Here is a 57,369-nt window from a genome sequence, read left to right as displayed (position 1 = left end):
CAGGTATGATTCCACAAATTATATAACAATGTAAGCAGATTACAAATAATAACTAGCCGATAATGCCTATAACTATTGAAAGCACTAAAAGTAACATAGGTCTTTGGTTGTCCAGTATCAATATCCTGTAAAACAAATATATGCATATCAAAACAATGATGGTTAGAAAGAAGGGACAATCCACCTGGTATTGATACGGTATTCTTTGAGAAGCAATTACCACCATCTTGTTAGTTCTGTCCTTCCCTTTGTCTGAAAGGTCTGCTCGGAGGGGGGGTGGGGGGTGTGTGTGGTGGGGCAGCTTCCTTCTGCCTTTCCAGGCTCGAATGAGCTTTTCTAAAACTGCAGTAGTCAGACCATCCATTAACTCTCAGGGGAATCCCCTGTTTCATTCCCTCAATACACAAGAGGTTTCTCTTTGCTCTTAAAACTTGCAGAGGGGAAGGAAACAGATTTTCCTGCTTTTCCATTCTGTGTAAGGAGGGCATAGGTTTACCTGTTCCCCTGGTAAGGCCCATTCTCCGGCCATAATTTATTAAAGTCCTGAGCTATCTCTCCCCAAGTCATGGGCTCTCCCGCTCCCCGTCTCCCCCTCTGTGGGATTAATGCAATCCGCAAACGATTTTGTAATTGTACTGCATATGATTTCAGAGTCCGGCAAGCCCCGAATCAGGGGAGTCATTTGATCAGGGTTAGCAATTAATAGCATCGGGGAAGGCTGCTGCGGAACCAAACGCCTGTCATGCATTAATTGGAGACAAGCAGCCTTCTGCAGAATTTCAGTCAAACAATTTATGGTTGGGGTCTCAATACATACCGGATCCCCCCTTTCCAAGGGGTCCAGACTCCCAGCCCAATAAGCAGCTCGTTGAGTTAATGACCACAGCTCTCTCTGGTCGTCAGTAACTAAGAAAAACCCTGGCCCCCAGTACCCCTGGGCCTCATCTTCTGATAACAAAATTCGGTTGCCATCAGTCAAAGATATCCTCTGCACATATTCAGTTTCAGTTTCCTGAGCTCGTCTGGTGTATTTCTCCTGAATTTTTGTAAGCTCAGTTGCTGGGTACGGTGTAATTCGAGTGGTGACCTGCAGAACTCTTCCACCCTGACCCTCGGTGGTCTCCGTTTTAATTAATGGTATTAAATTTGCCCCCTCGTTTTCGGGGTAAAAAATCTCTCGGCTTATCTCTAAATCCTTTGTTGGATGCAAGAGTCTGGCTGCTGATTTTGCCAGACTTATAACTCCCTGTTCACTATCCGGAACACAGCCAAGATCTGCCTGGTTGCAGCTTTCTTGTTCATTCCCCTCCTTTTCAGACTGTGAGATTTTTTTCTCAGTCCAAGGCATCTAGCAGAGCTGTGCAAAGTCACTGAGTGGTGTTACGCTCATCAGCTAATTGGCTTTTTAAACTTCAATTTGCTCTTGTCAGAGTTTAGCTTTTTGTTCAGTAACTTTACGTTCCTCAACCAATTGTTCCTGGAGAGCTTTTACCAGATCTTGTAGGGATTCAATCATTTCTCTTTCCAATTGTTTCTTAACATGTTTATCTTTCTGGGTTGCAGTCAGTGCTGCCCCTAATACAGCACACACTACAGCTTTTCCTTTGCCTGGTCGCGACCTTTTCACCCCTGCAAGCACACTGATATAACTCACCACTGCTTCTGGATTTTGCCAATTATCATGGGCCCAAACCTCTACTAAAGGAGGAGGACAAGCCTTATACTCCTTCAACTTCTCAAAAATAGGGGAGCAGTCAAGCACCGACATTTCCTGGCCAGTCATGGCTTGCTACTGCTCCAACCTCTCCCGGCTTAGAGCTGAGAGGTCACTTCCCAATTCTCCCTGTCCTTATGGGATGGAGAATCAGTATCCCTCCAACCCTCTCTCAGCTTAGAGCTGAGGGGCCAATTCCCAGTTCTCCCTTTCCGAGTCTGTCGGACAGAGAACCACTATTTCACCAGACTTTTCGACACCAAAGGAGATCCCTCAAATCCCCAATTGAAGCAGATAACAAGTCTCGAAGTTCAAGCATCCGACTCTCTCCCAGCTTAGAGCTGAGGGGCCAATTCACCAGACTTTCTTACACCAAAGGGGATCCTGCTGACTACGCCAATTTAATGTCACGTCCCGCTCCGACGAGGGGGACAAGTGACTCAGATTCGCAAATCCCCAATTGGTGCAGACAACAAGTCTCCAAGTTCAAGCATTTATTAACTACCTACAATGCACTAATTGAACACATGATAATTGGCTAAGTACAGAGCAAGCTGTGGTGAGCAATACAATATGGTTTGCATTTCTTAATAGAAAAAGGAAAAGAGGGAGATAGAGGGAATGGAGGAATACAGATCACCGGTCTGGGTTCCTGCACTGATCCTGCCAGCGAGGATTCCAGGAGGCAGCCATCTTCTTCGCTGGCATCCGTCGTCTTTGCTTCACAGCTCTCTCCAGACGGCTGGGGGCAGAGAGAGGGGCAGAGAGAGAGAGAGAGCCCTTTCTTCTCCCCTTTGATTTATACCCACTTTCCTTGGGTCCGTCCCCTAGGTCAACCCACAGACCTACGTATCCCATGTACGGGGAGAGGTCAGGTGTTCCATGGGATGATGTCACTAGCATGATCATGACAGCCCTCGTTAGCATATTGAGGGGTGTCAACTTTAATATGCATTTTGTGGATAATGAAGCAAAGTTCATTCACCGGACACATGGCCCTTGAAATTTGCCCAGGTGTCCCAGAGCAGAGCCTTCCTGTCTCCACAGGGCTCTCTCCCCCAGATACATCGGGAGCCTAATCAGTTTTGGCCTCCACAGAAAGCACCCTGTGACTCATGGTTTTGTCTTGGGAGTGTTTGAGGCATTTCTTCAATCAGCCTCAACTTTTGCTTTCCCAGGCTGTTTGTCTTAGTTTTTCACAGGCCTGGTTTCTCGGCTCTCACAGCATCTCACTACAAAAATGACATCGAATTACTCAAGTATGTCCAGAGAAAGGCAACGAACCTGATGAAGGGTCTGGAGCACAGGACTTATGAGGAGCAGCTAAGGGAAGTTGGGGGGTTTAGTCTGGAGAAGAGGAGGCTGAGGGGAGACCTCCTCGCCCTCTAGAACTCTCTGAAAGGAGGGTGCAGAGAGAATGGGATGAGTCTCTTCAACCAAATAACAAGCAACGGAACAAGAGGGAATGGCCTCAGGCTGCACCACAGCAGGGTCAGACTGGCTCTTAGGAAGAATTTCTTTGCAGAAGGTGTTGTTGGACATTGGAATGGGCTGCCCAGGGCAGTGGTGGACTCCCCATCCCTGGAGGGGTTGAATAGTCGAGTTGACCCAGCGCTGAGGGATCTGGTGGAGTTGAGAACAGTCAGTTTGAGGTTAACATACTAGATTATCTTCAAGGTTTTTTCCAACCCAGATGATTCTGTAATTCTGTGATTCTATGATGAAACAGTGTTTAAGGTTTACTTTTCCCTCTTCTTCATTTGGAACAGCAATGCACTGGAATTTTCTTATTCTCTTTGCTGACATACTCTTCAAGCAAGATTTCTGTAGCGTCTTTGAAATAGGATCTAGCTACCATCTGTGAATTTCCTCATGTATCAAGGACTCAGAAAAGTTGAGGTAGAAATAAGCTGCAGGCCAAGCCTTCTGTTTTCCTTAATTTTCAGAACACAACCTGAAATCTTCATTCTTTTGGTGGTAAAACATACAGCACATCTACATTTTGATCCTACTGTTTTGCAAAATCATAAGGAAAGCTAGAAAGAAGGTGGGTTGAAGATACAGGGAGATGGGTATTTCATAAGGATAAAACGCAACAGAAGATGAAGAAATAGGAAATTTAAAAGGTTGAAATAAATGAAAACATCTTCTGAGACTAAAATATTTAATTTACTCAAGAAAACATAATCTAATGCTAAAAAAATAACGTAAAAATTATTTTATTTATATCTTTTCTCTTGAAAACTTTTTTTTTTGAGGTTTTCTCTTGAAGATTTCCCAAATACCTATAAATTTCTTCCAATATTGCTCTGATATCACTATTCACTCTCTTCTATCTCACGGGGATGCTTGGTTCTGTGTAAAGCTTTTCTAATCTAGTTAATTAAATCTTACAACAACAAAACATTTACATCAATTATAAGAGTCTCTTTAGAGCATTCACATCAATAAGATGATAAGAAACCTCAGACATATTGGAAATTACATCACTGACTTACTTGTTTTTAAACCCCAGAACACTGTATTACTTTCTTGGTTTTTAATGATCACACTTGTAGTTTTTATATTATCTATGCTCAGGAAAGCGTTGCTGTAATTTGATCTCTGGAAATAGAAAAACAATCCTTGGATAACAAGTGAAAAATACAGTTAGAATGGCAAGAATAGCTAAAAAAGGAAACTTGAGCAAACCAGAAAATATTATGACCCTATAAGTTCACGTGTTTACCAAGAACTCTGGGATTTTCAACACCAGAAATGCAACTCAGCTTTCCAACATATAAAGGATATTCACAAATTAATTGGGAAGATGATCAAAACTGCTTGAGCAACTTTCATGCAAGGATAGAATAAACTGTCAAAAATACTTTATTCTAGAATAAATATGAGGAGACTGTTCAGTGAATGAGTTACAGTTAGTGGTGTACAGAAAAGAAAGAGAAAAGAGCAATTCATTTCTTGTACAGAACAAGTGGGCAACCAAAGAAATTGCTGTGTAACAGCAGTAGAACAATTTTTGACACAATACAAACTCAATTCCCTCTCATGGAGTGTTACTGTCATCAAAATTGTAAATAGATTAGATAAAATATAAATGGATTACAAAATAAATTGGTAATGTCCACTAGTAGATCGCCCAGATGCCAGTGTTGAGCTGGACAATTTTAATCTGCTAACTTCTGGAAACTGTATGAGGGAATTTAAAAGGTTAGGAGTCATACAGCCATCAGGGAGTTAAGCATTTGCTATTAGCTACTGTTGTAAAAAAAAGAATCTTTACATGCATCATTGGTGTGATTCAGTGTGGATGTTTTTATACTCACTCGAACATAGATTCATCAATAGGTCAGTGTATGTCGAGTTTGGCATCAAGTGATGCATTATAACTGAAAATCTCTCTTAATGACTTAAGGGAGATCTTGTCTCCCACAAAAGCTAGAGTATTTGTCAGAATAATAATGGATTTAATGTCCACAGAACTAATTAGAATAAAATAGAATAGCTTTTATAGGCTTTCCTAGTCAGAGCATCTAATTCTCCAAAGTGCATCACAGAGTAATTGGACAGATATCAGCAGTGTAATAACTGTGTCAGCATATGGTACTTCCACTGTGCTCTCAGCGATGCTTACATAAAGCCCTCTGTGCCACAGGTACTTGCACTGTGACTGGGAAGGCTGGACAAGATGCCCAAATGGACTCTTTTCTCTCTAATGGGGAAACAAAGACTATTTAGCTTCCCCTTGTCCTTTAGCTATTAAGTTTACCTTGATATACTTTCAGTGGTGAGCTCCTGAAGTTATGTTCCAGTTCAGCCCTGTCTCTTGAGATCAGCCATTTTTTTAAATGTGTACTACACATGAAAAGTACTATGCTGAAGCTGTACACTGTATAGAAAGTAGGCAATGACTCATTTTTGTCAAAATATGTGACTACCTCAAGTGTGATGTGGCAGATACCAGAAAGAAGATTATATGAGTGAGTCCTGATGATACTTGCAGCCACTGCTTGGAAAAACAGGTTTTATACCCATGACAGAAATGATTTCAAGGAGTTTGGACAGGTAATGCCCAAAACAATGCTACAAGCACAGAAGAATCTCACCCAGTTTATTCTGAATTCAGAATGATTCTTCTGGCACAAAAGATATACTTTTGCAAGTCATTTTTTTCTTTTATGTAAATATATTAGCACTATATTTAACATGTTGGTTGCATTAATGCCATTTATGAAACCAGAAATGTAGCTTCTCCTGAAGAATGAACACTGTTAAAGCTGAGAGCTTCACTTGTCAGTGTCTGAAATAGGTCAGTTATCTTTATGATTAGTACTGGAGAAATTTATTTATTAACATTGAAAAATAAAATATAGGCATTAATATTCATATATTTTAAAAACATGACTGGAATACATCATTGGACATACAAAAGAAGTAGGGATGCTTTTCATTACAAAACATACATTATGAAATAAATCGTGGAGTTGTACAACAGACTAGTAAAATAGCAACTTATAGGAGTAACTATTAAAATAATAAAATGCAGAAGTGTTTTGTACAGGCAATGATTATGACATCAAAGGAAAGAAGCATAAATATACTTGTGCTTTATCTACTTAAAAAAAACCCAAACAAACAAACAAATACAATGGTAACTTTTCCTCCATGGAACATTTGTCATTTGTAAAAGCCGTTAAGTAAAGACAGAAAGATCTTGAGTGGGGTGAAGATGACATATTTTGTGATCTCCATACTGGAGACAGTTTGGAAATACTTGACAGGTGTGATAGTTTTAGGCCCTGCTGGAACCGGAGATCATGTTGCTGTTGTCCCTCCTCCACCCTCGGACACAAGTAGGGCACAAACCCCGGGTTAAAATAAGAAGAAATTTAATACAACAGTGTAATAAACAATCTGAACAACAACAATAGCAATGATAACAACAATAAACAGCAATAACAGTAAGCAAGACAAAAGATATACAGAGAAATACTACAATGGATAGAGACAGTCCGCTGTGTGTTCCCCACGACCAAAGCCACATAGGAAAGATTCCCGCGCTGCTGTGCTGGACCTGACGTCAGCATGGTATGAATAACCCATCTGGAGATCCCTTCCCCCTGCTTGGGAGAAACTTAAATCTATCCTAGCTGAACCAGGACAACATGAATCATAGTTGTTTATTTCAGTCTGTCAACAACAAGGAATAATTAACATGCTCAATCTGCTCATTTGAAACCAAGAACACTCAGTACAACTGAACCATTCACCTTGTCCCTTATCATTTCTCAAATGGGAAAATAATTTCCCCCTCTCAATAAAAGGAGGAGATGGGGAAAGATGTTTTCTCTTTATAGCAAGTAAAAATTAAGGTTTTATCCAGAGCATGATGTGTTTAATCCATAGCATTTCAAAACTGTAAAAACCTTACATACTTTTGTGCTGCTTCTTCAAAATTCCAAAGGAATTAAAACTCCTCGTTTTTGAAATGTGTCTGTATAAACTGAGGAATCATTGGGTTAAAGACTACTTTCCCCAAATACTGCATATACTACTCTCAAGTATAAAACATTTTAAAATGGACTAAGGAAAAAGTATAAGTAAATTATTGAATGCATAGAAATAAATTATTTTTTTATTCTTTCTGGTTAACTATATTGTCCTTGTATACTCCAGCACTTTAATTAGAAAAGACTGGGTATCCATAATTGAATTAATATATCTATTAATTGTAAATGTTATGCATTGAATTATCTGAATAATGTAAGCAGCACTAGTTAAACAACGTGTGTGTAACAGAAAATTTTGCAGAATATGACACAAAATTTACTTGATTAAAAGAAGAGACAGCACTGTACCACGGCACTGGAGTAAAGAAGCAACTCACCAATGTTTCCTTCCATGTAAAATTGTAGAGAAACTTTTTGCTGAGGGTAACTAACACCAAGCTTTCATATTTCATGGTGTTAGACCAACCATATGACTGACCTTGGAGATGTATGAATGAACAGCTTGACGAAAACCAGCAAGACTTCAGGCAGTATAAGTTTGCAAAGGGTGTCAGCAATCTAAGTCATGTGCAGTTGCAATGAGAGTTCAGATGTGACCAATTTACTGCTGAGTGATTTGCAAACAGGCAGGAATGAACAAGGACATTTTTGCTCTCTTGCAAAGTTTTTTGTTTGGTTCCTTTTCACAGAATTGTTGAAGTTGGAAGGGACGTCAACCCCCCTTCTCAAGCAAGGACACTTAGAGATAGATGGTTATGTGTGGCCATTTCCAGATGGCTTTTGAATATCTTCAAGGAGTGAGACTCCACAACCTATCTGGGAAACCTATTCCAGTCCTTGGTCATCTTAACAGTAAAAAAGTGTTTCCTGACATTCACACAGAACCTTCTATGTTTTAGTTTGTGCCCACTGCCTCTTGTCCTGTCACCGGGCAGCACTGAAAAGAGCCTGGCACATCCTCTTTGAACTTTCCTTTCAGCTATTTATATAGATTGATAAGATTCCCCTGAGCCTTCTCTTCTCCAGGCTGAACAGTCGCAGCTCTCAGCATTTCTGTACATGTGAGGTGCTCCAGTCCCTTCATCATCTTGTGGCTCTTCATTGAACTGTCTCTAGAATGCTCATGACTCTCTGGTACTGGGAAGCCCAGAACTGGACACAGTACTCCAGGTTTGGCCTCACCAGTGCTGAGAAGAGGGGAAGTATCCCTTCCTTCAACCTGCTGGCAATACTTGTATTTGAGGATACTAATACACTTTTCAAGGTCTGTTGGGGTTTTTTTTTTGTTTTTTTTTTTTTTTTCCTAATGAGTCTGTTGCAGAGCCACAAGACACCAAAGAGCATTCATGTTCCTGGATAGATTTTTAGAGCATTAGCTGCCTTAGAAAATAGCTGAGTAATCTGGTCATTTCTCAGAGAAAATATTGCAATTTATAAGTGGAGAGTTCCTTGCAGTTACACTAATTTGTTTTCCAAGAATTTAGAGGACAAAAGGTCCTCTGGTTATAAAGTAATTCTAAGTATTCCAGTGTGTGAACTGCAGGGAGTGAGCTCTCAGAACATTAATCCAAAACCCAAAAGTGGTTCTGTTTCATCTCAGATATTTGTGTTCAGCACTCAGTATCTGACTCCTGGACTCTCTATATAAGCTAAACATTGGAGGAGATATATGATGGCACTTAGTATATAAATCTGCAAATCTAACTGGTAGTTTATATGTCATAGAGTTTTAGATGTCTGAACTACAAATGTCATGTTAAAGCCGCCTTGAATAGATGGTTTAAACTGCAAATCCTCCCCTTTTTCTGATATAGAAAGGGTAATAAACTGTGTTGATAGTGTTAAAGGCAAAATTTTTTGTATTTGTTGTTTATATTATGTCACGTTTCTTCTGTTTGTTTAAAGATAATTTTTGTATGTGAAATTTTTCTCAAGAAAAATCAGTGTGCAAAATCATTTGGAGAAATAACATGTCTTACTGTAAAATAGTGAGTTTTGAACATTTATTTGACTTTCCTAGTTTAAATATTTCTGGAACAAAACCTCATTTTGTTTAGTGTATGCAAATTAGTATGAGCAGAGTCAAAAACTGCCAAAATGAGGTTAATTTCCTGGATGTTTAGATAAGTACTTAAAAAAAAAAAAAAAAAAAAAAGTGGTATTTACTTTGGAAGTATGAGTTCTGAGATATATGGGATATTCATCTCTTTAAATGATATCTCATATAAGTGACACATACGGCACAACACCTTTTTCAATAAAACATCCACAAGTTTGGACAGTTCAGAAACAGAAAAACATGACAAAATTGAAATTTGTGTTTAAACTCTTCTCTTACATGCTGTATTTCTTCATTTGCATAATGACCTAATGTGTTAACACAGCAACCTGTAAGAAACTGAAAGGAATGAAAAGCCTTCTAGAAACATTGGGCTATATATTCATAATTTTACTGGTGCATCATATTTGAAGAACAGCTGGGAGGCAGAACACTAAAAATGCAGATAATTTCTGGAAATTTGTTATGCAGCATATCATCTAACACATTGCTTTTTCCTTACTTTATCTACTCTCCTTAAATATTAGCTGAGTGAACCTATTTTCAAAATATCTCAATATAAATTTTCAATATATTGTCGTACTTAAGATATGCAGGCAGTAAATTAGAATATCTGCTGTAGATGTAATCATTCATACATAATGTAAATTATTTATTTTCTATACTATTCATTAAAATATTTAAAACCTGTCCTGGTTCAGCTAGGATAGAGTCAAGTTTTCCCCAGCAGAGAGAGAGGTGGAAGGGATCTCCAGCCGGGTTATTCATACCATGCTGACATCAGGTCCAGAGGCGGAGACTTTTTACTTCCACTTCTGGTTTGGGGGTTGCCATACAAGCGGCGGGCTTGCTCCTTGACCATTTTTCAGTATTTCTTTGTATATCTTTCGTCTTATTCTCTGTTATTGCTGTTTATTGTTGTTATCATTGCCACTACTGCTATTCAGATTGTTTTATCACACTGTTGTATTAAATTTTCTTCTTATTTTAGCCAGGGTCTGTGTTTAACTTCCAGCCCGACTGGCTGAGGGTGGGGGAAGGGCAACAGCAACGTGCTCTCTGATCCCGGCAGAGGTTAAACCTGCACATTTAAAATTGGCGCCCAACGTGGGACAGACTCTGACCAGAGTGTGATAGAGTAATCTGTTGAGTATAACCTTTCTGTTTGTATTTGTGTTTGTTTGATAAAAAAAATGTTTGCAATGCTGGCCCATTTGCTTGCGTGGTGGGGCGGGATTAATCCTTATATCCAGTTTATGATCCATGTGGTGGCATTTGTTATCGGTGGAAAATGTGTAAAGGGTCTTATGTTGTTATATGGGCTATTGAATGCTTATAATGCCTTTGTATTGCTGTGTGTGCTGGCAGGCCGGTACCTGTTTGCCGTTTGGGCTTTTGTTAAGGGTATCACCCCCTATATGGGTGAGCCAGGGGAAGAGATCCTCTCAGCTTTGGAGTGGATCAGCCCTCCCTGGAGCCTGCAGGCCAGTGTGATTGTGGCACTATGCCTTCTGAATATCTGCCTAATTTCAGTTTTGGCCATGCATCATTTCTTTAACAATAGCAGTGCCTGGAAATCTGCCCCGAGGTCAGATAATAATGAGTGGCAAGGGGTGTGGGAAAAGATGGGCAAAGGCCCAAGTCGGTGGGCACCCCCAATGCTTTGGAACTTCACTCCTGAGCAAATGCAAAGCACTGAGAAGCTGATGGAGTGCTTAGAAAGGGTATGTTAACAAGCTGGCAAAACCCAGGAGACACAAATCGCTGCAATGTGTTGGGGACTTGCCCATGCGTACTGTGTCCTCTTTAGTGCTACCCGCTGCCCTCCAGGGGAAGAAAAGGCCACACAAACAATATCTGAACAGGGGGCACAGGCAGAACCAGTCTCAGTCACCTCCACGAGCACAGACTGAGCCAGAGAGCCAGGCAGTGCCAGTGTCAGTCGCCCCGATACAGAAATTAAAATATATCAGAAAGTCAGTTCGCAGAGTGAGGGATGAGGATGAGCCAGGCCCATCAGGGGAACAGGAGGAAGGACCAGAGGTGATTGTCCGATCTCTGTCCCCAACTGAGCTGTGAGATATGCGAAGAGATTTCGGCCACCTGGGAGGCGAGCAGATTTGCACCTGGCTGATCCGATGTTGGGACAATGGAGCCAGTGCTTTTTGAGATGGAGGGGAGAGAGGCCAAGCAGCTGGGATCTTTGGCCAAGGATGCTGGCATTGATAGGGCAATAGGAAAACAGACTCAAACCCTCAGCCTTTGGAAGCGACTCCAGCTCAGTGTAAGGGAGAGGCACCCCTACAAGGATGATATCCTATGTCAGCTAGGCAAATGGACCAGCATTGGGAAAGGCATCCAGAACCTCCGGGAACTGGCTATGTTTGAGATGATCTATGGTGATCTGAATGATGAGCAGTCATCCATGGACCCAGATCAGGCCCCTTGCACACACCTGATGTGGTGAAAGTTCCAGAAGAGTGCACCAGAATCACACTCAAAACCATTGGCTATAGTGTCCTGGTGGACTGACACCCACACTCTAACAGTGGATGGAGTGGTTGGCAAGGTCCAGCAATATGTGGGAAATCTCCCTTCATCTCAACATTCCTGGGTCTCAGCTGGGGAGGAACTGTCTCAGAGGGTCCAAAAAATGGAAAGGGACATGTCCTACACTCCACCTGCATGGGCCGATGTCTCAGCCATTAGAAGTAAACGTTTCCCCACCCAAGAGAAAGGCAGCAGAAGGTACACACCACAAGGCACCCTGTGGTTTTTCTTCCGTAACCATGGAGAGAACATGTGGAGGTGGGATGGACAGCCCACTGCTGCTCTAGCTGCACGAGTAGAGCAGCCGAAAGGGAAGACCATCACAAAACGGGAGTCCTCCAAGAAGAGCGCAGCTCCAGTGTCCAGTCAGAAATCTACCAAGCAGAATAGAATGGTGAACATTATGTCTGACCCTCTTGAGGGGACCAGTAAACAATTCTTTCAAGAAGTGAGTGATGCTGAGCAGGATTAGAGGGGCCCTGCCTCCAGCCAGGTGGAGAAAAGGGACAATAGGATTTACTGGACAGTGTGGAACCAATGGCCTGGCACGTCAGACCCACAAGAGTATAAGGCTTTGGTGGACACTGGCGCACAGTGCACCCTGATGCCATCGAGCTACAGTGGGGTTGAATCCATCTGCATCTCCGGAATAACAGGGGGATCCCAAGAGCTGACCCTACTGGAAGCTGAAGTGAGCCTGACTGGGAAGGACTGGCATAAGCACACCATTGTGACTGGCCCAGATGCCCCGTGCATCCTGGGCATAGACTGTCTCAAGAGAGGGTACTTCAGAGACCCAAAAGGGTACCTGTGGGCTTTTGGTGTAGCTGCCCTGGAGGAGGTTGAACAGTTGTCCACCTTACTGGACCTCAAAGAGGATCCCTGAGTAGTGGGGCGGCTTAAGGTTGAGGAGCAGCGAGTGCCGATTGCTACCAGGACGGTGTACCGGCGGCAGTGTTGCACCAACCAAGATCCCCTGGTCCTCATCCATCAGCTGATCTGTTAAAGAAAAAGCCAGAAGGTAATCAGCAAAACTCACTCACCCTTCAACAGCCCTATATGGCCAGTGAGAAAGCGTAATGGCGAATGGAGGCTAACTGTGGACTACCATGGCCTGAATGAAGTTACTCCAGCAATGAGTGCTGCAGTGCCGGACAGGCTAGAGCACCAGTATGAACTGGAGTCGAAGGCAGCCAAGTTGCAAGCCGCGATTGACATTGCTAACGTGTTCTTCTCCATTCCGATAGCGCCAGAATGCAGGCCACTGTGTTCACTTGGAGAGCCATCCAGTACACCTGGAATCGATTGCCCCAGGGGTGGAACCACAGCTCCACCATTTGCAATGAACTGGTCCATACTGCAGTGGATAAAGGTGGGGCTCCAGAAAACCTGCAGTATATTGATGACGTCATTTTATGGTGGAACACAAGCGAGGATGTCTTTGAGAAAGGGAATAAAATCATTGAAATCCTCCTGAAGGATGGCTTTGCCATTAAGCAAAAGAAAGTTAAGGGGCCTGCAAGGGAAATTCAATTTCTACGAATAAAATGGCAAGATGGGCATCGCCACATCCCAGTGGAGGTGATAAACAAGATAACAGCCATGGCCCCACCAACCTGTAAAAAGGAGACTCGGTCTTTCCTGGGTGCTGTGGGGTTCTGAAGGATGCACATCCTGAACTACAGCCTGATTGTGAGCCCTCTCTAACATGTAACCCACAAGAAGTACGATTTTGGATAGGATTTGAGCAACAACAATCCTTTGAACAAATTAAGCGGGCAGTTGCCCAAGCAGTAGCCCTCGGGCCAGTCCAGAAAGGGCAGGAGGTTAAGAACATGCTCTACACCGCAGCCGGGAAGAATGGCCCTACCTGGAGCCTCTAGCAGAGACAACATGGCAAAACCCGAGGCCGACTGCTAGGCTTTTGGAGCCGGGGATACAAAGGTTCTGAAGCTAATTATACACAAACTGAGAAGGAGATACTGGCAGCGTACGAAGGAGTTTGGGCTGCCTCAGAAGTGGTCGGCACTGAAACACAGCTGCTCCTGGCACCCCAACTGCCGGTGCTGGGGTGGATGTTCAAAGGAAAGGCCTCCTCCATGCATCATGCAACCGATGCCACATGGAGTAAATGGGTTGCGTTGATAACACAACGGGCTCGAATAGGGAACCCCAGCCACCCAGGGATACAAGAGGTGATTATGAACTGGCCAGAGAGCAAAGATTCCGGGATGTCACCAGAACAGGAGGTGACACGTGCTAAGGAGGCCCCACCATATAACAAGCTGCCAGATGAGGAGAAGTGATATGCCCTGTTCACTGATGGGTCTTGTCTCATTGTGGGAAAACATCAATGATGGAAGGTTGCTGTATGGATTCCCACATGACGGGTCACTGAAGCTGCTGAGGGACAGGGTGAATCAAGCCAATTTGCAGAGGCGTAAGCCGTTCAGCTTGCCTTGGACATTGCTGAGCGGGAAAAGTGGCCAAGGCTCTACCGCTACACTGACTCGTGGGCAGTGGCGAATACCCTGTGGAAATTGCTGCAGAAATGGAAGCAGAACAACTGGCAATGTAAGGGTAAGACTCTCTGGGCTGCTGAAGTATGGCAGGATATTGCAGCCCGTGTGGAAAACCTCGTTGTGAAGGTGCGCCATGTGGATGCCCATGTACCAAAGGGTCGGGCCACTCATGAACATCGACACTACCTGCAGTCATACCAAGCTGCTAAGATTGGAGTAGCTCAGGTGGACTTGGAGTGGCAGCTCAAAGGTGAACTGTTCATAGCCTGGTGGGCCCACAAGACCTCATGCCACCAAGGTAGGGATGCAACATACAGGTGGGCTCGAGTTCAAGGGGTGGACCTTTCTATTGACACCATTGCAGAGATCATCCACGGATGTGAGACGTGCTGCAGTCAAATACAAGCCGGTGAAGCCCCAGCGAAATGGAGAGCGATGGCTGAAATATAGATATGGAGAGGCCTGGCAGATCAACTACATCACACTGCCACAGACCCGTCACAGAAAGCACCACGTGCTCACAATGGTGGAAGTAACCACTGGATGGCTGGAAGCTTACCCAGCACCCCACACCGTCCTGGGCCTTGAAACCCAAGTCCTGTGGCAACACGTTACCCAAGAGAGAATTGAGTCATGCAATGGGACCCACTTCTGAAACAACCTCATAAATGCCTGGGCAGAAGAACATGGCATCGAGTGGGTCTACCATATCCCCTACCACAAACCAGCCTCTGGGAAGATCAAGTGCTACAATGGACTGTTAAAAACCACATTGAAAGCATTGGGAGGTGGGACCTTCAAAGGCTGGGACACGCAAAGGCCACCTGGCTAGTCAACACAAGAGGATCTGCCAGTCGAGTTAGCCCAGCTCAGTCAAAACCTCCACGTGCTGTAGATGAGGATAAAGTCCCTGTTATACGCATGAGGAATATATTGGGAAAAATGATCTGGTTTAGTCCTGCGCCAGGCAAAGGTAAAGGCAAACCTCTGCACAGGACTGCTTTTGCTCAAGGATCTGGGTGCACCTGGTGGGTGATGCAGGACAATGGAGAGGTCCGATGCGTACCACAGGGGGACTTGATTCTGGGTGAGAACATGCCGTAAATTATGCTGTGCCTTTGTTAATTGTTGTTCTGTTATTGTTAACTGCTGAATGGCAGTTGGACTTGATGCAGATTGTATAGAAAAAAGGGGTGGATTATGTCCTGGTTCAGCTAGGATAGAGTCAATTTTTCCCCAGCAGAGAGAGAGGGGGAAGGGATCTCCAGCCCTGTTATTCATACCATGATGACGTCAGGTCCAGGGGCAGAGCCTTTTTACTTTCGCTTCTGTTTTGTGGGTTGCCATACATGTGGCGGGCTTGTTCCTTGACCCATTTTCAGTATTTCTTTGTATATCTTTTTCTTGTTCACTGTTATTGCTGTTTATTCTTGTTATCATTGCCACAGCTGCTATTCAGATTGTTTTATCACATTGTTGTATTAAATTTTCTTTTTATTTTAGCCGGAGTCTATGTTTAACTTCCAGCCCGACCGGCTGCGGGTGGGGGAAGGGCAACAGCAACGTGCTCTCCGATCCCGGCAGGGGTTAAACCTGCACACAACCCAAGAAAGGATCTTGCTCATCAAGCTTGTATATCTTTACTTTCAACTCACCATGAAGTGAAATTTCAAGTTTAGGAGCTAGGATAAGTATGATGATAGCAAAACTTCCTTATATTTAAATACAATGGTTGGAAATGTCTAATCCTTAGCTGAACTGAAAACACTTGCAGTTCAGTTGAAGAGCTTGACACATGGATTCATACACTGTGGAAACTAGGAGATCCCCAGTAAAGGTAGAAGAATCTAAAGTAGTTTTAACTCGTAGGGTTTATTTAAACTGAGTTATGTTTGGAAGCATGAAGGAATGAAAGAAGAATTTTGGGAAATTACTAATTACCTCATACAAGAAGGATACGGAATCAAAATGGCTTTGGACCCCTGGAGGTCACTTATTACAGCTTTCCCCACTCAAGCAGGGCCACCTAGAGCTGGTTGCGCAGGACCATGTCCAGATGCTTTTGAATATCTCCAGGGATAGACTCCACAAGCTCTCTGAGCAAACTGTGCAGTGTTTGCTCACCGCCACAATAAAAACATGTTTCCATGTTTCCTGATGATCAGAGGGAACATCCTGTGTTTCACTTTGTGCCCATTGACTCTTACCATTTCACTGGGCACTACTGAAAAAAGCCTGGTTCCATTTTCTTTACACCTTAACTTTAAAAGTTTATATACATTGGTGGATGATCTCCAGGCTGACTAGTTCTAGCTTGACATTGGGAAGTATTTATTTACAGAGAGAATGGTCAAAGACTGGAACAGGCTTCCTGGAGAGGTGGTCAATGCCCGAAGACTGTCAGTGTTTGAGAGGCATTTGGACAATATCCTTAATAAAACATTTTAACTTTTGATCAGCCCTGAAGTGGTCAGACAGGTGTACTAGATGATTGCTGTATGTCCCTTCCAATTGATCTATTCCATTCCATTCTGCACCTCTTCTGCAGGACAGAAAGTCATTGCTCCTGGTGTCAGAGAGAGGCCCCAGGCACTCCCTGCAGGGTGAGACTTGGAGGGCTGCATCCACCACCTGAATCTCCATCTGGTCAAAGCCTTTATTCTGGCAGGTACAGCTGCTCCAACACCTCCTGGGGGAACTGACCTGTCACTACCATACCTGACACTGTTTATGCTTCTTTGGATTCAGCTGGACCCTCTTCTTTGCACCCTGCTGTACAAAGTGCTTCTCCACTGGCTGCACTCTGGGACTGGCTCTTACACAGGCCTTTCCCAAGCATCAGATAAAACGGTGTTGCACCCTCTCTTATCGGTGAACAACTTCAACAAAGGCTCCAGGCACACTGACTCAGAGGCAGTTAATCACACTAATCAGAAGCTGCTAGAGCTTCCACAAGCTCACATCTCTGTGTCTTCACATACCTTGTCTTTACTTGTCAGCAGCAGCCACTCTCAAGTTTCTCAGAGGATTCCCAGGCATTTCTCAGAGATCCTTTTACCAAAATATCATAGAATCATAAAATCCTAGAATATCCTGAGTTGGAAGAGACCCACAAGGATCATCAAGTCCAACTCCTGACTCCACACAAGGCATCTAAAATTTAAACCATATATCTAAAAATATAAACTATACATCCAAATGTTTCTTGCACACCAACAGCCTTGGGGCCATGACCACTTGCCTGGGGATCTTGTTTCAGTGCTTGACCATCCTCTCAGTGAACAACTTTTTCCTAATATCCAATCTGAACTTCCTCTGTCACAGTTTTAAGCCATTCCCTTGCATCCTGTGACTGGACACCAGACAGAAGAGATCAGCACATTCTTCTCTGCTCCTCTCCATGGGGAAGTTGTAGTGATGAAGTCACAATGGAACAACCACTTCTTTCAAATGGTTAGCTGTAGTGTGATGCACCCCAGGATACATTGCCCCTTTTGGCAACCAGGGAACATCGTTGGCTCATACTGAGTTTACCTTTAATCAAAGCCCCCAGATACATTTCTACAGGGCAGAATTCCAGCTTCTTGTTCCCCAATCTGTATGTACATTCAGGATTATGTAATACCAGGTGTGGAATCTGGCATTTGTCCTTGTTAAATTTCATACAGTTGGTGACTGCCCAGTGCTCTAATCTATGAAGATCTCTCCATAAGGCCTCTCTACCTTTAGGGAATCAATAGGTCCTCCTAATTTAGTATTGTCAGCAAAGCTTCTTAGTGTGCAATCAACTCCTATGTCCAGGTTTGATAAAAACATTGAAGATCACTGGACCTAAAAGTGAACCCTAGGGAACACCACTACTGACTAGCTGACAGACAAATGTTATCCCATCTACTATAACTCTCTAAGCCCAACCTGTCAGTCAATACTTCACTCATATTGTGTATGTCTAGCTGTATGATCGACATTTTATCCAGAAGCTTTTCTAAAATACAAAAATCACAATTTCTTCCTTCACTTTGTCCACTAGGTGGGGAACCTTGTCATAAAAGGATAGTAAGTTAGCAAGACACTACCTTCCCTTCATGAACCCATGCTTGTTTGATCGATGACTGCATTGTTTTTCAATAACCCCCAGAATAACCTTCTCCATAATTTTACCAGGCACTGAAGTGTGGAGGACGGAGGAAGCAAGCAGCTGATTCAGTGTGAATGACAGAGCAAGCTTCAACTTTATTGAAAGAAATCACACCTTATATAAGCACTCTACAATAATCATGCATACTACTCACAAATCTATTGGATACATCTAAAAGGCTACATTATAATATCCCAGCCCCTTGTGGCATTTCAGGTATGTCACATCTTCCTTCTTCTGACTTGCTTACTTTCCCAAGGTTGTTTTTACCATCACACTCAAGGCCATTGTGTACCTCAGTTTCTCTCTTTGTTAACATAACAGTCCTTTGTTAGCATAACTGTACCCTGTTTTTTTTCCTTTGTTTACCTCAGATAGCTGTAATCAGCTCCTGCACAGACCCATGGCCTTGCTCTGCAAGCCATTCTCCAACACTGAAGGGAGACTAACAGGCCTGTAATTACCAGGGTCTTCTTTCTTACCTTTCTTGAAAATTGGAATAGCATTTTCTAAATTCCAGTCAACTGGGACCCCTCCAGATTCCCCAAACCGTTGATAAATAAAGGAGTGAAGTCTCACAATATCATCAGCCCACTCTTTCAGTACCCTGGGATGAATCCCATTGGGCCCCACAGACTTATTTGCATTCAGTTACAGCAGTAAATACTGTACAAGTTCAAAGGCAGCTGGGAGCTTATCACTTCCCCAGTAGCAGCCCTGCAACCCAGCGCTCTGGGAGGCCAAGGCCAAACATTAAAGTTAAAGACATAGGTGAAGACGCTTCTTTGATCCCTAAGTTCCCAAAGTAGAACCCAGAGTCTGCTGCGCAAACCGCTGTGTCTGTTGTCTGCCTCTGTTAGTTGAACTCTTAGAGTGCTGATACTACCAAAAACATTGTCCACTATTTGTCATGTCCACTTAGAGTCACATTTTAGATGCACCAGGAGCAGATCACACTCTGTGACTGAAACAAAGATGGCAAATTGGCTGCTGGTATCAGGCAATTGCAGACTGTACCACATTTCTACATCCATCCCAAAAGGATGTGCAGCCACAAATACAGCTGTAACTCTCCATTAGCTGCAGTGAGATACTGTAAAATAATTAAACAATTTACAGGTGCTGTACAGATGAAGGTCTACTGTTTGTATTCATGTTAACTGGGAGTTTTCAACTGCATCCTCTGTCAGTGATAGCGCTTCTGAGCTACACATTGTGTTCAGTGTTTGTACAGTGCTGCAAATCCAATTTGTCACTGTATATCTCTGACACTGTTCCAGACATCTAACACGTAAGAGACAAGTGCACAACAGGACAAAAAATTGAATGACATACCTATATTACAGAAAAACATATTTCTCTTCCTTTCTTGCTTTGTTCAGATTTGTAAAGTTTCAGATTTAAAAAGTATCAGATCCATGTGCTTCTGGAATGACCAACTTTAGGCACTTACCTCAGTGGCCCTTTTAAAAGCTTTGGAAATATGCTTTTAGGGATTTTTTTTTCTCAATATTCATGTGTTTATTGCATATTTCAATTGGTTCAGATTTTTACTTCAAAGTGAGCATACCAAAAGACACACCAGATCCCAAACTTGAGATCTTTGATTTATAAAACCATGAAAAATACAAACTGGGTACAAGGTACCTCTAACAATAGAAAAGAATCCTCAGACCTGCCAGTTAAATGAGACAAAGTGAGTACTTGGAAGTGATCTCCCATCATTCAGCCTTTCTGAATGGTCCCTTTCTTCAGTGCTTCTTTCCACTCTGGCAATTTTCGCTGGCTCCTGGGGTAAACAAATATCATTACAATTTCTCTAGATTAAAGGAAAAAAAAAAAAAAAAAAGCTTCTAACTGTGGCTTAGTTTTGGATCTTTTCTCTACCTCAGGCAGAAGTTTGTTTAGCCTGATGCTGCAACCTTGGTCTTTTCTTTTTTAAACTCTGTGTGTCAAAATATTCTTGAAACCATATTCAGTTATAATAGGGAAAGAAACAAGGCCTTCCTTCCCTTGTTCTCATGTCCTCTATGATCAGCCTGATCCTGAGTGCATCTTTAATGATATATAATTTATACACTTAATATAAAATTTTGTTTAATGTGGTATATGTTTGCTAATGCCACTTGAAACCATTATGCATGCAATGCAAAGTTGGACTGTTCTCAGACATGTACATAAACATCATAATATAGGGTAATGACCTTTAGTCTAATACAAAATGTTCTAGCTCTGACTCTAAACTAAAAATATTGATACAAAAGCAAGTTCATAAGACATATAAAACTTCTCTCTATGCCCTGGTGAGACTTTTGAACTTAATGTCATTAACTTTTCCTTGTAACTGCAAACAAAACATCCATCTAATATGTTTCTGTAGTGCATTTGGGCAAACTTGTCATGTTTTTATCTTCCATTCAAATGAAAGGATGGTTTACAAGAATAATAGAATTATAGGTCAGGATATAGGAAGGGTTTGAAGATTGCTTTTTTTGAGACATTTTATAATGTCTTTACAAGTTAGAGTGACAGTGATGTCTTCAGTTGAGATGCAATGAACTCCTACAATAAAGCTTGCTTTATCTAAGAGTAGCCAAGACATCATTTAAGCCTCTGCTGGCCTCTCCTGTGATAAATAAAACATAAGGAGGAACAATTAAAAATTAAAATAGTGGAGGCATCCTGTTGTTAATGTTCACTGTCATGCACAATAAACAAGACTGAATCCTTGTCTCCAAATGCTGTAATAATTACAGTTCTTGATCCCCCAAAATTCTACTTTTGCTTTTGTCTCCACATCTCTTCATAATATCTGTTTCATCTAGCCTCACTAAAATTATGGAAGAATACCTTCTGCAAAATTAATTTTCACTTGACTTTAATTGATGCTCAACTAGATTTAGTGCATCACATCCCATATAAGTCCTGTTCCAGGATGACAATTTCCCCTTTCTTCTTACTAGTTAGGAGGACAAATACTTAAAAGTAGTTTGACTTTTGAATAAAGAATAAAGCTCTGCCTGAGGAGTATTTTTTCAATAATATTTTTCTTAATTTATTTTGTTTCCAGAAGTTGCAGGGTAGTAAGGAAAATTTATGAACTGCCAGGAAAACCATGCATATATGAACTTGTTTTAATCTGGATGATGGTAATGTATTTGCTTATGTTATTACCTCTTGAATTTAAGGTGAAGGCTTAACACTTGCTCAGGAAAAAGTTTCACATTTTCATGTCTTTACAAGCCTTCTGTTCAATGGGCAACTGTGAAGTCTTCAACTTTCATGGGTTAGTATTCAAATAAGTGGGTTTGAGTGTAACCTCTGTGTTAATGTTTGATGCCCCTTAAAAGAAGAGTTTGTGATCTTCTCTGTACCAAGCACCACGAGTGCTATAAAGCTAAAGGTATGAACAACTTTACAAAGTCAGATTTAAATAAAAAACCCACGAAATCTCTTATTTCAGAGTTCTTGCTTTTACATAGAAGCACATTATATGGAAGGTAAAACATAGGGAAAAGGAGGTCTGAGTACATCTCCTTACAATAAGATGTAGGACATAAAGTTAAATCCACAAGATTACACAGAGTGCTTTGCTTCTCCATTCTACTCTATGCCATAACCTGTTCTGAACCACTAATATTCAGCGCAAATTCAACCACCAGAACAAGGATGCAGAGGGGAAACCAAGATCACCTTCTAAGCCCTGACAGATTTTATCTGGTGAAATATGCACTAGATGACCATTTGGTTTCTCACTTATACCAAGGAATTAAAACTAAAGCTGATTGAGATTCTGTGTCTGAGAACAATGACACTTATCTCATTGCTCCAAATTTGGTGATCATTAAAATACAAGGAGAAATGTAACAAGCAATCTCTAAAAAATATCATAATATGTTTAAACTCAAATACTGAGGGTGTTCTAAACCTTGTCAGTATGAAAGTAATAAAAACACAGTGTATAAAGAATTATCACAACTTCAAATTAACTGTATAAGAATATTAAACAGCTCAATTCCTTTCTTTTCTTTCCATAACTGAGTTTATCTTCATTCATGTATTAGCCACAGAACAAGACTGTTAGACTTCAAAGGCAAATGTAAGACTTTTAAGTTTCATCATTAATGTTATTTTATAGTTGTAAATTTCCCTCTACACCCCTCACTGTCATGGTCCACTTGGTGGACTTGTGATGGTTCATTTGCTACAATCTCAGAAGTGCAAAATTAAGGTGACCAACACCAAAAGGGATAGCAGTCATCAAACAATAAAACTTTACTGTGTTGCCTGTGAAGCAGCACATGATAGTTAGAGATGGGTGAAAGAAAGGAGAAAAGTAAAGTACAGTTTATAGAGAGGAGGGAGTGAGGTTACAGATACCACGCTGATCTTAAGATATCCTAATGGTCCCGGGTCCAGCTGATATTATGTTGTTGATAGTCATGATCCTTAGTGGGGAAGCTTCCAATTTTCGTTGTCCAGAAGTCATCTTTTATGCTCAGTAGCACACCTTGCTCCACCTCTGCCACAGGGGTCTCCACCCTTCTCAGAATTCAATTATCATATCTCTGCCCTTCTCGAGCAAGGCCATCATGCATGTGCAGGGGGAGTATCCAAAGCGTGGTCAGTCTTGGAGGCAGGTAGCCTTCAACCAGGAGGGGTGTTTTGGTATTATAATGAGGCAAAGTTCATCTGAAGTTCATGATGTCATGGCAACAGTTGCAATCAATCTTTTTTGACAGTGGCTATGCGATTATCTCTAACAGCTCTGGCTGGGCCCAGGTACCGAACAATAGCAGAGCACTCTTTGTACTGCATGGCTCAGGCAACAAAGAACAACCCAGCACTCCCTGCACCACACAGGTCAGTGCTCAGGAGAACAGCACAGCACTCGCTGTGCCACACAGTTATGCATTCAGGAGCCTTGGCACCACATTACACTCTTGGGATTGGCAACTCTGTTCCAAACAGGCCACTGTCTGGTACCTCACTGTCCATGTCCCTGATGACAATGTTGAGACAATGATGATCTTCTGACTCTTACACTCATTAGATAAACAAGTTTTTCACATACAATAAACAGGAATTCATAAAATTTCTGGTATGGGGTGGAGTTTTTTTATTATCTGAGAAATTACAAATCTTGCAAAAGAAACAAAAATACAGAACTTAAAACAGGTAGCCATATCCTAGGGCCATTTAAAATACTTTAGACTTCTTATTTTATTAGTTGCTTGTAGTCACTTTTTTTTTTTTGCTTGCATTTTTTTGTTTGTTTTTGATTTCAAATAAACTGGTAATCATAACTGTACTGTATTTTTACTGTCAAGTTGTCTATTGCTGAATGGATATCTGTATTAAAACATGTTCCACTCAGGCAAATTCATCAGATTTTGCATAAGTTAGACCTCTGAGGCAGTAGTGTCAGTATGGAAATGTATATGCTGAGGAATTAATAATAATTAACAAACTATAATAAAACAGTGGAAAAATATAATCATTTGAACATTTAAGTTCTAGAAAAAAACAATGCTGTAGAACTAGTGGTGTCTCCTTTTAATGAGATTATAAATATAACAATCTAAGTTATTCTAGATATGTACATGGTGCATAGCTTTCTTTTGTTCTCTAACAGATAAGAACAAATTTTTAAATGTCGTGCTGTTAAACTCCAGGCCTGCTTTGCTCATCTTTCACTCCAATATTAAAATGTGTCAATATGATAATGATGTCAATATGATGTTCAGGGATAGCAGACACTTGTATCTAAACAATACTAGCTAAAAATGCTACAAATCTCTGCCATAAAACATGTTAAATTTATACCCAACATGCCCATAATATGAATGATTGCTTGCACTCCAGTTTTAGTTTTTGTCCAAGCAATGAATATTTTTGCCTTCACAGGAAGATTTTGCTGACCTAAAGTCCTGTTTTCAACAGTTACATTAACTAATGATAGGCTGCAGTTAGAGTCCTGTTATTTTATGTATTATTTCAGCTTGCTACTTTTAAAGATATAGCCTGCCCATACACATATATCCTACCCCTTGGTCAAGTGTTGTCACATAGGCAGGATATTGCTCACATCATCTGAGATGTGTAGGGCACACTACTGTCATGTAAGGTATCCTCAGATGCAGAGGAATCCTTACCCTAGAAGAGGACAAGACACTTCCGCTGGCCAAAGCGAGTGGTGCTGTCCCTGGTGGCTCCTGCTGAAAGCAGGATTTACTGTGCCCCCAATATATTGCTAAATTCCTGAACAATTATTTACTGCATCTTTTGAACAACAGTTGGCAGGTGGACTCGTTGAGCCTTATATAACCTTCCAGTTGCCTAATGTTAACCCTTTTGGCACCTCTTTCCTCTCTCTAAGACCCTGCTAAAAAAATAAGTGGATGGGTATCAACCACTAGCTTTGTTTTCTGGCAGACCCTTTTGCTTACCCCATGTCCTAGTCCTGATAAGAAGTTGTGGATGTGCAGCATGCAGTCACCTTTGTTGTGGACACCAGGGCCCAAATTTCAATATCGGATCTGTAGACATGTCTTCAGGCTGTCCTAGAACTGATTTTGTATTGCAGGAAATGGTGATGTCCCTGATGAGCCCAGAGCTCTACATTGTGTTGTAAATCATTTTCCCAGTCATGGTCAAGCCACTCCCCAGCACAAGCTGGAGGACACTGGATAAAAGCAGATACCAACACTGAATTATAATCACAGGAGAGCTGAGCACGCACACGACCAATGTGATCAAGCAATGCCCATTTATTACAACTAAGAAAGCCCTTTTATAATGTTCTCCTGCACATGTGAGTAACATGCAGTACAAGTCCTCAAGACTGGACAGTTACCTTCACCCACACTTTAAAACTTCTTATGATTGGATAAAAAGTGCCACATAAGCCTTACAGGCTTCCTGCCTTGTGTAATTTACTCTTCCGTCCCAACCCCTTCCGGGGGTTTTCTCGTCGAGTTTCTCCCCCCTCATTCAGGGTCACATCCTTTTCAATCTTGTTCTCACGCAGGATTGCTCACATGTCCATTCTCTCACAGAAAGTCCTCTTGAATCCCAACATGTAATCTCTTTCACAGCTTCTCTTATAGTAATTCATTGTATTCACCTCCTGGATGCCTGCATAGCTGATACTTGATAGAGGTGATTCTATATTACTGCTCTGTTCCTTCCATGCATCATATGTCCTTCCTGAGGAGCTGCAAGTCATATGGTAAAAAATAAACTAATGTGATCAAGAACCCAGGGCCAGCATTGACCAGTTCCTCAGCAATCACCACCTTAAACTACTGATTCATATTGAACCTCCTTGACATGTGTGTACCCATCTCGTGATGCACTAGCTTTCAACCTGAGAATCAAGGTGTTAATCAGTGCCTAATTTGAGAGCATATGGTTTGACTATGTAACATATATACACTACAGGTGTGAGAACACCAACCTCAACTAGCTTATCATATAGCTAACAAAATAATACCTTAGCCTGTAACTCCACATGAAATGACTTGTGAGAATCAAGAGGTGGAATAACACCCTACCCCTTGGCTAGTGTTAGGTAGTGGTTTTTTTCAGGTTTGCTATTGGTAATCGGGCGATTCATTATACATGTGCATTATTGCTCATCTTCTTTACTGCTTCAATAAAGCTTTGCTTATAATATGTTGCCAGAGTCCATTACTCTTTGGACCACAAATGCATGGGTTTGCCTAAGGTAACTAGTGAAGGGCAGCCCAGTACAAAGTCCTGTTGCTTTACATGTTATTTCAACTAGCCATTTTTAATGCTATAGTCTGCCAATAAATAAGATGTTGAACACAGTGTATCATCTGTAGCAATTTCTTTGATTAACATTTTGTCCCCTGCTTGTATTTTTTCAAAATTCTCTTTAAGCGCTTCAAAAATCCTACTAAAAAGAAGACACATTAAAGGATATAGTCAGAGAGATGAACTGGGTTTTTTTCCATTTAGGAAGATGTTTCCTCTGAATTCCTATTGACAGCTTTTTTCCCCCCACTAGAACAGATAACACATCTAAAATACATCCCAGAAGTGGCTTGGTATTATACAGATTTTTCAATGGATAAATAGATTAATAGTATCATTTATGATTTAAACTATAAATAAAATTATAGTTATGTTTGAAGAAATGAAAGAATTGGAGTAGTAATTCAGCTGATATAAAACTCCACTGACAATATTTTTTTTTACTAGTTAAAAAACTATTTTGAAATATTTAAATATCACTGTGATATCATCAGCTTTCTTACTGCACCTTTAAAAAGGAGTTTTAACTAATAGACTATAACAAATGGAAAAAAATGAAACTGACTTCTTATAAAGAATCTATTTATACCTCCATGTAAATAAATGCCTGTGGAAACTCTCAACAGAAGCCAATGTTTTATTTTGGAATTCTTAACTCCTTCTCTAGCTGGTAAATGGATTCCTCAGCCATTCCAGCCTAAGACTCAAATTCTTCCATACATTGCAATGTACTTGATTTCTAAATTATAACTTGGAGGTTAATTGCTCACTGATCACACATTCTGTAGTCCACACAATTTAAAAGGAATAAAACTGAAAACTAAGTCAAAATGTCTTTCAGCTCATCATCGGCTTTGACAATTAGGCCTAGCATAAAGGACACAGCCAGCATAAAGATGAACCAATAACCAAATTGTATTTGATATAAAAGGATCAGTACATGGGTAAGCACTGGGGGTACAAACAAGTCAGATGATACATAATTAACATCAATCCCACTGACTCCAGCAACAACACTACACAACCAACAGTGGGTGGAATAAATGGTGAAATGCAGTCTCACATAGAAAGGACAGGAGACAACTGAGTCAACAAGCCAAATACATAAGACCAAGGAAACTACATACTGAATCTCTACACAGACCTGACTAGAACCCAGTGGGCCTTCACCAACAGGAAACTCTGTAAAGTGCACGCACCTCACAGACAGACACTCCCCCTTCCCGCAAGTGGTCCCAGCTTTTATCCCTAAGTGGGACACCTGATCCTTGTTTACTTAATGCAGACACCTGGGGCTCATTTACCCAATGGCTCTCCCTGCAAGGCTGGCCCCACCCTGGAGGGAAGCTTAAAGTAAACTCACTCCCCCTTTGTGAAGGGCTGTGGGATTCACCCATATGTCAACCTTAATTTGGAGTTTGGGGTTGAAACCATAGCATTTTATCATCTTGACAACACCTTAAGCTGTGTTATACTTCTTGCATTACTAGCTTGGCTAATATCTCCAATTTTCTTCTTCCAAAAGTAACAATTGTCTCTCAAACAAATTCATCTTCAGCCTCTCTAATATAATTAATTTCCCTAATCTTCACTACCAGTATATTTTCAATGTTCTTATGTGCCCCCAAGAAGGGGTCAGATGGTTTATATTCAAGAAGTTACTATGACCTAACTTTTAACATGGATTAATGAATCACTGTTAACAAAACCTTTTTTTTTTTTTTGTAGTACTAGTGCTCTTTAAAAGAAACAAACAACAACAACAACAAAAAAAAAAACTACAAACCCCACCCCCACATTTCTTCTATTTACAAAGGATGTCTACAGTTCCCCTACTTCTCTCCAAGAGGTTCTACTATTCAGATATGTGATTTGCTTGGGGACAGTTAAAAGGATGGATTATATAAAGGTGGAAGAACTGAGAGAACCATATTTTGGTTTGGAGCTAGAAAACAGAGAAGGAATGTTTCTTTATTTCTGATGAATGATCCTGTTTGTGTTCAGCTGGAAATTCTGACATCACAAAAAATGTAATGTCAATGGAATAATCAGTTACTGGGAAAATTAAAAATTCAGAGTCTCTGAAGTAAGCACATAATCCTGGTTACAGTCAAGTCTCCTGAGGAGCAGAAGAAAGGGATAAGTGTAGAAAGAAAGCAGAGAAGAGATGGCATAGAGCAAATTAGGGGTATAAAACTCCTGTTTGAGGCAGAAACAAGAGTGGTGAGAAATGAGGGATAATACAGGCCATGGTGAGACTTTGGTGGCCAGTGATCCAGAGGAGCTGATTCTATGTTTTAGAGAGGTCTATGCAACCTGAGCACCTGATGCATTTAGAAAGATTCAGTGGTTTTGAAAAGTAGAGGAAAGAGTCCCTTCTCTGAAATGTCATGGAGCATTTCCACAAAAATTGAAGGCTGATCCATGATCAGCATAGTACTCACCTGTTAAAAAAAAAAAACAAACCAAACCAACCAACCAACAACAACAAAAAAAAACCAACAAACAAAACAAACAAAAAAAAAAAAACACAACACCAAACCTCAGAAATATCCTTTTTATATGTTAATCCACCTTAAAGCAGGTCCCTATTCTATCCTGGTAGCTGTCATAAAAATCAGCAATGACTTTTTCAAACGATCTTCCCAATTAGCTAGAAAAGGGCAACTGAACTCTTTGCTGAACTCCACTGAGCAGATATTGCTGTAGTAACATTCAGTTTGTATTTTGCATGCCCTTACTGTATGCTTGTTAAAACCAAAACAAAACTCAATAAACAAAAACAAAAACCCAAAGACATTTGCTATTAAGGAATTCAAGATATGGTGACATGTATTCCAGTATATAATGAGAATTTCTCCTGGCATAGTAATAGTAGAACAGTTAGTTAATCTTCCAACAATGTAAGACAAAATTTGACCAACTCTAAAAGTCAAAGTTTATTTTTTCTTGGAAGCCTTGTCAAAAGAAATAATGACAGTTACACATAGAAAGAAGAAATCTTGGTTGATTTAGATACCATTAGCATTTACCTACATTTGAGAAATCAGCAGAGTTTCTCAAGAGGCTGTCTGTATTTTCTTTACTGGGATTAATAGAATCCGCTTTTCTTTTGGTTTTAATACATCCAATAGTTCTCAGAAAATTCTCATGTCTCTACCAAACGCTGTTTTAAGTTGCACATTCACCTCTGTTTTTCTTCAAAACATGACCATTTGGATTTTTTTCTTACAGATATGGTCCCTCTATCACAAAATGTGCTGCATGTGGTGCAGCACATATCTAACCCTTCTAGTACATTCCTGTGAATGACCAATGTGTCTTAATTTCTTTAGGAGTCTGCTGTAGAGGGTAATAACCAGTGTAAATTTTTTCAGAAGAGTGAGCCACATGGATAAATATGTCCTAAAATTGAGGAGGATGTTCTTTTTACATTTAAATCAGTAGAAGGTTTATTGATCCTTATTGAAGCCTGTATTTAAAAATGATTTAAACTGGAAGCATTCTTGAGTGAAATTGTATTGCTATCAGCTGTAATCTACCTGCATCTTATCAAATATTTTTGTATTAGAATGCTTTATGTAATGTTAGAATAAGAGGTGATTAATCATTGATTTCTTATGATCTATTTCTTTATAGGTGTAAAGACATATCATTCAATTTATTTGCATGGGAATAAATAACAACGTAATATGGAACTTGTTTGGTGGATTATGTTCCATGTTAAAATAGTTTAATATGCATCATAAAATGCATTCCATTGAAATAATTATCACTATGTATGCTTATACAGTGTTGAATGAGATTTAAGCTGGCCATGTCACAAAATATAGAAGTAAAAGTACTTCAGTGGCTTCTAGAGTAAATTTAAGAAAAATATGAGAATGTTACAAGGTCTTAAGGGAAGATCAGGAAACATACTGATTGGAAATCAGAATGTATTAAGAAGAGAGTTTGCATTTCACTGCTACATCGTCTGCTACATAATCCGTATGACATGGTCTGTTGCACATTTTCCATTTGAAAATCTATGCTTTATTTCTGTTTTCTTATTTACTTTTTTCTTTCTTTACATATGGTTGGTCACTAACTTCAGTTTTAAAGCAGTCTCTTTTCCTGTCTTTTAATAAATTATTTCTTGCTCTTCTTCTTCAAAATCCTTTTTTTTCCCCATGAAGGAAATAAAAATGAATTTTTAAGGAACAGTCATTTACTTTTTCTTCAGTCAAAAATTTCATAACGTATTACTTACTTTCATATGCTATTTATTATTTTTAACAAATTTACTTGTTTTACTTGTTTACTAAATTTTTAACAAATTTACTTGCTTACCTTAAATCATTTCTCATTAAGTTGCATGTCTAGCTGTTCAAGTTATGTCTACAATGAGTTATAAATAAGAAAGTACTGTCAGAGGAAGGTACTTGCTCCACATAACAGACAATCTTGCTAATAGCGTGTGAAGATGAAAAAGGTTTGCATAAATATTCATTGGAGTCATGCACGTTGTGAGGGTCCAGAATTTTGTAGCCTTTCATTGGAATGGGAGATGTAAGTATATGCCCACGTCCTGTTTCCTTGGTTATAGATAGAAACCAAGTCTGCAGACCATGTTGACGAGCCTTTTTTACATCTCCAGCAAACACCATTTCACCTGTTTGCTTACTAGTTGTCCCATTACAGAGATGTAATAAATCTATGCAGAAGTGGGAAGAAATTGTATTTTCATAAATATTATGTGTCAGATTTACCTTATTTAGTCTACTGAACATTTTTCTTCCAGAACTAAATTAATAAATTAAGAAAATTATTTGTAACACATGAATTTAAATTTACTTGGTATGAGTAAAGAAGAATGACTAATTATTCAAAGGCTGTATCTCTGTGTATATGCAGGGGCATAACATATGGGAAATCTTATTGTTAATGGAATTTGAGTCAAAAAGTGGATGATGAAGAGGTAACTATTATCCTGTTACAAGAAATACTATTGAACAAATTAAGAGATGGGAAAATTGTTCTGTTGCAAGGCTTGCAGGTTTTACAGGACAAGGCAATTCAAAGTATTTCTAAAAACTGAGTTAGATGAGTGGTGTGCCTTTGTGACATTCAGTTTCACTTTCTTAGCAGGTATCTTAGCAGGTACCTCCAAACATAAGAAATATTTATTGGATGCTTCTCAAGGAAATAGGTCTCCAAGAAAGTATCCAAGGCTCTTCGGACCTGCTGAAAGCTTCATAGCAAGACATGGATGAAGTAAAACAAAGAATTATATGACAAAGCACTTTAACATATAACATTTTATCTTCTGTATAGTAGAAGGTGGAGAGGCAAGCATGACAGTGTTTTTCTAGAAAAGCTGTGAAAAAGTGAGATATAAAGCATGTTTTTCACATCTATGAAAGTATTTTCTCCTTGCAATGTTTCAACCACTTTTTGTTGTTGTTGTTGTTGTTTGTTTGTTTGCCATAGTTTTTCCTTCTTTTCAATTAAGGAGAACAATTTATCTTTTCTCCAGGCTGAAGATGACTAGCTTTCTGATTTTAAAATTTAATTATCCAATTATTTTATCATTTTTCTATTTATCTCCTTTTTCTCTGAGAACAAGTATATTGCTGTATAACTACTTCCCAACTAATGCTGAAGAGAATGACATTACTGTTGTGGTAAGGCATTAGCTGTCTTTTTGCATCTGCTAAGCCACAGGAATGCGGTGTTCAGATAACAGCTAACCCTTGCAGGAGGTTAACCTCCGCGGGAAAGAAAGCACAAACACCACTATGGTGGATGCTATCTGTTCGATTTATTAACTGCGCAATTGCTTTATATACCCCTTGCTGTACATCGCGAGATCTTTAGTTCCCTGTACTTTCCGTGCATCACGAGATCTTTTCATGTGCCTCCTGTTTTTCCCGTACATCACGAGATCTTCCGAGCGCCTCCCCCTACACTTCCCCCTAGCCATGCTATATCGACCATGCGTCAGAAGTTGTATAAGACCGATGCCTTCTGGATCTTCCCTTTTTTTGTTTTGCGGCAGCACCCGCAAGACCCGTCTGAGAGCTGTCTCAATCAAGGGTTAGTCAAACTTCAAAAACAAAGCACACTTAGAATAGTTCCACAGAAGGCTAAAACAATACAGCAGTTATGATTACTAATGAGAAGATAAGCTAATTTCACTACTTATAATTAAGGGATGTGACTAATTACTACAAAAATAAACAATGAGGAAAATATGAAGTAGCACACTTAATTAACAGAAATACTAACGTTCAGATCCGCAATTGCTAGGGAACCCTGGATGCAGTGAGAATTTAGAGTGCCCTTCCTCACAAACCGGAAATCCTACACGATGCGTCCATCTGTAGGTAAGACATCCAACGTCGCTGCAAGCAGGTCCAGCCTCTAAATCAACAGGCCAAAATAACTGGCACTTTTCTTTGAGCGGAAACATCTGATTTCATCCTCCTGTTGGGTTCCACCCAGAGTCTGGCCAGTACTCCAGGGGGAAAACCAAGGGAGTTTCTAAATAAGGTTAAACACTTAAGATCTTATTTCATAACATTCCTAAACAAAGCAAGTTCAATACATGCATTCTTACAGCATTTCATCCTTATTAATAATTACATATCATCTAAACTACATCTTCCACTATTGACTAATAAATCTAAATATTTCATTAAGGCAACTGTAGTGTGGTTCATTCTGTCACAGTAGCAAACATTACCCAGACATTCTGCTTAAAAAGATCAGTTGAAGAGATTGCGAACACTTGGTACAGATGCATCCACAGCACCCACAGCTGGATCCTGAGTGCTGACTGCCTCTCATACCTCAGGTGTGGTTGCACACACCTTGTCAGTAATCACCAGGGACTGTGACCTGTGAACACAGAAGCGTAAACTCTTCTCCAGATTATTAAAGAAAATGGTTCTATTTGCACCACACCTTTCCACCATCCATTAATTTAACCTTACCAAATGTTTGTGTTGTTGCCACCAAAATTAATATTTTGGGCAATGGTGTTGACCTGTGATAAACAAAAGAGTTCTATTCCCATCTCATTTGCTATAGTTACCCATATGTTAGGTCTGGGCGAGATAATTTGTCTCACAAAGGATCTATGTAGCCAAAGGCCACAGAAAATCTACAAAACTTTTAAGAAGAAGTGGTTATTTCAGGTTTTATACATCGTGCAGGTGTCCATTTAATTAAACCATCCTTTTCCACTGCTGCATACCCACGCCCAAACACTCTCAGCAACCGGCCCGATTCCCATGTCATCGCTCCCAGTTCCTTGATCTGAACCAAGGGATAATTTCTTGTCATCTGGGTTGGCATAAAGTGTTTCCACAGCGGAGGTGTGGACTCGTCGCCTCTAACAAAGTGATTATGAGCATAAAGGGCACGGGACAAAAGAGTCTGCTGTCGGTCTATGGGTATTGTCCCCTTATGACCTTCCCCCTCCCCAAGCTGTTGTAGTTTCGCTTTTAGGGTGCGATGCGCACGTTGCATTATTACTTGTCTTTGACTGCTCTAAGGAAGGCCATGTACTAACTTGATGTGTCATAATGCACACCATTCTTTGGTACGTTTAGCGATGAAACAAGGGCCGTTATCTGTCTTGATTTCTTGTGGCTTCCCTAATAAGGCAATGATGCCCTCCCAATGAGCAATAATGTGTCTGGCTGTTTGTTTGTGAGCCATCGTGGCTAATATTGTAGAGCTAAAGGTGTCGATAGTTACTATGAGGTATTTATTTGGCTTCAATAGGTCACATTCGGTTATGTCAGTTTGCCATATCTGATTGGAAGAGAGACCCCTTGGATTGACACCTGCTTCCCACAATGGGCCCTCCTGACAGTAGGGACAAAGTGCCATTATGTTTTTTGCTTGTGACAGAGAAATATGAGGTGTTTTCGCTAAGGCTTTCGCTCCAAGGTGTAGAAAGGCATGTAAATGCTTTGTAACATCTAGTGACCATACACCTCGAGCCGCCTGGGCAACGTTATGACTGCCTTCTACAATTGGACCAGGTAGGGATTGGTGACTGTTCACATGTGTAAGAAAGACCTGCCCTATGCGTTGTTGTAGAGCATTATAATGTTGACGCTTCTGTCTGTACAAATCCTACTGTTATCATTTTGTGTACCAGTTTATAAACATATAAAGAGTCTGTAACAATATTAATTGTTACAGGTGTTCCACTTTCTACTCTGTAGGTGCTGCTAATAATGTCATCCATATAGTGTACCACATAATGGTCAATCTTACCTTCTCTCAATGGTGCAATGGCTTTGGCAACATACAGCTGACAAATGACAGGTGAGTTTTACATACCTTTAGGTAGTACAGTCCATTGCCAACGTGAACTGGTTGAGCGAGGTTCACAGAAGGCACAGTAAAGGCAAATCTTTCTTTGTTGGCAGGATGTAAAGGGATGCTGAAAAAACAATCTTTGATATCAATAGTCACAATGGACCAATCTTTTGGTATAGTGGAACCCCAGGGCAGTCCAGGTTGCAGGGCATCCATTGCCTGCATCTGTTGATTTACAGCCCTGAAGTGATGGAGTAAGTGCCACTTCGTCTTATCTTTCTTTTGGATATCGAACACAGGAGCATTCCAAGGGCTTGTAGAGTGTTCCAAATGATCCACCTGTACGTGTCTTTCTACTAATCGTTGAAGTGCACTTAGTTTTACTGAATTAAGTGGCCAGTGGTCAACCCACACGACTGAAGAAGTTAACCATGTAAGTTTTAGGGCTGGTATGTGTTTGGCAGTGGCCTCTAATCTAAATTTGTAATGCCAGTTTTCATTTGTTGCATGCAGTCAAGGCCCAACAAAACTCCCTGGAAATTTGGTAATACTATAGGCTTTAGTATTGCAATCAAGGTCCCTTTCTTCTGGTCTTGGATTTTAAATGTTGTGTTGGTGATTGCTTGGTACACTGGTTTTTCTCCTCCGACACCTGGCACAAATCCCCCAAATGTAGTTTTCCACTGTCCTGGCCACCATTTTTTGCCCACAACTGTTATATCAGCTCCTGAATCAATCATGGCCTGCAGCACTATTTCTTCTGTTCTTCCTGGGCGAGGCTGGCTCATCCAAACGGTGACCATGGCCTTATTGCTACAATCTAAAACGATAGCCACAGTTCCTGGCCCTGAGGCATGTCTTGTGGAAATTTGTGAGCATACTTGACTGTCACTTGGGGAGTATAGTAGAAGTTGTCTCTGATTTTTGGAGGTTACTTGCAGGGCATTGGAGGAGCTTGGCCCCCATTCCTGGCTCCTCCCCTTTCATTTACCTAATGCTTATACCAACAATCTCATGCCCAATGACCTGTTTTGTCGCATACCCATCAAGGTGCAGTTATCAAGGAAAGTGGTTCTTGTCGCTTCATCCAATGAGATCTTTTATCAACACCAGAGAGGGTTGTGGGTTTGTTTGTTTTGATTTTTTTTTAATATGATATAGGTTTTTCTGCAAGATGGATGTCACCTGGGGCATGTGTCATTGCCTCCTTTTGCACCACTTGTCCTAAGAGGGTGCGTATAGGTGTATTCAAAAGAATATCCTTTATAATATCCTTGATCATTAGATTAGATTGATGTTAGATACATTCTATTATTACAGCTTCCTTAGCACCATCAGGTAAGTCTGTTTCTGTGACCGCAGCGTGGAACTTAACACGTTGCTTAATAGAGGTCCATAGGGGTTCTGTGTTTTCTAGCTTAGCTATATCCATGAAAGATTTTTACCAGCTTCAGTAGTGGCAGTAAATTCCCTGGTCTGAGTTGTAATTGAGCAAGGGTTATTCAAAATGCTCCCTGTCCTGTAAGGCGGTCGAAAGCTGTTTTCACGCGAGGGGTGTTGTAGATCTACGATTGTAGAGTGAAGCTTTACTCCTAATATTATACAGTCTTTCGGTATGAGCTGCCAATCAGTAGGGTGTTTTTGTAAACAAGAGGAAGCAGCCCCGCCCAGGATCAGACGTGTCAGTTCCGGTAGCAGTATCGTCATTTCCTCCTTTTTTTTTTTTTTCTCTTTTCCTCCCTTTCTAGCAACTCCCCTGACTTTCCCATGTGATTGGATTTAGGACCGCTGTCGTCTGATTCGTCATCTGACTCCGCCTGAGTTTTCTGATGTCAGCAATGAGCGAACTGACTGCCTGATTGTTTTATATTGCCGGGGTCAGGAGGCTCTGCCACAGTCCAAGGGTTCACTTCCTCCAGAGGAGGGGGTGCACCCGGAAGCCAATCGAGCAGGGGGTCCGGCCGGAGCCGCCCCTTTTTGCTCTCCTGCTGTTTTGAAATGCCTGCATTTCTTGTTTACATTCTTGGATTTGTTTTCTCCACTCCTCATCCTCTAAGTCAGCCAGTTGTATTGCGGCTTTTGCTTTTTGTGATGTTCCCCGAGGGTATTCGGGGGGGGGTGCGGACGAACTGGAAGGGCTAGTGCCACTTCCGCTCCCTTTGTTCTCTTCAGGGGGTTTGCCTTCTATAGGCCACGCCGCCCCTAGCTTCATACCTTCCTCCTTAGAGGAAATATCTGCAAGGTCCTCTGTCTGAGTAATTTTCTCTGAGGAACCTTGCAATGCCCTATGCGCATCCTTAGATGCATGCTCTTCGGCTTGGGTGGCTTTCATCAATGCATTTACTTTATCCCAAGTCATCAAGTGCTGCGGATTTCCCTTTTTTTCCTGCTCTTTTAAATCAGCTTTTATCAGGGGCCACAGCTCAGGCTTCATACAATCCATCGGCTGAGCCAGAATACCGAGCTTTAATAATCTTTGTAGCATCTCTTTTAAAGCACTCGACTTCATAGAAGTCTTATATTATCTGCCCCATATTTTTACCTTTACTGTGGCCTGCATGGCGCACCGTGGAGTCTCCCGTCCTGCGTCGAGCTCCTTTGCCTCCTGCCGTGTACCGCCGACAGCCACCGCCCGTACACCGGGGTCACCACTTGTGGTAAGGCATTAGCTGTCTTTTTCCATCTGCTAAGCCACAGGAATGCGGCGTTCAGATCATAGCTAACCCTTGCAGGAGGTTAACCTCCGCGGGAAAGAAAGCACAAACACCACTATGGTGGATGCTAGCTGTTCGATTTATTAACTGCGCAATTGCTTTATATACCCCTTGCTGTACATCGTGAGATCTTTAGTTCCCTGTACTGTCCGTGCATCACGAGATCTTTTCATGTGCCTCCTGTTTTTCCTGTACATCACGAGATCTTCCGAGCACCTCCCCCTATACATTACTTTGCTCATTGTTTCAGGCATGTGACACCCATCAGGCCTGAAACTATTGAAACATTGGTACTGATTAATATCTGACTAATCTGAACTGCTCTGTTGAAGGAGGAAGTAATATGAGTGAGGCAAAATTAATCCCAGAGTTGGTCTCCATACTAGAGGGTGAATTGACATAATTCGTAGTCAGTTTCTAAATTGGTAAGAGTAACCACGACTAAATATCAATGTAATTTGCTGGGAAAGATAACATGTTGTGTTCATTTTAGACACACAAATGCCGAGTAGGGTCTTTATCCTGTGGGAGAGAGGCAAGTTAACATCAGCCTGTCAGCTCTGCACAGCCCGTGACAAGCAGCAAGGCTTTGATGAGAAACAGGCCTTGGGAGAAAGATAAGAAATACCAACTTGTGCCAAGGTGGCAGGGAAAAACAATGGACAGCTGCAACACTGAGCTGTGAGAAGTTACCTCTGAGTGAACAGCACGTGAACAAGAAGTTGATCGGTCTGCACAGTGTGTGTTCGAGTGGTCTTATGCTGATAGGAGAAAAGATTGATAGCTTTCTAATTGCTTATTTGCTAATTATGAAGAGCTTTAATGAGAGCGTAAGTATGTACTGTTGTAAGAAGAATAAAGAAAAAAGATGGCCCCTGCCCTGCAGAAAGAAAGAACACTCTGATTCGTTATTTGGGCGGCTACATTATCTTTCAAAAAATATTGAAAGTTCACAAACACTGATGTATTGAGAAAAGTCTGATTCAAATAACTGTAATCTAGTGTCAAGGAATTTTATTTTTTTTTAGAATAAAGTCTTGAGATTGATATTGCATCTCTTCAGAAATCCTAGTGTTGTTAATGGGACTGCTCACATTTAGCATGTAAAACCAAAGAGATTCACATTCTGTGTGGTGTAGGGAACACAAAGAAGTCTCAGAAAATAACTGAAGTTTCAGGTAGAATTGTGGTGCATTATGTTTTATCACTACTTAGACTATTTGTGAAATCTCATGCTATTACAGCTAGGCTTAAGATAGGAAATTAATATAATATAAAAGCTTAAAGTTAGACTTACAAAAAAGCCAAATTTTTCTGAGGTTCAAACACAAACTCCCAGAATTTACAAAGCCACATAAAATTTTAATCTATTTAACTTTATGAAGTGGAAAGAAAGAATTGACCACTGTAAAAAGACAGATTTTTCTGTGAATGTATCTTCACAGTTCAGATGATATTTACTAGTTCTAGAATCACGTTTCTTAGAAAATAGATATTCTTTAAATGGCTACCTGTGGGTGCATATGCCGGGTCGTGAACCGTCTGCATCACTGACAGTGTAAAAGTGTCATCAGCATTCAATTTAGAAGACTAAAAATGTCTAAATTAATGATGCACTTGTGTTAGAAGACTAATGGTGTCTAGATTAATGACGACTAAAAGCGAAAGTATTTTTACTCATTAGGAAAGAAACAGATAAGAAAGAAATCTTTAGAATAACAAAGCAGAAATTTATCTACTGGTTGTGCATGCTTAGTAGCGCTTGTTGAAAGTGCTGAGAGGAACGAGTGTTTGAAATGAGCATGTGCCAGAGCAACACGCGGATTTGCTGTCACAAGAATATATAAGGACTTGTTTTTCTAATAAACGTTGGAGCTTGACTGTTAACCATATTGGTGTGTGTCTTGTCTCACAGCCTCGTCCTGCAACTAAGGGGGTTCCTCCTACAACTAGCTCTTGAACAGGGACCTCCTTTTTATTTCTTAAATAGGGAACTCGCTTAAATGTGGAAATCACTTAAATGCGGAAACTCGCTTAAATGTGGAAAATCGCTTAAATGCAGAAGACTCCAAAGCATCACTGAAGGTGAAACCAGGAGCTTGCAGGCAGGGAAGCAGAAGGACACAGGACGAAACACTGGAGAGTGGAGATCCTGCAGGTATGGAAAAAGACACGGCCCTAAAACTGCTGTTAAGTATCCTCTCTATGAGAGGCAAAGAAACATCTCTTAGAAATCTTAAAAAGCTCACTGAGTAAGCGCATGGAGAACTATTTTTGAGATAAGAAAAAGACAAAATAATGAATGCGGCCAGGCTGTTAACACAGAGGGAAAGGCTGCATATTTTGAACCCCGGGAGTAAGATTTATATACTGGGTCTTTTGAATCTGATAATCTTTTAAACCCTGAAGCTGTAAATCTTGAAAAATAAACTGGCCTGTGTCTTCCCTTAGCTGGGGATGATCCATGGGTAAAAGTGAGGTGAGAAACCTTGGCACAAGGGGATATGGACATGGCGAGAAAGATTGTTGCTCCTGCAAGCTATGAGCCAGGACATCAACCACGTTGGGAAGGACTGCATTTTTCTATTACTAAAGGTCTACAGAAAAGTATTAATGAGGATAGGCTGCAAAACTCATTTACAACAGCTGTACTGAAGGCAATCGCTCAGGGATATCAATTATCCCATAAAATTAGCTAGAACTTTTAAGAAAAACGGCATTCACTCCGGCACAGTACTCTTATCTGGAAAACCGAGTGTGTGGATCTCTGTGCTCAGCATTTGCTTCCCCCCACCTGCAGGTGGAGAGTTGGCGGCGGCGGCGGCCCGGGGCCTCCCTGAGCCCCCCAGCCGCGGAGCGGCTGCCTGTGGCTGAGCCCGGCACTGCGCTCTCGGCCAGCACTTACCCCCACACCTCCCCCGCCAAAAGCGGCAGGTTTTTCAGAAAAGGTGCTGACGCTGTCATGCAGCAATGGCTTTATATGTTCTTAATGGTGTTTTCGTATTTGTAATATTTGTCATTTTATGTTGTGTCAATAATAAGTGTAAGGGGCTCCTTTGTGTGGTTGTGTGATAGTTTTGTGTGTGTGAGACGCAGCCCAGCTGCAGCCAGGGAAGAGGCCAGGAAGGAACAACAGGGTCTTAGTGCCCGCCCGCTCAGTCATCAGTGCTGCTGTTTGGGCTCAGTGTTTTAAGTGTCAGAGGTGAAATATCTCCTCTAGCAGGAGGCAGTAATTCTGTGTTCATTGTTGTCCTAAATTTCGGTGCATACTCTGCCGGAAGAGTGCACGTCTGTACCATCTGCCTAATGAAAATATTGTCAAAAAATCATCTACAACCTTACATGGGTTGTTTGTTTTACCAGGGGTCATAGATACTGGTTATGAAGAGGAAAATAAAAATTATGCTCTGTACCTCAGTATTCAGTGACAAAAGGGTCAAAAATTTTCAGCTTGTTAATTTTACTATGGCTCCCACTGATGGTATGTCGAAAAGCAGAGATGACTCAGGATTTAGATCAGCAGGTACCCCTTAAATATTTTTAGATTCAGATAGTGACACAAGGTTGACTTCTGGTACAATGTGTTCTCACTAAAGATAAAAAAATGTGTTGAGCTGACAGATTTTAGATACTGGTGCAGATGTGACTGTAATATCTGTGAGCAGATTGGCTGATAGCTCGGAGAACTCAAATGCATTTCAGGGTTGGTGGTCAGGCTGTAGCAATTTAAAGCCAGGATCTCATTCATGTAAGGGGCCCAGAAAACTGGGTAGAAAATATCCATTTATATTGGAAACCCCTATTACATTTTGTGGTCATGACTATATGGCTCAATGGGGAACTGAGATTGGATCAAATTTGTCTTAATCACCACTGCAGCACAACCCACCCTGAAACTCACCCTGACACTAACCTAGTAAACCAAATCACCTGTGTGACTCAGTCAGTGGCCCTTGCCAAGGAAAAAGTTGTGCCACCTTAATGATTTAATTCAAGGACAATTAAGTTTCTTATTTTAAAGAAAATTAGTAAATAGTGACTTTTACATGAACTCCGACACATTAATAATACTATGGAGGATAAAAATACTTTACAACCATGAATGCCCTCCCCAACAATGATTACCCAAAACTGGCATTTTGTAGTAATTGATCTGAAGGATTGATTTCTTTTATCATTCTCTTGCATTGAAATGATGCACCTAAAATTACTTTTTCTATTCCCACTATTAATTATTAATTATCCCACTATTAATATCAGAGAACCTGCAAAACTATACCACTGTATTATTCTACCATAAGACATAAAAATCCCACCAGGTCCCCCAAGATGTTATATATCATTATATGGATGACATCCTTATTGCAGCAAAAACACAGGAGATCATGGAAAAGGCTCTTGCTTTAACCAAATACTCACTATCTCAAATGGTGTTGCAAATATCACTTGAAAAGTTACATATATCATCACCAGGAAGTACCTGGGCTGAAAAATTTCTAGACAGACTATTGTCCTGCAACAGGTTAAACGTAAAACTGATATTAAGACTTCAAAAGATTACAGAAACTCTTAGGAACCATGAATTGGATACAGCTGTCGTGGGCCTAACTGATGATGATCTGCATAGCTTGTTTGATATTTTATTAAAAGATCCTTCACTGACATCACCCAGAGTACTTACAGAGAAAGCAAAACTCCACTGTACAGCTAACACCATCTCAAACAGACAAGCATCACAGGTACACTGCATTCCCCCATGGAACAAGCTATTGTAGAAAGAGCACACCAAACCTCGAAAGCGCTTTTGCAAAAAGAAAAAGGGGGAGGGGTCTTGGCTCCAGGTAAGCCATATGCTCTGCATTTTTTCCACCAGAATGCCAGGGCAATACAAAAACAATTTTCTTTATCAACTTGCCCTGAATACCAGAAAGACTCCATCTCTTCATCAGGGAAGTGGTGTCGACCCTTGGAGACTCAACTCCTCAGAATTATAGCAATCTGTTGTCACTCACTTAGCTGCATTTCAAATGTTAAAATATGTACATGTGTCTGTTAATACCTTTTCTGGAGCACTGTTTGCATCCTGTCATACAGAGGTGAGTCAAGCATCTGACCTGCATTCCTCACTCACCGGCTGGTCAGGCCATTGTGGAGCATATATCTAGCAAGCTAAAGCGGCTATTACAACAACAACAACAAAGGGGCAAGATGCAAGACATCAGTCTACACCTCACAAAAGGCTAAATAAGGCATTATATGTCATGAACCTTTTAAACATTTCCTCTCTCACAGGTGCCACCAATATCATGTCATTTCTCATCACAGATACCAGATCAACAAGAAGTCCAGAGCACGGCTCAAGTGTTAAAAAAAAAAACTTAGAAAGTAGTAACTGAGAAGGACCATATCTTTTAATAACCTGGGAAAAGGTTATGCTTGTGTCTCCACAGGTCTCAGTCTCCAGTGGTCACCGGCAAGGTGCGTGCAAACATACCTGAGGTGTGAGAGGCAACCAGCACTCAGGATCCAGCTGTGAGTGCCCCTGTGCGGACAGTTTGCAATCTCTTCGACTGATCATTTAAGCAGAATGTCTGGGTAATGTTTGCTACTGCAACAGAACAAAGTACATTACAGTTGCCAATTCTTTTAAGAGAAAATGCTAACAGTAATTGCAACTCCTTAATGAAATATATAGGCTTACTAGTCACTAGTCAAAGATGTAGTTTAGATGAAAGGTAGTTATAAATAAGGATGAAATGCTGTAAGAATGTGTGTATTCAGGTTTCTTTGTTTAGCAATATTAAGAATTAAAAGTTCAAGTGGTTAACCTTATTAAAAACTCCCTTGGTTTTCCCCCTGGAGTGCTGGCCAGGCTCTGGGTGGAACCCAACAGGAGGATGGAATCAGATTTTCCCGCTCAAAGAAAATTGCCAGTTATTTTGGCCTGTTGATCTAGAGACTGGACCTGCTTACAGCGATGTTGGATGCCTCGCCTACGGAAGGAAGCATTGCGTAGGATTTCCAGTTTGTGAGGAAGGGCACTCTGAATTCTCACTGCATCCAGGGTTCCCTAGCAACTGTGGATCTGAATGTTAGTATCCCAGTAGGTAAGTGTGCTACTCCGTATTTTCCTTACTGTTTATCTTGTAGTATTTAGTCATATCCCTTAATTATGATTAGTGAAATTAGCCTACAATTTTAACTAGCAATTATAACTGCTGCATTGTTTCAGCCTTCTGTGGAACTATTCCAAGTATGATATTTTTTTTAAGTTTGTCTAACCCTTAATTGATACAGCTCTCAAACAAGTCTTGCAGGTGCCGTTGCAAAACCAAGAAAGGGGAGATCTGGTAGGCATTGGCCTTATACAACCTCTGACAAACATTTAAGCTTTGATGAAGAACAGGCCTTGTAAGATAGATAAGAAACTGCTGAGTTGTGCCAAGGTGGCAGGGAAAAATCAATCAGGACAGCAGGCATTTTGCCTGGGCTTAGCAACTGCTGCCGATCCATCTCAGACCTGTTTGATTGGAGTTAGAGCTGAGAGGCTCTCTTCCCCCAGTAGCTGGGAATAGCATGCAAGATCAGGCCTGGGGATGTATACAGTTTGGTGGACAAAAAGCCCATCTGACACATGGTTGGTATAATCAGACAGTCTAGATAGGATGGCAAAACGTGACTCCTTCAGCAGTACAGATAAATGACATTTGGATTTGTAGTGATACTTACACGATGGGTTTCCATCTTGAAGAGGGAAGAATATTTAATAATGATTCAGCTAAAAGGTTACAAATTACTGGATGGTTAAAAGATTTGGTTTAACATGGACTAACAGTTTAAATTGTCATTATAATCCTTTTAGTGACATTAAACTGTGTGTGGAAGTGTTTTGAGTATGATGGAGTGAGCAGAAAAGGTGTCTGGGTTGCTCAAAACTAAAAAGAAGTATTTGTGGAATGGCTGGAAAACAGTGGGCACGTTATGAGCGATCCAAACCGAGTGGCCTCACTGTAACAACAGGCTGTAGTTGTTGTGAAGAACACCTGCAAGGCTAAGGGGCTGAGAAACTGCGTATGTAGCAAAAAGATAAGGAAGCTGGACTGTGGAAAACAAGATGTTTGCCTGGCAGGAGAACAGCTCGTGGACACCACACTGGGACCAGTCATAGAGGGTAAAAACGTTGCATGGACAAGTAGCTTTAGCCTATGAGCAATCAAGTAGCTGCACATGTACTTTATGGTAGTCTATAAATTGCTGTGTATCCTTTATTAAAATGGAATTGTGGAGGCCTGGAGAGATTGTCACTACATCTCTCTTAGCTCCTAGGGGTTTTAAAAGTTCTATTCACCTTAAACAAAACAGCCTGTTGGAGTGAAAAACAATTTAACTTAACATCTAATTTAGTAAGTAATTTGTTGACAGATTAAGGTAGTATAAGCAGGCTGTTTTGCAAAATAAAGCGACTGTAAATTTTTGTTACTGGCACCAGAACATGGATGGGAAGAATTTGAGGGTATGTGCTGTGTGAATCTTTCTGATCCCTCTCAGTTTATATCTAGGCATTGTTACTAACTGCAAGACAATGTGCATAGTGGGATTATTGCTGTCTTGTGTGGTAAATAGGATAGAGGCCTTAATAAAAAGAAAAGGGGGAATTGTGGGTGTGTATGCCAGGTCACAAACCATCTGCGTCACTGACAGTGTAAAAGTGTCATCAGCATTCAGATTAACGATGTCTAAATTAATGACGCAGTTGTGTTTGAAGATTAACAGTGTCTAGATTAACGACGGCTAAAAGCAAAAGTATTTTTGCTCATTAGGGAAGAAACAGATAAGAAAGGAATCTTTAGAATAACAAAGCAGAAATTTATCTACCAGTTGTGCAAGCTTAGTAGCGCTTGTTGAAAGTGCTGAGAAGAATAAGTTTTTGAAATGAGCATGCGCCAGATTAACACACGTATTTGCTGTCACAAGAATATATAAGGACTTGTTTTTCTAATAAACATTGGAGCTTGACTGTTAACCATATTGGTGTGTGTCTTGTCTCACAGCCTCATCCTGAAACTAAGCGAGTTCCTGCTACAATTCTCAACACACAAGTATATCTCAAGTTAAATATTCACTATCAGTGTTGCAAAGCCAAAAAATATGCTCCCAAATGAATATTTCTGCCTTTTACTTGCCAGAATCGCAAGTCCTATCTACCCTTTCCTTTTAGATCACCATCATAAAGCATTTTTTCTTGTCCCCAGCCAACCGACTACTGGACCAGCTTCTTCTCCTGTTTGGTTTCTTGACCTAATCTCATCTTTCCATTTCTGCATTTTCTTTTGCCTGTCTTTCTTCCTCCTTCCCTAGTTATTGTTACTTTTCATTCACATTAGGCAACTTCTTTAATCCTAATGTTTATGTTAAAAACGAAGTAAGGAACATTGCAAAGGAGGCAATCTTTCTGTTTTTATCTATAGCATCTGACCTGCCGTTGACGAGTACAGCCTGTTCAGTCTTTGACTGAAATGTACGTGTATGGATGGGGTGTGTAATGACTACCTATTTCTTAATCTCTCTTTTTTTTTCCCAATGACATGCAAATAATAGTATTTTTTAAGGATTAAACCATGTGAAATTTGGTCAGGGCTTATACAGATGTTAAGAAGCACAGAAGCACTGCAAGTGCTACTCTACTGCAAAGTTTTAACCATGTGCTTTGAAGTATGGTGAAGTTAAAGTTTTTCAAATGAGATCAACAGAATTTTAAATAAGAACAGTTTATTTTTCAGTAGGCTTGGTTTCGGTAATATTGGGAAATGAAAGTGTGTGTGTGTGTGTACTCATGAAAAGATCACCCTGAGACAGCTTCAGTCTAAAATATTAAAATATGATCAGTCACAAGCAATAGAAAAAAGGTGAGAAGAAATTATTTAAACCCATGAAAAGAAGTCTGCTCCACTACTGCCAGTGCAAGGTCCTCATCAGTAATCTTCTTTTCCAGTTCTTGAAATATTGTTAGAAACCAAATAAGAAGAAATTACCTCTTTTCTATTTCTGGGTGGAAATTCATGGAGCCGAGCAAGGCTTGCTTATTCAGGTATGAAATATATCTTGGTTAGAGATCTGTATGTACTGACCTGGCCATTTATTTTCTGATAGTCAGGAAGTAGAAATCCTGTAATTCAGTGAATATAGGGTCTTTTTGTTTTACATTTATTTAAAAGGATGTATGAAATTATGAGGCCAAATCAAGGAGATAATCTGTTTCCTCTTCATTTAGGGAAACTGGATATTTCTTAAATTTAGGCACATAGTAGCTTGCTCATGTTGATAGAACTGACTTGTTGGACACCTGCTGCTGACTTTCTGTGAGAAGCCAGGCAGATGGCAAAATGATCTATTAAAGAGGGACGCACTGACTTAATTTTGCTGGAATAAGAGTAAGACTTTGGCAAACTTCTGTAGTCAAACTTGTAATTGTGTTTCCACAAAAGTTAAATTTATTGCATTTTGAGCTAGTAAGGGATTAAAAAATTTGATATACAATTCTTGTGCTCTGACATTGTACACTACAGCAGAATATTGTTTAAAAAATACCCTGAACAACTTGACACTGGGTGTGTTACCTCAGTGCTACATATTGATTGAACACGGTCTCATTAACTGGAACCTGAAGTGCTTCATCAGAGAAAGACAGTATCAACAAGTGAACTCAGTAGTCCCATCTGTGCACTAATGATAATAAAATAGAATTACACATAGCCATTGTGATTAGGTGCTAATCTATCCCCTAAAATCTCACTCATTTACAAGAATCAGACTTTCATTACAGCAAATAAAGCTTTTCTAGACATATTATACCTTAAACTACACAGGAAGTAGTCACACAGCAGCCCTGCCAACAACTGCATAACTCTAAAATGAAGATGATGCAATGGACTTTTATGAGGTGTGGAGAACAATCACACATGATGTTACTAAAATAAGACCTAAAATGTAGCCTGTTACTCAGCACTCACACTTTAATTTCTTTGTTCATCTGAATATGTATCGCTTGGAGACAAAATACCATCATCATATAGGAATAATTGCAAAATAGATTGGAAAGATAGAACAGTCCAAGAACATGAAGGAAGACTGCTGGGTGTAAAGAGATTAACAATTTCAGCCTCCAGGCTACAGGGTTGTATGCAACTAAACAATAAAATGAAGGTTTGGGTCCTAATACACTTGCTACTATCATTCCCTTCTTAACCTGAATCCTTGCAGTCAACTCATGCTACTGAAGTCAGCTGCACCAGTCCTGTATCCTGACAGCAGTCATCCCAGCTGCATCAACTGACCCATATAGTCACCTCTCTCTTCTTCCTCAGCAGAAAGTAAAACTTTCCTTTCATCAAACTCATCTGCACAGGATCAGGTTGATCGTAGTCCCACCTTCAAACCCCACCACACACTTTCCAAAAACTGCTACTGAACTCATTCTCTCAAGCTCACCAGACTACTGCTAAAACAATGAATCCTATTAACTGAGTGATATTAATTCAATATTATGTTATTGTACATCAGTGTGAATGGAACATTTACAAAGAGACCAAGATGATTGCATTGAATTGTGTACCCTATGTTTACAACAAACATCAATTCTTTATGACTCTACAGAACACAACTCTCGAAGCCAACTGTACAAGTCCTGCTTTCTATAAATAGCATGTAATAGTCTCTTCTTTCATTATGAATGAAGAGAAAGATGTGCAGCACCCTGCTGAATTATTCAGCATACTATCTCTAAATTTCACCTTCTGTACAAATTGTGAAATGTATCTGACTTTTTGTTGTTGGAAATGCAACCAGGTATACATCTATTTTAAAGAACTACACTGCTTTAGGTATACATTTTATATTGTTCAACTTTGCTGTCAACTGACTCCAGGACTATAGACATTTTAACAGTTACTGCATCTGATAGCATGACAGAAGTAAGGCTGCCACAACCCATTGTCCCTAAGGTGAAACCAGTAGCAAGGCTGAGCATGGATTCTGAATAGGCACACACACACAAACACAATTATATAATTGATGTCAGCAGCCAGAAAGGTGACTTGGTTAGAAGAGGGAAATTACTGACCAGAAGAAAATTCCTGTCAGCCTGGGAACTGGTCTTGGGAACCAGAAACACCCTTGAAAATCACAGCTGGCCTTTTTGAAGTACAACTGGGCCACCTGGAAACCAGAGACAACCTGAGATACCATTGACAAGTGCAAACCCAAGAAAATGTAATATCAAATTATCATCTGAAAGAGTGCAAACAGTCTGGGAAAATAAAATTGCTCTGAAAGAACAGAAAATATCATCTTCTATTGGCTGTTAAAGGTGAAAATAGAAATTAACATATCTACTGGCTGCTTGAAGTGGTGGTGTCCTACACCCCCTTGTGTCTCTATGATTAAAAAAAAAAAAAAAAAAAAAAAATCCAAAAATATCTCTCTGAGAAACTCTTTAGGTTGTGAAAACAATACATTTGCACACACAGCCACACAGACCAACATAAATAGAAACACTAAACAGTCACACAAATACAGGCAACTCTAATGACCTCATCCTGTTCTCTCTAGCAGATCAGGATAGAGGTCTATCAGTGGGAAACGTATACAGATGTGCAATTCACATCCCTCCAGTAACTGGGCTTAGACACAGTCCATCCTGTAATGGGCCCTGGATGCTCAGTTTCTCCAGCTTCTGGCACCTGGGCACACAAGATGTGGAGACCCACAGAACCACTCCACCTGCTGATACAGACTCCTTTACTCATGGACACACACACCAACCTCCTCTAGAGACACACATGCAAGAGGGCCTCTTATTTGATCCTCTCACCTCACAGACTCTCTAACAGTTGACCTAGACTTACCAATTCCTTTGGTAACCAACTCCTTCAGTTGTATGTCCTCCCAAACCACCTACTCTGCTCATCAGCAAGTCTGACCATAATTACCCATTGACATACATTCCCACAGTCACTACATTGCTGGAACCACAGGCAGGTAGGTTGTATGACATACAGTCCCCACTTCAGCTGCTGACACAAAAATCTAAACTTCATCTGGTGTCTCTAGGTGGTGGCATCACAGACATGTGGGCTCCTATGACCCTTGGTTCCTCCCCTAGTTGCTGCCACTGTGCTCTCCATACACGGGAAAATAGTTAGAAATGGGGTTTAATGACAAGACAGGACAGTCTGCAATGAATAGGCACAGGGTGTGGCCAGGCAAGCCTACTGAACAGCAAATTTTTTAAATGAGACCAGATGTTTTTATCCTCATTTTCCTTCTCAGACCATTTGATATGATTCCTCCCTTTCCCCACCTTGAGTTCCTCCTCTAAACATGCTATAGGAAGTCTTCCCAAACACTCTTTACCTGCATTCCTTAGTGTGTGGCATACCCCTATGCAGTACCCCATCACTTTTCAAGTGGCCTGGAAAGCCTTTTCCATTGGCTCATTCGGATGGGTTTCCCACACAAAGAGATGGAATTCAGTTGTTAGAGGTGGACACTGTCTGCTTCTCTATTGCAGATGAGGTTCAGGGATCTTCGAGCTACTGAGTCTCAGAGAAGATCCTGTCTGTCTCCCTTTCACCTTCTCTGATGCTGTGCAGCCTGCTTGCAGCTCCTGTGACTTCTCCACTTGGTGGCACAGCTTCTCCAAGACAGAAGACCTCCTGCAGCACAGGGGGACATATCTCCTGGTGTCAGAGGCCTCAGGCACTCCTTGAAGCTGGGGCTTGGGAGAGCTGCGTCCATGTGATGCTTAGTCCGTGTCAGCCTCTACCCCGTCAAGGAGAGCTTCTGCAAAACCAGCTGGGGAAACTGCTCTGTAATATGTTACCACTGTGTCTGAGACTGTTAACTGTGCTACAAATTTTTCAGTCTAAAGTAATCTGTATTAATAGATCTTAAAAAGCCACTTATATTGCCAAAGAATATTCTAGCCATTAAGGAATACATGTATCACTGAGTAAAGGAGATGGAGTAACTTGCATGCCCATATGCAGGTACTCCATCAAAAGTTCCAGGTAAGAATTTAGCTGTTGAAAGGCAAACACAAGTTCTGTTACCAAGAACAAAAAACATGCATGATGTTTTGTACCAGTCCGTCTGACAGAGATTATTATGTTTTCAGCCTCTACTTACATCTGAAACTAGCAGGTATTTTCAGGAGCCATATTTCTTTAAGCAGACATTTGAATATATAAAATTCCTTGTTTTCATTTGCTGTTACAAATCCATTTGCTGTTACAAAACCTCAACTGTAAGAATTTTTGGGACAGTCATTACACATGGGAGGTAAATGTGCTTTAAGGCACATTTCTTAAAAATAAACTGTTATTAAGATAGGCTATTCTGCAAAAATTACTTCGATACACAAAATATTTGTATTTCAAACAGAATGCACACATAATCTCAAAAATGTTAAACAATATTTTGAAATTATATTTGTTAAGCCCAGGTATGAACTTCCACAGTGCACATACTATGATTCCGTGCTTTTGTCAGAAACAAGGACCTTTTTCTATGTATTTTATTTTCATTTTTCAAAGAACTCTATAAGAAGAAAATAAATAAAATAAATGTTTGGGGTTTTTTTGTTTTTGTTTTTTGTTGTTTTGGTTTTTTTTTCAAAAATGAAGCAGTGTTTTAGGGCTTTTTTTTTTTTGCTTTTTTTTTAAATAATTTTTAGTCTTGAAAGCAAATTAGCTTACTCTTCTGTTCCATATTTTTTCATTTTCAGATGTTTCTGCATTTCTGAATGCTGGCAACAGCATCTAAGCGTTGAATAATAATTCTTTTTTTTTTTTTCTTTTTTTTTTTTTTTTTTTACCTAAAAAATAATACTTGCATTCACTTATGTAGAGCCAGCATCTTACAGGTATGATTCTGCCTCCCATTATGTGAAGTAAATGGGAAGCAGCTCTGTTAGCTTGATAGATGCAGCAAGTGGATTTAAGAAGACACCCACATGACTTACATAGTTTCAGTAATCACAGAGAAGCAAATCAAAATTAAATTATAATCATTTATGGGTTATCTTTCAGGAAAAAAAAAAAAAAAAGCAAACTGGAGACAGGACTGCTTTAGTTGCCACTTTATTTCTAATGGCAATTCAAAGAATTTACAGGTTGTGGATAATGACAATGAATTTGATAATGCAGCAGTCAATTCAAAAAGAGTTTTAAAATATCCTCTTCAATTATTACATGACGAGGGAATAAGGTATTTTTTTCCAAATCTGTGTTAAAGTGGCTTTAGAATCATAACAATATTAAATGAAAGAACAATATAAAAGACTACTTCTAGTGTTTTTTGAACCTTACACCCTGTGAAACCATAAAATTCTCTCAGCTATATACAGGTTTTACCTACAGAGGTGGTGGAACATATCTATATTGTATCTGAGAATGGCAACTACAGACGTTTCTAAGGTCTTATTAAAAGTCTCTTTATTTATTTGGATTGTGGTGTAAAAGAAATTTAAAACTGTACTAGTTTAGCACCTACTTTGGAATTATTTCCTGTAAATAGAGAGAGAAATACCATACGAACATATGTAAACAATACTGCAGAAGACTCACAATGTTAATAAAAATAATTTTACTAAGAGAAAACTAAATTTCTCGTAATTTTGTGGCAATAGTCTCTGCTGGGCAGTTTGTCAAATGAGAATTGGCAGGACTGAGTTTGAAATGTTGAGCCCCCTTGTGGAAGACTTGCCTCAATATCAGCTGTTTCTGAAACATTCCACAAGGATAGAAATCTCTCTGCAGTATAAGTGAAATATTATAAAACCATTTAGGTCACATTATTATTCATAACGGACTGTAAATAACTTGCTTTTATTTAAAGAACTATATAGGTAACATTTGGAAAAAATATTGCCAAATTTTTAATCACTTATCTGTATCCTGGTAATTAGACTGTTTGTAAGTATTAGCAGTGTTATCTCATCAAACAGAGTGATATAGAATCAAGATGAAAACAAAATAAGCATTTTCATTACCTAAATTACTCTTCCTTATTTTCTCTGAAATAAAAACTAGATGGCATTTACTTGTTTCTATGAGGCATTATACTTTATAATTCTGAAAAAAAAAAAGAGTTTAATTACTAAGCCAAACAATAACAAAAAAGAAGAACCAGTATTTCTAGCACATTCACGTTCTTATTAAATCGGATGAGGAGTGAAATTTATATCAAGATTGTGTTTGCATTTTACAGACCAGTAATGTTGTATATGGCTTTCAAAACAAAATCAGGTATAGTGAAGGTATGAGTACAAACTAACATAAGAAACTTGCAAGTGATATGTTTTTATAAAGTACAGGATACTACTTAAAATATATTTTGATAGCCTTATCTTCACTGCACTCGGTAATACATCTTCAGCCTTGTATGGAGTACAAAATACTTCACAAGCATAAAGAAACTGCCATAGAAAAAAATTAAACTTTTGATAACACTAAACTGGGAGTGGCGTCCAATATGCCAGAGGATCATGCTGACATCCAGAGGGATCTCAACAGGCTGGAGAAATATGCTGACAGGAACCTCATGAAGTTCAACAAGGGGAAATCCAAAGCCCTGCACCTGGGGAGGAACAATCCCAGGCACCAGAACATGCTGTAGGTCACTGCCAGCTGGAAAGCAGTTTGGCAGAAAAGGACCTGGAGGTCCTGCTGGACACCAGCTTGACCATGAGCCAGCAATGTGTCCTTGCAGCAAAGGCAGCTGATGGTATCCTGGGCTGCATTAGGAGGACTGTTGCCAGCAGGTTGAGGGAGGGGATGCTCCTGCTCTACTCAGCACTGGTGAGGCCACAGCTGGAGTCCTAGCTCCAGTTTGGGGTACAAGAGAGACATGGGCATTCAAGAGAGAGTTCACTGAAGGACCACCAAGATGACAAAGGGGCTGGGGCATGTCTTCTATGAGGAAAGGCTGAGAGAGCTGGGACTGCTCAGTCTAGAGAAGTCTTGGGGAGAGGTATATTATTATTATGTATAAATTCCTGCAGGGATGGTGCAAAGAGGATGGAGCCAGGCTCTTTTCAGCAGTGCTCAGGGACAGAACAAAGGACAATAGACACAAACTGAAACACAGGAGGCTCTATCTGAACATCACAGCATACTTTTATACTATGAGGGTGACCGAGCACTGGCACGGGTTTCCCAATAAGGCTGTGGAGTCTGCATCCTTGGAGATATTCAAAAGCCATCTGGATATAGTCCTAGTCAACTGGGCCTAAGGGGCTCTGCTTGAGCAGGGGAATTGGCCCAAATGATATCTTAAATTCCCTTCCGACCTCAGCCATTCTGGGAGTTTGTGATTGGATTTACTTGGACTTTAGTAAAGTTTGAGAATACTGGCAGGGTTGCTCTTCTAATCATCTGTTTAATTGAAACCATTCCTTCATGTGTAAAAAGAAAACATTTATAATACAGAAGATTTTTACAATACATTTTTTGAGTCATTAGTTCTGTCACACTAATTTATACATCATGAGTGAAAGAGTGAATAAGCACTACAGACAAAAAAACATTCACAACAGAATTTTGTTGATTACAATGTAATGCCATCATACAGGTAGACAAAAATCAAGGTTTATTCCTCATGAAAGTATATCTTGTTAATACCTTTGATTTCTTCTTTTGTAATTATAAGTGCAAAATTAACAGTAATTACAACAATGAGAAGAATACTGTTGAACTGAGATTAAAGAAACGCGTTAGAAGTAACACTGGGTTAAAAAAATAAGGTACTGTAAACAGTAAATGTATCTCTTCTCTAGTAGATACTTAAACTCTTTATGGCATTAAGCTAAAAATCATGCTAGCGAAGTTTAGATTTCTGCATACATGGAAATACCTCTGTATTCATGTTAACAACATACCCCCAGTCTATATTTTTCTTCTCTACAGAAGCAAAGTTGTCAAGATGGATGTTCCTGTTCCACATTTTCTAATGCATAATGGTAATGGACACAATTCATATTATGAAAAGCCGCTGGGGACATTGTGGTGCTATACTCTTCCCAATTTCAGTTCTCTATCCTCTCTGATGGACTGATTTCTCAAAGGTAAAACAGATAAAAGTAATCCTTGTTTAAATTCTACTTTTTGCAAAAGGAAAATGCATTCTTTATATATACATATGATTAAGAGAGTTTCTTTGCTGGATAAACCACTCATTGAAATTACCCTGAATTCATATGGCATTGGTTCATTCCTGTCTGTAATCCCTACCCATGGTACACACTCATGCTAACCATTCTTCCACAGCCCTCGAAGAAGTGCTTGCCTCAGGAATACACCAGTTTAGCATGCAACCTGCTCAGGTCTTTATATGGCAAAGGACTTCTCCAGCACAAAAAGAAAATCAATAGATTGGTGCTGTTTACTGAGCAGCACTTAATACTGAAATACCCAACAGAATTTTGTGTGATTTCTATTTCATCAACATCACACAGGCAGAGTCCCTCTGCAGTACTCGCAGATGGCATTCAGCAGTACTGTAAGCAGTCTGTTAACTCGGCTTGGTCATCACTTCTGATGTCCAGAAGCTCAGCAGTCCCACACAGGCATCCTACCTCACGCGCACTCTCGTGCCACTATTTTTCCATAACAATCATCTCTTTGAAGGAGCAATTGCAATGTCCAGACTGGATATAATCAGTCTCCTTTCCAAGAGAGCTCTGAGGATCCCCAAATCATAATTGGGGGGGGGGGAAGGGAGAGGGTGGTTGCTTTTTCTCTTTTCACTTGTGTGCAAATTCCTGTGCTGTGTTTACAATCTCTGCAATAGCCACCTGGAACTAAGGAGTGGGACGGGTCTTGCATCACTATTTCTGTAATTTAGAAGACAATGGTTGCATATGGTCAATACCTACTTAATACAAATGGGTCAATGAGATTATTTAAGAGTGACTTTCCCCACCACCTTAATGGCTTTTTCAGTTCAGAGTTTTAACCACCACTCAAACTTTGGTAATGTGCTCTTGGAAAAGTACCCTTTGCTCATTGTGTCCTATCACTCAGATTCACCTCCTCATTTTAAACTTCCCACAGAGCCTGATGCCCGTAGCCCTCCTGGCTCTTAGTTTCTGATCACAGATATCTGAATTCTGTACAATTGTATCTAATCATTGCACACATGCAAGTCACCTTAGGGGATCTGTCCCTTCCAATACAATTAACTTTCAAAAATTAATGAGGTGAATTAAACAGATGTTTAGATTTATGTGGCAGGTGCACCCTCCATGGTGGGGTTTCCTGGCTGATGAGATACCGTGGCCTTTGATTTCTTTTTTTTTGCACCCCTTCTCAGGCTTTTACAAGAATTGGGACCCTCAGCCAATAAGGGCTGATACTGACCGTAGATCAGATTAGGCTTGGGAATAGATGGAGTCCATCGGGGTAGTCATTTTGAGGTGGTACCCCCTGGAGCAGCATGGCTGCAATGAAGGACTGTCCCCTTGGGTCGGGACATGGCCCAAGGAAACTCCTTGAAGTTTCCCATCTGGGTCGGGATGCTGCCTGCAGAAATTCCTTAAGGTTGAGAGCCCTCACTTTTTAGGTGAGTAACCAAGCATTTTGGATTGTCATTAAATCCTAGGAGTTTGTGCAGTAAGTTTTTTCCTCTCACAGGCATTCAGATCTGCTTTTTGTGAATGATTGCTATAGTGCAAATTGATTGTATTAAAATAAATTTTAATTATTATCTGTTTATCTTGAGAGCCTTCACAACAATTTATGGACTTAAGCATTCAGTGCTCAGAAAAAAATGCCTCTGTTACTGTTTTTTTTTGCATAACCTCCCCACCCCATTTGTGCATGTCCTATAATGCCACCTTTAGCTGTATAGTTACATGCTATATTTCCCATTAGCCTCTTAATGAAGACCTGTGATACAGGCTAGTCTCTGACTGTGCACTACCCAGTATTTTATTTTTTCCTATTACGTAATGGGAATTCCAAGAAGTTTTCACCTGCCCTGGTGGTTAGCTGGAAGCTGATAAACTTCCAGTGAAGATTAAAATTTGTTGCATAATAAGTGCCCTAATTCATTATCAAAGTTAACTATGAATATTCACATATATGATGACATAATAGTTTCTTAAGTGTCTGAATTTAAGTAGTTATCACCTGGCTCTTTTCTCAGCTCTTTGTTTTCAGTTGTTTCCAACATTTTGAGCACAACCATAATGAGATGATTAAGGAACTGTTTTAGGAATTGCATGCCAGTATCAATCTTAACATTTAAGTCATTACATAAAACATGAAAGTTATTGTATAAATTCGACAAACAATTATGTGCAACCCAACCACAAAAATTTTAGTGAGAGTATTTGAAATCGTTAGCCATTTGACTACTATTAAGTTTAGTACAACTATTCAAAGGTAGTAGGAGTGGCTGAAAGACACTGCTGACTTTTTTTTAATAATTTGTCCAAAACTACATTTATAATGTTAACTCTGATGAGCATTTAAAGAATTGTATGTCTCAGAAGTATGAGTTCGATTGCTACTTGAACACAATATGCACCAAAGGCAAAATATTTATGAGAATATGTAATATAGTAGTTACATTTAGACCTATTTGCCAAATATCAGACATTTATTTATTAAAAAAAAAAAGAAAAAAAAAAGAAAAAGTAATATTCATCTCTGACATGTTCAACAGCTTTCCCATGCACTTTAATTTTACTAGCGAGAGCTTTCTCATTAGTTTCCTTTATGGCACCAATGTTACCAAACTGTTATGTATCTTGGTAGATTTATGGTGAACTAGGTGAAAAGACTTGTGGTAAGGTGGTATAACTAACATTAAATAGTTCCTTTTGGATTCTGCTGGTGGTAAATGAAGGTGTTACAACAATGACATTGGCCTAGACATAACTCATCATCAGACTAGTATCTCTCTGCTTGATACTGGTAGCAAAGCTCTCATTGGTTTCAGTGGCTGCAGGATTGTAATCGAGCACTTCTTCAGAGAAAAAAAAAAAAAAAAAAAAAAAAAAAA

At 40.2% G+C, this 57,369-nt stretch overlaps 2 long non-coding RNA genes across 2 annotated transcripts; both read left to right on the top strand.

Moving 5' to 3' along the window:
* Positions 1 to 18,699: 18,699 nt before the first annotated feature.
* LOC113483180 lies at positions 18,700 to 33,786 on the top strand. Its single transcript, XR_003398971.1, has 3 exons — positions 18,700 to 18,710; positions 19,789 to 19,792; positions 33,677 to 33,786. It is a non-coding gene; the product is annotated as an uncharacterized LOC113483180 (long non-coding RNA).
* Positions 33,787 to 33,851: 65 nt separating this feature from the next.
* Positions 33,852 to 52,836, top strand: LOC113483181. Its single transcript, XR_003398972.1, has 3 exons — positions 33,852 to 34,238; positions 37,676 to 37,678; positions 52,826 to 52,836. It is a non-coding gene; the product is annotated as an uncharacterized LOC113483181 (long non-coding RNA).
* Positions 52,837 to 57,369: the final 4,533 nt, after the last annotated feature.

The sequence above is a fragment of the Athene cunicularia genome (genome assembly GCF_003259725.1).
Source record: "Athene cunicularia isolate RWA chromosome 8 unlocalized genomic scaffold, athCun1 chr8_part1, whole genome shotgun sequence".
Taxonomy (NCBI): Eukaryota; Metazoa; Chordata; class Aves; order Strigiformes; family Strigidae; genus Athene; species Athene cunicularia.
Note: the sequence above shows the minus strand (reverse complement) of the source record. Positions and strands in the feature narration are given on the sequence as shown.